We start from the raw sequence: 60,948 nt of genomic DNA, 5'->3' as shown, positions 1-60,948 counted from the left end.
AAAAATCCCAACCCTAAAACCATTTTCCTTACTCCGATCACTGAATTTGAAATTAAAAATATTGTAAATAATTTAAAACCTAAAAAAGTCCTGGATACGACGAACTTACGAATTGTGTCATAAAACGTGTCATTAATGAAATTTTAACTCCCTTGACTTTTATATTCAACCAATCTTTGGTAACTGGTCTGGTTCCTCAAAATATGAAAGTAGCCAAGGTTGTTCCAGTGTTTAAAAAAGGCGATAAACGGATTGTCAGCAACTATCGTCCAATTTCACTCCTTACTTCCCTGTCTAAAATTCTTGAAAGATTAATATATTCTCGTTTGATAAATTTCTTATCTGATAATCATATATTATGCGATTCCCAATTCGGTTTTAGAAAAAAACATTCCACTGTACACGCCTTACTTTCTTTTATTCACAAAGTGGCAAATGCTATTGATAATTCTCTGCACACAGTTGGTGTATTCCTGGACCTTTCCAAGGCCTTTGACACGATTAATCATGATATTTTGCTTTACAAGTTATCACATTATGGTGTGCGTGGAAAGGCCTTGGAATGGTTCACGAGTTACCTAACTAACAGAAAACAATTTGTTTCAATAGAAGGCCATAAATCTCAAATGAAAACTATTTCTTGCGGTGTACCGCAAGGATCACTCCTAGGCCCACTGCTTTTCTTGTTGTATATTAATGATTTTAATAATTCATCAAATGACCTATCATTTATTCTTTTCGCGGATGACTCGAACCTTTTTTTGTCACACCGTAACCCTAATTTACTACTTACCATTTTGAATAGGGAATTGCGGTCTGTTCAGACATGGATTCAAGCAAATAAGTTGTCACTCAATGTAAACAAAACAAATTTTATGCTTTTCAGTAACTCTTTGAATTCTTTGCCGGACCATGTAATTATAAACAATGTTAATTTGCAACAAGTTAATTCCACCAAATTTCTCGGTCTTTACATTGATCATGAATTATCATGGAAATGTCAAATTGATTATATATGTAAGTTATCTTCTCGTAACACTGGCATTTTGAATAAACTAAAATATTTTTTTCCTGATCACATTTTAAAAACATTATATTCTACACTTGTTCTATCCCATATGAATTATGGAATATTGGCCTGGGGTAATTGCAATACAACCTTAATTGATAAAATATTCACGATACAAAAACGAGCAATTAGAGTGGTTAATCAAGTTGGTTTTTATTCCCATACAAACCCATTATTTTTCCAAAATAAAGTACTCAAAATTTCTGATATATATGCATTTCAAGTTGGTATATTTATGTTTCAGCTTTCAAGAGGTGAATTGCCTGATACATTTGTTTCTATGTTTCAAAGGAACAACCTAATCCACACATATCCCACCCGGCTAAGTGACTCCTATCACCTTCCGCGTACTCGCACTCTCCTTGCTCAAAGAACAATCGCATTTGAAGGGCCCAGGTTTTGGAACGATCTTCCCCATGATATGGTACAGAGTACCTCACTTAATATATTCAAACGTAAATTGAAAGCGATGCTTATCAATTCTTATAATTTCCCTTTGTAAACTTTTGTATTCATGTACTTTGTTAATACGCTCTGGCTGAGTAATGACTAATAAATAATAGTGATAGAGTGGCGGACTCTTTTTTACTTATTTATTTTATTACTTTTTTGTATTCCTTACACAATCGTCACATTTTGGCATTACTTTGTTATAATCAATTTCTTACCTGTCCTCTCCTCATTAAGACCGAATTTTTTTCTGGATCCTGCAGACTTAACAAGCCTTGCTTTTTATGCAGGTTCCCTCATATTTCACTCCTTTTATTTGTCTTTAATTCCAAATCGCTATTCTCTTTAATTTGAATTCATTGTTATGCCTTGTCTGATTTGTATTCTCATGAGTTTTCTGATATTGTTTTCCAATTTTGTTTGTACTTGTGAAATATGTAAAATAAAGTCAAATCAAATCAAAATTTATTATTATCTTTTTTTTTAATCAAATGATCCTCATTTTACTTCGATCATGAAGTCATTAAAGAACTTCCAAGAGGATCTCGAGAATACACCACATAATGACCACACCTTGCAGTTAAATTCTTGGGTGCTAAATTTACAGTGCCTGTTAACATCCATCATGCCCATGGGTGTTAAAACAACACATTCGATTGTTACTCTTACACTCTTTTGGTGTTATGTGTTACAGTGCGTATAAAAAACGGGACACTATATAAAAAATTGTTTCAAATTGTGATATCTATATTTTGATGTTAATAGATGCTCTGAAATCTTATCTTTGAAATGCCATTAAAAATAAATTTTGTCCATGCTTGAGTGAACATGGAACGTTTTCGTCGGGGGGTTCAAAAAAGAGGCCTGCACCAACATGGCAAAAATGAGAAATTTGATGATCAGGCTTCTTGCTAATTAGCAGACTATCCTCTAAACCTTTTCATTTTCTTTGCAATGAGTTTCGAATTGTGCTGTAAAATTTCATTTATAACTTACTTATTTACTTGAATTATTACTTTCTTTTCATTTAAACTTCTTTCACCTTTGAATCTTCCTTCATGAGCAAGAAAAAAAAAGACTTCTTGCATTGTTAATTGGGAGAATTTGTAATTATTCAAATCCTGTTATTGTGTGAAACGAATTATGTTATGGTACCTTTTATAAAGGACATGAATCCTATCTTCAAGGGTTTATTGATTCTTTGACCAAGTTATGTGCTTGACAGGACAAACAGGATAGGATTCATGTCTTTCAATGGCAATGGTAGATTGAGTCAGTTTTGAGAAAGCTAGATATGGCAGATCGGATAAATGTTTTTAAAAGTTATGAGCGAGCGAAACGAGCAAGCAAAAATTTCCACATTTTTGTTTAAAATATCAAATTTTATGACAGATTTTGACATAATATTCTAGAAAATAAATCATATTCAACTTTCTATCTTTCCTTTTATTTCCTTTCGACTTTTTTTCTTGGTAATAATTTTTTTTTAAGGGAGAGGGGAGCACCCCCGAGCCCCGCCCATCTGTATGCCACTGTTTAAAGGCATCATAGCCTTTGTAGAACACAATGAAAGGATTTATAAAAATACACGCTTTCCCATACTTCGGTTTATTTATTTTTATTTTTTTGCTTAAAGAAGGAATGTTCAAATCTAAAAGAAAACATATCAAAAAGAAACAACAACAGAATAATTCAAGCAAATAAACAAATTTGAAAATGAAATTTGACCGCATGATTCGAAAATTATGGCAAAGATAACGAAAAGTTAAGAGGAAGTCTGCAGATTAGCAAGAAGTCCGATCATCATATTTATCATTTTATGGCATTTTGGCGCAAGCCTCCCAGACAACCCAGACAAAAACATTCCGTGTTAAACATGACCAAAGCGCTTTACAATAACAAAAAAAAGTATTGTTCTTGAAGGACAATAATAAATCAATGTTTTTAGATTGGTTTTAATAATTCTAATGAATAACATGTAAAATTATTGATGGGGAGACTTTTCCAATTACTATAGGAACAGTGAAATTTATGCATTGTTGATCTTTCTTGGAGTTCATTTTTAGGAATTTGTAAGCGAAAAGAGATGATTCTAGATGGTTATGAATAATGAGATGGTTTATGATACATACCGCCAAACACATTCAAAAGCAAGGTGTTTGGAAAACTTTCTAAATATTGCTTAGACCCTATACTTTCGATTTTTTAAAAATATTTTATCACAAGGCTATAATGCCAAGGGGTTCAAACATAGGCCTAATATATGAATATTTTCAAAGTTTATATCGCGCCTTTTATTTAGTGAATTTCTATCAAGGAGTTTGAGAGCACATTTATGCTGTTTAATATTTTATATCATTTTTGTTATGGGGGGACGGGGGCTCTGAAATCATCTATTCTAAATGACTTAAAACAGAAGAAAAGAACAACTTGGCCATTTTTGTTTTTGTTTTTACACACGCCATCTCGTTTCATCCATAGAATATAAATACAGAAAACGAAACAGTTCTTTGAAATAGGAATTGTATATAGTTATAGTGTAGTAGATTTCACGGTACACCATAGATCTTTCTTGGGCAAGTGTTCGTCCTGAAAAGGACCACTCAAACTCTGAAAGACTTATATATTTATTACGATGAATAGGATTACAAAAATTACCTTTAGCGATAGCCTCAAGAAAGACAAACATCAGTGAGAAGAGCAGTACCTCAAAGTTGCCCATTGTTGTATGTTAATTTATTCGTTATTATCTCAAATATTAACAAATATAGTCAATTTCACACAACTCTAATATCTTGCTGTCTCCAACTTTTCTGTAGTACGTCTGCTCTGTTTATGTGCCAGCTCTTCTCCACTCACGCACAATCCCGCCCGCAGCCCATTCACACGCACGTTCAATCGCGCGCACACACGCACACACAATAATAGTTTTTAAAGAAGCTCAGGAAAAACCAATTACTGAAATCAAGAAAATTAAGATTGCCTTTAAATATTCAATTAGATCTTTTAGACAAATTACTTGTACCTATTTTAATCTACGGGTGTGAAATCTGGGGCTTCGAAAATTTGAAGCATATTGAAATCATGCATAATCATGCAATATTGCAAACAATCTTTAAAACTAAGAAAATGTCCATTGGCTCTCGGTGAACTGGGCAGATTTTAAGTATCGATTATTGTTAAAGAAAGAATGGTTAATTTTTGGTTGAGAACTATTAATGAGAAAGAAGCTAAATATTCAACTATTTCTTGTAAAATTTCGAAAAAGCTTCATGACCTTGGCATATATTCCTCTTCTTGGGTAAAATTCATTCAGTCTACTTTAAATGAACTTGGAATGTCAAATATTTGGACAAATTATAAATCGTTTAGTAATGCTTGGTTGAAATCCGCATTAAAATTGAAACTTAAAGATACTATGTGCAAATCGGCAAAGCGTTGTGAACAATAGCTCACAATGTATTAATTATAGAATTTTCAAATATCAGGTTGGCCTTGAAGCTTACTTAATCAAACTTCCCTCTCCCTATAGGATAGCACTCACTAAATTCAGATGTGCAAATCACCGATTACCAATTGTTCCGGGTAGATATTCGGGAATAGGATGGCAACATCGAACATGCAATCCTTGCACTCTTAATAAAATTGGAGATGAATTTCATTATTTGTGTGAATGTCCGAAATTGAATAACTTGAGGCACAAATATATCAAGCCGTACTTTAGAATTCGTCCCTACACTAAAGATGAATCGGTTATTTAATTCAGGAAACATGAAACAGATCATTCGCATCTGAAATATTAAAGATTCACTAAGTTTGAACAGTGATGAAATGAATAATGCATGATCTTGTAAAGATTTTATAATGGTTATGTTGTTGTGTTTAAATTATTTTTGATTACTTCATCTTTTTATGGTTACTCACATTTTATTCTTTTTATACATTTGTTTTGGACGAAACACGTAATCTCTTTTCTTAAATTATTGTTGCCTGTATTGGCTGGTATACTCGAATTAAATAATTATATTGTAAAGAATGTAAATATGTTGTATTTGATACTGAGAATTTATTTCTTTGTTATCTGATTTTCTTCAATGCCCTTTATATAGTAGTAGTATAGGTTTTCCCGTCCAATTTCATCAGAGTTGCAATTAAATTAATGAAAGGACGTTCAAATTCGAAATATTTCGTCCAACCTCTGCACACATAGTTCATTTTCATTCATTTAGCATTTAATTCCATTCTATATCATTCCTTTGAATTTTGTAGAAATTCAATTCAGAGAGAAACTCGTTCAAATTAATGGCCCTAAGGTGTCATTTAATTTCGCGACGACGAGCTGATCGTTTAATTTCGCCTAAACACCATTTTCAATTTCATTTATCAGAACACATGTTTGCACTTTAAACTTCCAAATTCTGATAATGTTTCTGTATTTTTTTTTCAAACTTTACCCTATATTTCTATTTTTGCGGATCTTTTCAGTTAGAATCATTTTATTCCATTATGTTTGATAAAGACGTAATTCATGTAACACTTATAGGATATGGTTGTAAACGCTTATTCTTTAAGTGATTGATGAGTGGGTGCAGGGGCGGATCCAGGATTTCCCAAAAGGGGGGCACATTTTCCGGAGGAATTTGAGGAGTAAAAAAAGAAGGTTGTTAACCAAAGAATAAGGGTATTTCGTCCACGAAAAAAAATAATTGTGCCTCTAAAGGGGGGGGGGGGGGGCACGAGTCGGCTGTGCCCTCCCCCTTGATCCGCCATTGATCGTGTCGATGACCTAGTATGCCAATGGTAGGTATTTTTTCTTCATCATCTTGTTCTTTTTTATTTTACATAATTGTATATAATTTAAATCGTTTTGGGGAAGGGATGGGTATCATGGAATTGACCACAGTCTATAGTTATGAAAGTGGAACAAAAACGAGTTGTTGTTCCGATGATGGTCTGTCAGATGTAAAATTCAGTAAAATTTTAACATCCAATTTAGGGGTAAAACCCATTTCCATAATTATTCAAAAGAAGTAAAAAAAAAAAACACGAAAAACACTGTCCATATCTTGTAAGTGATTGCATATTAATGATTTTGAATTCCTAAACGTTCGCAAGGAAGGTACCGGTGAGAATTTGAAAACACTACTCAGCTATTTTAATTTGATCGTTCTTTATAAATGTTTAAATGAAATAACTATGAAATCGCGTGCCAGTAGAATTAAATTAAATTAAGTATTTGGCTATTTAAATGCTGATCTCATAGGTCATTCAAATTAGTTGCAAATTGAATTATTACATCATTAAATCGGTTGAAATTTTGACAAAATTGGACGGGAAAACCTATAGTAGTAGTAGTAGTAGTAGTAGTAGTAGTAGTAGTAGTAGTAGTAGTAGTAGTAGTAGTAGTAGTAGAAGCAGCAGCAGTAATAGTAGCAGTAGTTGAAGCATGGAGCTATTATAAGCCGTAGTAATATTCGTCGAAATATATAGCTTCATGGTTGTTTCATCATTAGCATTTTCGTTTTTCCGTTGATATAACTTGCACAATTCACAACGATCGACTGATTCTGTACTGAGAGCATGATAGGCTTCCACTCAGCCTTTGTACTCATTTCGTGATATCGTCATGGCTTTGTCTTACTCTCTGATTCACTGGCATAACAGGTCCCAAATTATTTAGAACTGAAGATACAGGAAAATTGTCTATTGATAAAAAAAAGACTAAGGAAAGCACGAACAGTGTGTCAGTACCAGCGTAATCTAACATGGCAAATGACAATCCCGATAATAGCCGGCAAAGTCGGCGATACTTTGTCAATTACCATGGTTACAAAGATATTTGTGTGTGTGTGGGGGGGGGGGGGTCATTCTGGTTTATCTTGTTTCAGGGATGCATAGAAAGTGACATAACTGTATAAAGGTGACTATCTCAAATTTGGATAGTTGATTTAAAGGACTGTACCCCTTTTCAAGAATCAATTCTTCTTGTAGACCAGTTAAAGCATGAGCGGAAATCCCAGGGGGACAAGGGGACACAATAACAAATGTCGCCCCTATAACTAGAGCCATTCTGGAAAAAGAGGCCTGTATACAATTAAAGAAGCATTTGGGGGTAAAAGTTGGAAACCGGACTATTTCACACAATTCAGATATGCTGAATATCTGATTAGATCGGTTCCCAAATAAATTTCTCAAGTTTTGACCACCTAATTTGCACAAACAAAATGGCTGCCAAATTGACAATTCAGAATATTATTTTGACAATGTTCTGTAATTATAATAGCTTTCACAGCAGGAATACTGCAAAATCTTGCATACATACGTGTGCCTTTCTGGAAATTCGTTATTTTTGTTTGCGGCTAATTTACTATGCAAATTTATGTATATTTTATATAATTATGCTGTAATTTGATAATTTCCGCTCAAATGTTTATATTTTTGGTAAAAGTAGCTTTTGCATTATTATAAATAATTTTACGGCCCATAGAATATAATATCACATTGGATAATAATGTATTTTATTGTTTTGGAATTTCTTATGTATTTCCTTGGATTTTGTACCGTTTGTTTTGTACATGTTTTGTTATTGGATCTTTCAAAGTATTGATTATCAATGGCATAAAATAATTAGATTCAATGATCTAATAATGTAACCACTTTTTACATTTTTCATTCGTATATATCCATGGGCATAAATGGATGCACCCACTCCCACACCCACATCTGCATACAAAGGTAAATTCCTGCAGGGAGGTCCTGGTGATCAAACGAATTTCATGAACCTATCTGTATTCAAGCGAATGTCACTATTAGTTGCTTAAATTCTGATTATAAAATGGTTTCTTGAATTATGATATCAATTATTCACTCATATATAACAATTTTAGATGATGAATCATTAAATTTGAATCATGACAGTAATGTAATTCTCAACTCCTAATAGTCAATCAGTTGCATTTGATATCCTTTGGAGTAGTTATGTTCCCCTACCAACAGAATCTAATCACACATACATGTATATAATTTATATTCAGTGTGTTTTCTTTAGCAAAATGAAGTGAAACCGTCTGCCTGAAAATGAGATGTCCTGTGTGGTTCTCTATTATGCTTGTCATTTTTTTTTCCAAAAAAAATATCAGAACATAACCCACATATAAACCATCTAATTTCTCATTTTGCCTATCAATTAGACCCTTTTCCATGTATTAAAAGCCAGACTGTGATGTTCTAATGTTCCCCAACGAATAAGTCACTGCATGTCCTTTTAATAACAAAATTTTGATCATTGGACTTCATTAACGGATTACATGTGCATCTCCATAATCTTTTCAAATGCAGATACTGCACCTGTCCTATCAAAGATTGCCACTTCATCCAACTTAGAGGCGTCCAGCTTCCCACAGTTTGATATACACATTTATCTTAGGGGCGTTGAATGATCAATGTCAGTTATCATCGATTTGGTGTTCCATTCGATGGCTTGATCGATAGAGCAGCCTCATATTATAAAAGTAATCTCTAATTGTTGAAATCAAATCAATATAGTACAAGACAGTACTCCGCGGAGGCAGTTTGTATCAAAGTCATCGTGTTTGTGTTTTTGAGGTATGTCCGATTCTCATGTGACAGATCCATAGAGAAAACCTAAACTTTTTCTAGAAAGAGAATCTGCAGTCTGACCAGATCTTGTTTCTTGCAGGTATTAAAATGCTCGGAGTGTACCTTTTCAATACCGCAGTGAATTGTGTAATCTCCCCTTGGCCATTTATCGAACTTCTAATATTCACACATCTTCATATCTTCATGAGATTAGTTCTAATTGATAACTAAGATATCTTTCAGAGGATGGTGGGTTCCTGACATGTTTAGTGTTCCTGTATGTAATAATCCACTTCTTTTGATCGGTATTAAACCCAGCAGCATCCAATAGCTTACCCAGCTCTGATAGGCTACATGCGAGTCTGAGATATCACCATCAACGTCTAGGTCGAGAATTTCTTCGATTTTAGAGCCAGGAGATCTCTTTCTATGAGGAAAGCAGTTGCCTAAGTTATGTTTGACTTGTCACCCGGTTTTGATACCACTGAACACGTCATTCTTCTTGGGAGACTGACAGTCTGCTAATAATTTGGAATTGATGATTCTGCACTCCAATGGCTTTCCTTGCCAACAGAGGAAAAGCTTATTCATCACTGGCATGCAGTCTCCTGTGACAGTCTTTATTGGCAATGAAAGCATTATCTTCAACATATTTTGTTATATATCTATATATATATTATATATCTATAGGGCCTGTAACACGAAGCTTAGCAATGAATGTAGAACAGTTTTCTACGTTTGATTCTATTGACTATGATGTACAATCAATCGTCAAAATCAAGTGAATGATTTATCGCAAACTTTTGTGTTAAGGGACCCTTAACGTAACCGTTCTTAAGGTTTTCGGAAGGGGCAATTGTCAGGTACGCGTTAGTCCAGAGCAGAATGTGGATTTAATGAGAAATTCTGAATTGGGGCATCAACTTTTTCCCACCAATCATTTAGTCAACAGTTTATCAATAAATCAACTCATTCAATGTGCAAAGTGATATATTTTCTAAAAGTCGAGATATTAATGAAGAGAATGATCTCAGTATTGTGTTTAATAATGAGAGTCGGGAGAATAGCGGGTAAGATGGGACTAAGTATAGGTAAAATACGTATTTTACCTACTTAGTCCCATCTTACCCGCTATTCTCTTCCTTAATATCTCGACTTTTAGAAAATATATGTCAGTAGTTTGAAATGACATTTTAGATTGTGGTTTCAGCCCCCCCCCCCCCGTTTCCAATATGGTGCGTAAATAGAAATCATGCACTTTGGGGCCTGTCAGTTTCACCATAGCTGAGGTGTGTGAACGATATGCCTACTTTATTGATGTTACCTGCATTTTGCATAATATCAAATCTTCAACAAAAAAAATATTGTCATCTTCATGATGTCTAGATAAATAAATGATTTCAACAAAGATTGTCCACTAGCTGGCACTGGCGTACCTAAGGGGGGGGGGCGGGGCAGACTGCCCCGTCTCATAATCATGCAAGGGACGTACCCCTGCCCCCCCCCCCCGACGAGTCACAACTGATCCATTTGTCATGTAAAAATGCAATGAAAACATACGTGTGCCCCCTCTTTTGAACCTGAAGACTTTTTTTTTGCTTGTCAATTTTTTTCGGGTAAGAAATCCTTTATTTTTGGTTCAAGACCTTTTCTTTTTTGCTTGTCAAATTTTTTCGAGGACGAAATCTCCTCCAAAAAAATCGCACCCCCCCCCCCTTTGGAAAATTCTAGGTACGCCGCTGCCCATGAACTGGGCAGTCACTAGGCTACGTTAAATAGCCTAATTTTCAAAAACGAACCTATACCATGTATGACTGCATTAGTCGAGTCAGAAATGGGGGTTCCACGGTGCATCATCATAATATATTTTTGACCATTTGTTTGTCTTGACTGAAGTGTGGTTAATGAATGTTGATGCCATATTACCTTTGCCAAATCGTGTCCCATGGGGTTCAAATTTGACAATACTTTGGCGGCCCTCTCGGATTTTTCATATGAAAATCAATTATTTTCATATTTTATCTGACAATGGGATGATATATGCATTTCACTAATGAAATGATATATGCATTTCACTATGTTTGGACCGTCCGGTCAATATATATTGAAGAATAAAAAATGAAAATTCATCCCATTATTGTCATGTTTTTGGTCCAACAATGCTGCTCGCGATACATCACGAACGTAGAGGGTGTCTGCCATCAAGTCGAAATACACCGGACAAATGGCGAAAGATCAAGGATTCAAGAAAGAACAACACAACAAGCAAGACTGCCTCTGATCTGACCGAGTACGAAATGAAGGAACGAAAGGAAGTAAGAATATTTTAACATTATTTGATGCTGATTTATCTTGAGATATGGGAAGTGCTTGTTTCGTTTTGAAATTAAATTTAATTTGAATAATTTATAGAGCTAATCCAGCAAAACGTCCCTGGGCTGGACTCGGACTGCATTTGGAGTGTGAGCGCTGCGCAGTAACAATCGGAGACCGTGCGCAATTTCTTCTCATGCAAACGTATTGATGATGACACGATTTCTTGTTAAATGTATTCGAATAGCGTGTGGGTGAAATCACCAGTACGACTCGTATCACAACTGTTGTAATTCATGTTTTGCTAACCCAGGGAGCTCCGGTCACTCATTCAATGAACAATGTTATGATACAACCTTGTTCTCTGTTCCTTCTCCCTGTGTGGTGAAATAACTTGTTTGGCCACTCATTCAATGAACAAGGTTATAATATAACCTTGTTCTCACTTGTTCACTGCTACCATCTGGCCTGTGGAGAATCTACAGGTAGGACTATGGTATGCCAATGCTGTATAGAGCACACACTTTAAAAAATCATTAAAATATCACTTTCGTGACCAAAATTACTAATTTCCATACAGTTGCAATTTATTTATCATTAGTAATGTGGGAATAATTTTTGTATTCACCAGAGCGCTCAAAAACTTGAATTTTGGGCATATTTTTGTGTACGCCCTCTATTGGTGGAAAGTAATATGGCAAGAAAATTTTCATTTTTTTATCTCTATTTTTAATTAAGAATAAATTATATAAAGAATCAAATTTAAATAAGAGCCAAGCAGTATGAATTAACAGGTCTAATGGAAGCTGTCAGTGTAAAAAAATCAAGCATTTGCCCCAAAGAAAAAGAGAAAATAAGCCAAACATTGCCACCCTTATTTTGTCACACATGGAGATATAACTGAGAACAAGGTTATATTATAACCTTGTTCATTGAATGAGTGCTTGTTCTCAGTTATACATGTATCTCCATGTGTGGCAAAATAAGGGTGGCAATGTTTGGCTTATTTTCTCTTTTTCTTTAGGACAAATGCTTGATTTTTTTTACACTGACAGTTTCCATTACACCTTTATCATACAACTTGGCTCTTAAGTAAATTTGATTCTTTATTTCATTTTTTTCTTAATTAAAAATAGAGATCAAAAAATGAAAATTTTCTTGCCATACTTTCCACCAATAGAGGGCGTACACAAAAATATGCCCAAAATTCAAGTTTTTGAGCGCTCTGTGAATACAATAATTTTTCCCAAGTTACTAATGAAAAATAAATTGCAACTGTATGGAAATCAGTAATTTTGGTCACAAAAGTGATATTTTAATGATTTTTTAAAGTATGTGCTCAATACAGCATTGGCATGCCATAGTCCTACCTGTCGTTTCTCCACAGGCAGAATGGTAGCAGTGAACAAGTGTGTTTGGCAATGCTTGGCTTATTTTCTCTTTGGGACAAATGCTTGATTTTTAAATTGTACACTGTCAGGTTCCATTAAGTGTAAATTACAGCTATTCATCATATAACTTGACTCTTAAGTAAATTTGATTCTTTAAATTATTTTTTCTTAATGCCATATTACTTTCCACCAATAGAGGGCATACACAAGAATATGCCCAAAATTCAAATTTTTGAGTGCTCTGGTGAATACAAAAATTACTCCCAAGTTACTAATCAAAAATAAATTGAAACTGTATGGAAATTAGTATTTTGGGTCACAAAAGTGATATTTTAATGATTTTATAAATTGTGCGCTGTGTACAGCATTGGCTTATCATAGTCCTACCTGTAGATTCCCCACAGGCAAGATGGTAATGAACCTTTGAGTGGCTCTGGCCTGCTTGCGGTCCGGAGCCCAGGACTCGTCCGTGTAATATTTAGGCAGAGGATACTCTCCAAAATGGGGTAGAATTAGCCTTGAGCAGTAGAGGCACACGGCAAAAATTGGAGACTATCTCCCATGAGAGGGATTATCTCCAATATCAGAGACTATTGTAAAGAATTTGGGTATCCAATTTCAGAGACGGTCTCCAGTTTGGGAGACCAATTTCCCTTGTTTGCATTTGCTTCAAAAGGATTACCTTGGCGGCAAATAAAAATGTGATAAGCAGATTCCTCATGAAAAATCACCCCTTTTCACCTTCTACTTTAAAAATTCACCGTCTACGTCTAATGCATATGAAGATGCAAAAAATATGTTAATAAAAAGGTGAAAAATTAGAGGTTTCTTACCAGACCTATCTTGTGTAGATCCCTCGATCCATTCGTAAACACCGCACATACAGCTTGACCCTTGAACCGCTTCGTTATGACGTATGTACTTGGGTTCGATAAGCGATGTTACTAAATGCCGTTTTGAAGAAAAAATTATCAATAAAAATTATTATTACCGGTACCTATCTAAGGCATTTTGGGAGATGAATGAATGTCATATTTCGCTCACTACTCAGGGGCCGCGGAACCAGGGGGGCTGGAGGGCTTCAGCTCCCCCACTTTAAAAACAGTTCCGCGGCCCCTGCTACTTTCAATCCGAGATCAACGAGGTAAACGTTTGCCATGTTGCCCTCCCTGGGCTTTGCCCATAGAAATTCTGTACGAAATAGAGGGCAATATGAGGATATCCTTGTTTTCTGGGCTGATCCAGCCCTAATATAGGACATATACAAAAATAAAGGGAGAGTGTCTGATCTACTAAATAATAAATTACTAGTATAATAGATCTAGAGCTCTAAAATAATTGCTAATTTTTTTTTCATGCTTAGAATCATGGGTGTGGGTTGGTGTGTGTTTGTGACTGTGTGGTGGACTTGGATATACATGTATATTAGTTAAAGAAATTAATTCATTATTTAATTTCGACTCCATAATATCCTGTTTATATCAGTACAAAACTACACAGGTTAAGTAAGTCACATGTTACACGTTCATGTACCCTAACTTTTCCTGCAGTTCTTTTAAAATGCAGGTCTTCACGAAAATTGCATTTCTCTATGGGGAAGTCTAAATTTGGTGAAAAAGTATTCATGAATAACTTAAATATACATCACAATGACAAAATCATCCAACTTTATCGGTAGTTTTAAAATTAAAAAATAAACTGAAATGTAAACTTTATCTATCTGAAACAGAAAATCACCAGGCCTTTACTGATCAAATTGTCCCCCAGAGCTCTGGCAGAGAGAGCTCGATCAGACTTGCACTTAAGTGTCAGTGTGTGCGTGAGTAAAATCCGGCAGCCTCCTAAAATCAGATGGTGCCTCGTTTGATGATTTACTGTCTGATATTTACCCCTCCCTTAGAAAAATGAAACAAATGATTTTTCAGTAATAATTCACAACTGAGGTAAGTTATTTTGAATGTTAATAGGCTCTGTTTTGACAAGCAGAGCTGAAGCCGACATGACGACGGAATCACCAATGCAAGGTTATTGTTTTTAGACCAAAAGCTTCAGTCTCTGTATTTTGGTAGTTCCGCCGAACTGCGTTGGCTCCTATCACCAATGCATAGACTGAAGAGTTGTTGGCCCGTACATACAGACAACGTATTAGCAGTAACGTTAGATCTAACATTCGACAGAAACACTTGTGTGTACGTAAAATGTCACATAAAAAAGAAATTACAACCGAATTTACGAAAAAAATATATAAAATTCAGAAATAACATACCTTAGACTGCAGTTACCGCTAATTCCTTTCAAATGATGATCAAAACATAGTCATCTTCGATCCTATCGTTGGTCAACGTAAGTTGCCATCTTGGATGACGTCATCATCCTTAAAGACGTTGTTGTTATTTTGAATAAGCAAACTAGTCAGTTTTGACTATTGTAGCCTTGTTTATAATTTGCTTCCCTTTTTTCAAAACACAATCATTTCTTCGTTAAATCTATATCAGTAAGAAAAGTAAAGGAAAGAAAGGAAAGAAAAGTTCTTAGAAAATCGTGCAAGACCACCTCTCCTGGCCTGTAAAGCACGTTATCCTGACAAGCCTGCTGAAGGTGCATTTCGTGGGTGTCTCTGGAGTACAAAAAAAATTGTATTCCCTATGTCTCTCAACTGTGAGCAGGGGGCGCTCTATCCGATACCTCTTAGAACTTTGGTTGGCATTCTGCAAGTGAAATTCACGTCAAATCAGATCAATATCAACATTAAAAAAAACAAACTATTTTTTGTAGAGTAGAGTAAATACTGACATTCAAGGGCCATATGATAAAGTGAATGTGACAAGAAAAGTGCACACAGACTAATATTGGTTTAAAACATCATCGATTACATCATAAACAATTATCCCCAAAAATATGAATAATACACCTTGATCAGAAAAATGTTATGGTCACTAAGTATAAGGATTTGCTATAATTCATTTCTCTTTAGTCTATTACACACTGTTGTAATGGGTGCCATCCTAGCAACCAATTTGAAATATGAGTCCTTTTGAAATATCTAATAAGTGCACTATTTACCAGTCACTTTATATCGCGATATGTGCCGCAGCTTTGCGATTGTAGATGTGCGTGTGTTCGGAACTTGTCGCTCGCATTGATTGGCCAGGATATCAAAAATTCTAATCGGAAAGCCTTGATAAAAGCACAACTTGTTGAACGTAGAGGGCAGCAACACAGGGCTGTCATCGGTAACGTATATTTTCTTTGGATATGTTTAGTATCCAAAGAAAGATTATTGTCTAACGAAAATAGTGGGCCTTCGTTCAAGATTTGTCATTTTAGAAACTAAAAAAAGATTTGTCATTTTAGAAACTAAAAAAAAATTGAGACAAAACCTGGTCGCCCGAATTGGTGGACCTGATTACACATGCAGGCTCGCACTAACACACTACTGTCAATGAATGGGGATGATAGTAAAATATCAGAAATTGTTAGATAAATCCCCAGAAAGGACGGTTATTCCTGTCTAGGTTATTAGATTCTGGGATTTATCTTGTGTGCAATTTGAACTCCTTTATCACAGAAATGTGATATCCCCAGGGGAAATGTTGGCATTGAAAATTACACACAGCGGTAATGATAATGGACCCCTGTATACATGCAACTGTTTCCCCGCAGCGGTGTGGCCTGCTTTTTTTCCATACCATGTTTATGGAAAAACGTACAGAAAAAAGACGCATCTATTTGAAGCTGTCACAATTTTCGCTATTTTCAAGGCTTGATATGATTTTAAAAACATAATCAAGATAGATTAAATAATTGATTAGTGTGTTGGTAAGAAATTGCATTTTTGGTGGCTGGTACTAGAAAATCTTAAGGAGCCTGGCTTTTTCAATTACTTTCTAAGGAGCCCGCAGAGGTTTTAGGGAGCCATTTGCCTCCGGGCTTCCACTAAAATCGAGCCCTGGTGGCGGCCACGCATTCTTGCGATGTTTTTGAATCAGCAGTGAATTTATAATAGGTGTTTCACAATAAGTTGAGTATGACTTAAAATTGCATGTGGAATATAACAAATCACCACATCGATCAGATCATGCATATGTGATGTGCACTACCTCGTATCCATCAATTCAGATTACAGGTTAAAATGGCATACATGTGCGCATTGGTATTTAAGTGGGACTATAAAGTCACACAGTTTAAGTCTTTGTGAAACAGTTCCCTATAGTCTTCTGTATGTTTGCATCCAACATAGAACTACATAAGATTAGAATGGTAAAAACACCGGGGAAATGATACAGACTCCTCAAAGCCCACTGTTCTAATAATAATGATAATACAGGTTTTGTATAGGGCACATATCCACCATGCTAGCTGCTCAAGGCCCTCCTATATTACCCCGGCTAAGCTAGTCGGCCGATTCTCGTGCGCACAGCTTTTTGAGGAATTTCTTTCTGCCGGTACCCATTTACCTCACCTGGGTCAAGTGCAGGAAAGTGTGGATAAATTTCTTCTACATGTATGTTGGATGCAAGCACGCAGGATATTTCTCTGGTTACACTAACTGCTTTATGCTCATTTTTGCCACTTTGAAATTATATTCTTACCTGGATTTTATTTATCTCATTCATTTGAGGCAGCCCATGCCTAGAAATCCAGGTCTTGACAAGTGACATGGAAAAGAAGGATACTGGTAATCATACCTGTACCAAGTTATCTTCTAGTAAAGGGGCTGTTTCACCCACCAAGCAATATTCGCCATCTGGAAGTCCTCATACACCTCAATCCAAGGGCAAGGGTGCAAAAAAGAGTGATGTTTCCAAGGACAGACCAAGGGTGCAGAGCAGACCTATGGACAAGCAGAGAGCCCCGGATACCACGTCCAACCAGACCAGGAATTACCAGAAGAAAGAGAGAGAGAGGGAGAATCATTTAAAGGCCCCAAAAGGCATTGTAAGCCCAAACTCTAGCCAAGCAGGATTTGATTCATTACAGGTTACCGTCAATGGTGATAAGCAGGGACGTTCTGTCCAGAAGCAGTCTGCCAAGAAGATGGAACGGAACTATGCCAAGAAGATGGAGAGGGGTATGGTGATGAAGAATTCAAATGGGAACAGTGCAGAGGAAGCGAAATGGGGGAAACCAGACCCTAACAGTGTACAGATTCTTCAGAGGGAGGGTAAAGCAGTGCAGGAACAAGCAGGAAATACAACCCCGACCAAGCCTGGCAAAGGGAGTGGCAAAAAGAGGACTATTGATAGGAAACCCCTGGGTAAGCTTGTCAATGCAAAACTCAGAGAAGGTGAGGAGGGTTCCAAAGCTACAAGTGGAAGGACAAGCCCAAAGAAATCTGGTCAGCAGCCATCCAAGGAACAGCAGCCATCCAAGGAACAGGAGAGACAGCCTGGATGGAAGGTACAGAATTCTGATAATCCTGCTGCAGACCAAGAGTTACGAGGTGGGAATGATAGTGCTGAACCTTGGAAAAACAGCACGGAGAAGCAGGAGCTTGAACTTGAGAAGACCTATATCTTCAGGCTTACCAAAGTAAGTCCACAGAGTAGTATAACAAGATATTTATGAACCCATTCCAATGGTTCCTGATACATTTATTCAGCATCCCCTCAACACTGGAACAATCCATGCCATTGTATAAAACAAGCAGATTCAAAAGACAAATTTAAATCCATGATACCAACCTACTTTTTTGTTAAATAGCCATTTTCCTTTGCATATTTTGCAGCTCCATCAACTGGCTACCATCTACTGTGACCTTATTTAGACTAAAATTCCTCACTTTTTCCCATTTTTTCATAAGATAAGCACTCAGAGACCTTCTTTGTCATAATTATTAATGTTAACTGCCATTCCATGCCTGAATTTATTTTTGTAAAATATTTGCATTCATGGAACCAGGGAACTACATGTATGCACATTCTGTATGCTATGTCTTTTGAGTAGGTTTCAATGGTAATGACACATGGCCTCTGAGCTCAAACCTACAGTGCATGTACATTAAGCCACCTGGGGCCCGTAACACAAAACTAAGCAATGATCGTAGAACATTTTTCTACGATTGATTTCATTGACTACACTGTACAATCAATAGTTACAATCAAGCGTGCGATCAATCACTAACCTTTGTGTTACAGGACCCAGGTCAAATCTAATGCACCGTAATAGCCATTCAGGATTTAAGAATTCAAATCTTTAAAATGGCTTATCCAGAAGAGTATGTACTGGACTTTTAGTGTAAACCAAAGTCTTCAAATTTGACCTCTAATTGACCAAATTTACAAATTATTTAGGATTGCTTGTAACTAGTCATGTACATGTACATAATGTGCTTGAATGAATTCCAAACTTCAAATTCCTCTTGTGCTTTGTATTTCTTGCTGAAAGAAGTTAAAACAGGGGTGTACATGTAGGTGATCAAATTTAATAATACATTATTCCAAAAGTTCATTGCTGCCATATCAAACTGAATAAAAAATGAAAATGAGCTTTTGCCAACTTATTGTCAGATTTATGTAGAGCTTATTGATCGTAACTGGTGGGTGTTTCATAAAGCTGTTTGTAAGATACAAATGACTTTACGCATGACTGGTGATCCTTTCTCATGCCAAGTGATATATCCGTATGTAATTGACTTACAACCCAAGATCATGTTCCAGTTGTGCTTAAATTTGTGCATAACTTTACGAACAGCTTTATGAAACACCCACCAGTATATGAACTCTCCAGTATGTTGTAGGCATCAAAATGTGTTAGGGTAAGGCCATATATATAACAGAGTATATTTCTTTAATCCAGCATATTGGTAATATTACAAATGGGCACAAAAATGATAATGGTCAATGAAAAATGGCATTGAGGCCAGTCATTAGAGCATTCAAGAATGTGGTCTATATGTACATGTACGTGTAGCTGGCCTTGGATTAATTATATGCCTTTTAACTGCTGCTATTGCTTAAAATACCTATAAATCATGTAAATCAGCTCTTATTTTTTGAAAAGCAAATTCTTACACATAACAACAATGATGTACATGTACTGTACATGTAAAGATGTACAGTGTATTTACTATATACTACATGTATTTCTTTCTGCAGAGGAGCCTGAAGTTTCCAAGAGCACTTTACTACTGCAGACTCTGCAACTATCACATTGACACCTTGCCACAATGTTGGTTACACATTGATCAATCTAGGCACAATAGACTGGCAAAGGTACGTTAATCTTTGTTTTCTAAAAGGGCTGTCACATCTGGGACCTGTGACATATTAGGGCTTGCGATGAATTGCGAATATGGAACGACCACTCTGATTGGTTCCTGCAGTATTTCAAACAAAGTGCGCATGCAACAATGATATTGATTGGTTATTGACCTTTAGTGATGGATTGCAAACCTTTATATTATTATTGTAGATCCCCAGATGATTTGCCAGCGTAAGTACTATATACATGTAGCTTGCTGACATATTTGTAGCAACTAATTTTATCATTTAATCCCTTTTCTGAAGTAATCATTTTATTGATCTATCAAGAATTGATGTCTTGATATCAATTAATCAACTTTGGTTTTAACAATTGGCATTTAATTTCAAGAATTGAAATCATGATATCAGTAAATAAGATAATAATAATCAGATTTAAGTCCAGCTTTTCATGTAGGGTCCATCGGCATTCACTAGCTAAACCATCCAGGTTAGAAATCCCTATATAGATTGTACTTTGTCAAAATGAAGTTATTTGCAAGTGATTTTGACATGAGATCTGACAACTTCATAATTTACAGGGATATATTCGAGGCCAGTAGTCACAAGGCTACTGGAATCACCTCCCATGTACTTTGCACACATGACTTGGCCGAGGTCAAGGCCAAGGCCAGCAAACTGTGGCCTCGAGGCCAGCCTTGACTGCACCCTGTTAATTTGCAACACCTGAAGTAAAAGACATACATTGACATGCATGCAACTTCAGTCTGAAACATGACTTGAAGTATTAAAAGTGGCTGTTGAAAGTCAATTTAATTATTAAGCATCTCTGTTTATCGTTTGAAAATTGGTGAATTTAAGAGAGTTTTTCTTTAACATTAAAGGCAAAGGAGTCAGAGAATTTCTTCAAGAACCTTCCTCTGCCTTCCAAGTCCCATGCCAGAGCACTTACCAAGCTACTAGAGGATGTCACAGAGGAACATGCTTTGACAGGGAGAGAACTGAATCAGAGAAATGAGGTCAGGCAGCGGGTAGAAGATGCTCTACAAAGCAATTTGCCAGGTGAGATTATGAGTCGGCTATTCTGAACACCACAGGCTTTCTGATTCGATTGGAATCCAGTAACACTTTCCTATAGATATCCGGGACGAGTTTACAGGGGAAGTTCACCCTGAAGAAAAGTTTGTTGTAAAAATAGCAGAAAAAAAAATTCAAAATCTTGCCGAAGGTTTGAGGAAAATCTGTTAAAGATTACCGTAAGAAAGTTATTAGAATTCAAAGTTTTGGATTTGTGATGTCATAAACGAGCAGCTGCCCCATATGTTATGTAATATAAAATGCATGAATTTCAAATTTTGTATGGTTCCTGATGACATAACTTTGTTTCTATTCATGATCAGGTGTGAAATGATTTGTATATTGATATACAAAAACTACAGTAAAAACCACTTTCAATTTTCTGAGAAAATGAAATTTCATTAATTTTTTACCATTCGCTACGTAGGAATGCTGCTCGCATATTACGTCACAAATCAAATAATTAGATAAATTGTTAATTCTTTGATGAATTTTTCTCAAACCTTCGGCAATATTTTTTCTGCTATTTTAACATCAAACTTTTTGTCAGGGTGAACTTCCCCTTTAATGCAAATTCTATCTTTGTTTCATACTGAGGCAGTTCAGGCCGCTTCCAGGGCCCATTTCATAAAGAGTTGTAACTTTGCCATTATGGCAACTACAGTACTATGGCAACAGGACTCGGCAACCAATGAAAATCAAGGTTACCATGGTAGTTGTCATAATTGCAACGTTACAACAGTTGTAACTCTTTATGAAATGGGCCCCAGGTGCTCCAACAATTAATGCTACTCGGATCTGTTTGGAAGATGAAGATGAACAATTTCTCAACAAAATAATCATTGGAATAATATGATTGTGTTTCCATCTTAAAATTCTTTGAAGGAGTCATTGACAACGATTTTGAGATGCTGTATATGATGAATGATCTCTTGACTATTTAGAGATTATAAATTCTAGCAAGTCACTTCATGTCACAGCAATAAAGCACTGCACTGCCAATATTTAGAAGTTAGGTGTATTATTCATTTGATGAGGGCATAAATTTTGATTGCATGCAGCGGAGAATCCAGGTGGCTTGATAAAAAAGTGGCAGTTTAGGTAAAAGTTTATTCATTATACTCCTGACAATGCTGTTCATATTATGATCATTGCCTTGTTGGCAGGTCATACCACATTATATTAAGTGTATCTACATGTATGTACAGGGACTCCATGTTGGTACATACATGCATCGTTGTACATGTACCTGTGATATTACAATGAGTGGGGAATTCCCACTCTTTTGCCAGGTGATACTAGTCTGAAGGCACAGACCCTAGTTCGTTAACACCGGCTATATCAGTCTGAATAGTAGCCCAGAAAAGACGCATTGGAATTGTGTACTGCTGTAGTGAAGTTGTTCTTTATCCAGGAAAACTCAACTTCTGCTACACTTCCCCAGGGCTTAGAAAGATTGTTCACGTGTCTGTGGGGGTCTATGTCTGGAGACTGTACATGTAGTCTCTGTTTATGGACAGTATATGGAAACAGGATGTACTAGTAGATAACTACATGTACATGTAGGCCTGGTGTTATGAAAACAACAAGTGTGGGATTAAATCATTTTGATTAGACAATAGCATAAAATGATGAAAGAGAAAGTAGAAATACATCTTCACATGTACTATATGAACAAGAAGAATAAGATTTTATGTACGTATGGTTAGTGACTTGTTCTTGTTCTAAATGTTTTAACATAGTCAAATGTAATTTCCTGCAATCCTGATCAAATCTGGACTGAAATAAACTTCATATTCAGATGCCTATTAAAGGGGGAGTTCACTCTGACATAGTTTATTGTAATATTATCAGAAAAAATAATAAAAATATACTGCTGAAGATTTCAGAAAAATTCATCAAAGAATACAGAATTATTAGAATTTTAAATCATTTGACTTTTTACGTCATACATGTACATGTATGCGAGCAGCTTCCCCAAATACTGTATGGTAAAAAAATTAATGAAATGTTATTTTCCCTGAAAATTTCTAATGGTTTTTACTGTACCTTGTGTCTATCAATAGGCAAATAATTTCACACCCATTCCTAAAAAGAAAACAAAAATGAATCATCACAAACCATTAAAAAAAATGATATTTATGCATTTTATATTATATGGGGCAGCTGCTCGTAAAATTCTGATAACTTTCTTAATCTTTAAAGACCAGTTCACCTCAGAAGAAAGTTGATTTGAAACAGTAGTGAAAAATCAAAGAAGCATAACATTGAAAATTTTATATTGGATGTAAAATAAGCAAGTTATGACATTTTGAAGTTAAGCTTATTTTTCACTAAACAGTTACCTGTATGCACAATTCAATGATATTCAAGTGAGAGAATCGTTGATGTCCCTCACTTTTTCTTTTGTTTATTATTGTTTGAATCATACAATATTTCAATTTTTACCGATTTGACAATAAGGACCTTCTTGACTGAACCACAGAATTTTAAAACAATGGCAATTCCACATGTTCAGGGATGAATAAATGTTTGTTTCACTTGACAATGAGAAAATTATGTTTCATATTTCCTGTAATAAAATACAAAAGAAATATTTGCATACTGACCCGGATGTGAATATACTGTAACGGTTTTGTGATATTAAGCAAAATTTTAGAATGTCATAACTTTCTTATTTTCCAACTGATTTTGATGAAATTTTAGTGTTGTGATTGTTTCATTTTTCTCTTTTTAAAAAACCAAACCAACTTTTTGTTAGGGTGGACTTGTCCTTTCATGGATTTTCCTCAAACCTTCACCAATATTTTTTCTGCAGCTTTTACAACAAACTTTTCTTCAGGGTGAAATTCCCCTTTAAAATCTGTTTCCATCTATTCAGCTCCCCTTTGGCTGTGATACGGGTCCAAATAACCTGGCTCTATTAGGGTTTAATAAGCCAATGAATCAAAATGATTGAGAATCTGATTCAGCATGAGCGATAACGTCACTATTCTTTAGTAAAGTAATCTGGAACTTACAAATGCCTTTGTTAAATACTTCTCTGGGTCTTTTGTCCAACAGAATGCAAAGTTAGGATCTACGGGTCATCACTTAGCAGTTTTGGTTTCCATGACAGCGACATCAACTTGGATGTTGATTTCCCAAATGAGAAGCAAGCATCCAAGATCCTGCTTGCAGTCAGCCAGGGCATTGCATCCAAGGGTGAGAAAATCAGATGATAAACATGCTATCGATGATGTCGACGACGATGATGGTGATTATGGTGACGGTGATGGTGATGATTATATAACAAATTGTAGAGGTTGTGATGATGAGGAGGAGGATGAGTATGATGGTGATGATGGAAACACTGGTGGTGCTTATGATGATGATGATGAGGGGAATCATGACGATGATGATGATTATGATGGTGATGATGGTGATGATGAGGGCGATGATTAGTGCGATGTTGTCGATAGGCCTGATATCGACATTCATGTCGATATATGAAGGATTTTCAATGTTCCCGACATGTCGACATGCACACACCCACATTGACATGTAAACATGAAATAAAAAGGGTTCTAGCCTAAAGTCATGAGTGTATACCTGAAAAGGTAGAAGCATTTATCCATAGTAATTGGCGCAATTGAAATGTTTATTCAGCTTATAGCAGCGCATTAGATTAAAAAGGAATGCCTGCGAGCTGTGCGGCAGCAGAAATACGTCAGTGCGGGGCCCTAGCCCGACCATCATTTGATAGACCTCCATGCATATGCAGCACCAGCGAGCTTAGCACGCAGCATTCACTGTACCCATCACTATTCAATGTGCTTGATAATACGCTGCTCCTCATTGTATTACTTTTCACATAGACGTGAGCAGCAGTGAACACATGTTTTTGTCAAAGTTGTGACCGCCGTAATGGAGCACTTTATACTTCATTTCACGAAGTCACAGAAAACTTACCTTCCTTCGTTTGGAGATCGTTGTACTGATCACCGCAGAATTGGTACTGAAATTATCGATCAATTTTTATTATTTTTTATTGTCAATTTGAGGAGCTTGCTTTTGCAGCACATGTGTACCAGCGCATAATACATAATGATCACTGTTGCAATTGGTGATTCTCAAATTGGCTCCGAGTGTTGTTGCGCAATGCTTTCGAGACCGGATCGTGGTACAAACACTTGATTCTTCAGAATAAATGTGGATTAAATTGATGATTTTGGAAGTGAATTCACTCTAGCTTAGTCAAAATATGTTTTCTCCGAACTGAGCCTGTACAGTATTATAGATCTAGATCTAGTGTGGGGATATCACTCGTGTCAAGGTGAATACATATGTCATTGAGAGAGCATTACGGTATGTGCCACGATCGAATGATTGTAAGGGAGCCTAGGCTAAATTACTGTCCCTTTTTCATGTTGACATTGTCGATGTCGGGATTAATTTTTTAGCGTCATGTCGACATGGATTTTTATTCCCAACAGCACTAGTGATGATTAGGATGGTGATGATGATGATGGTGATGATGAGGATGATGATGATCATGATGATGAGGATGATGATGGCGATAATGATGATGATTATGATGATGATGGTGATTAATTACGATTGCATAAAGTTATTTTCTTATTGTGTGTAAGGGGTTATATTTCTGAATGAGGTGATGAAGATGAAGAAGGAAATGGGAAATAATAGCCATGGGGTTGATTTGAAAAAAGACATCAATCATGATGACAGGGCTCCGTGTCATTGATAGTGATGGATTCCAGTAAATTGTAGTAAATGTATTTCTGACTCTCCTATAATAATTTGATCCAATTCATTAAATGCCCAAGCCATGATAACTTGGATGTACTTTAATTTCAATATGAACTATAGAATAGGAACAACTAGCATCAGACAGTGTTCTAGCTAGACCCATTTTTAGTGGTGGTCGCTATTTCGAGTTGGTGTTCTTAAAGCCAAAAGTGAAGGAACATCAATTTAATAACAATCTGACATTAGTTAAACCTTTGAAATTAAACTGATATTTATCAAATATAAGAATGTTTTTAATGTAAATTATGCAAATAAAACAAGATTAAAGATGAAAATTAATGCAAGTGCAATTCCTCTTTGCAAGGAGTTAGATTTTAAACACTTTTCATTTGAAATTAGTAGTGGACGGGAGCAGTGTTTTTCTTTATGGAATTGCATTGTTGTGATGTTGGTTGATTTATTTGTAATAATATGATCATTTTCATTGTATGATGATGACAATACTGATCAAAATTTGATGAACAATACTGAAAACTATCACAACACAAGATATCATCTGTAAACCTTACTTTCCTTTTGTACTCTTTTTTTTTCACTATCTGTACTGTAGTGGATGAACATTTTACTGAGTTTGAAGCCGATTTTGAGGGAAAGCATCCTTGTGTTAGATTCAAGGACATTGAATCGTAAGTACATAACTTGAATGATTTTCTTCATGTAAATTTCAGTGATTTCTGTTTGGGCGATCAAAATAAACATCGCCCACTGCTTCCCAGAAAAAAATTCCTACTTATTTTTCAAGCATAGGCAAGTGATTTGTGGCGTTTCATTCATGTTGGCATGAATTTAGTTTTTCTTCTACTGGCATATCATGAAATGAAAAGTTTATGCATAGATGAGCGTATACCTACGCATTGTGTAAGAAATGAACAATTCATCATTCTCATTTCTTTTGTATTATGAAGAATGGGAATCAGAGGATTTTGGTTAGTACAGATTTCTTTGATTCCTATAGATTTTTCATACCTACCCTGTAATGCCCTTAACCGTTAAACTGGAGCCTCTAGGTTTCCTCGGGCAATTCATTCTCTCTGTTTTCATCTTGCAGAGGCTACAGGTGCGAGCTAGGAACGGGTAATCAGAACGCAATCCAGAGTTCGCAGCTGATGGTGGAGTACAACGAGTGCGATGGACGCCTCAGACCTTTGGTCATGGGGCTACGCTATTGGGCAAGGATGTGTGGTATCGACCAGCAGTCCATCGGGGCCATGCCAGCCCATACGTTTGTTTTGTTGGTCATTTATTTCCTCCAGCAGTGTGAGCCACAGGTCCTTCCCGTTCTCCAGCAGGTAGGTGCTTGAAGGTTCAAACTGCTTTAGAAAAGCCAGAGTGTCTAATTTTCTGTTTCCTTCCATGGTTTTCATTGAAGCATGTGCTCAAAAAAATTTCTGTTCTCCAACAAGTTGGTATTTAAATGTCCAGGGGGGTGTTTCACAAAGATTTAAGCATGACTTAACCCTGATAAGGCGGGGGGGGGAAGGGCTGATTCAGCCCCCCTCAACATAAATCCCCGCGCAAAGTTTTTTACCGCATCGCTCGCTGACTTTTCACTTTCAAGTCTCACACAACTTTTGAGACCAAAATTGTGACCCTGGGTACTTGCTTTCGAGATTACACAACTTTTCGTAAGTGCATGCAGACCCCAAATAGCTCAAAAATATGAATTCGTGTACAAATCCAATGCAGTGTTTTGAACCAAAGTTCATTAATGTATCATTATTTTTCCTTTTCCTGTTTAAAATCAATTTATTTCATCTTGTTTATGGTCAAAATAAAGTCCCCGACAATAAACATTGAAAAAAACCATCAAAATTTTTTTTTCGAAAAACAAGGAAATACATAAGAAATTTAGAAAACCATAAGAAATATAAGAAAATAAATGTGATGTTAAATTTGTTTTTACAGTAAATTTGATCAGATTCCTATAAAGTGTCTGTGAACCAAAAATTAGCCTTTTAGGGGCATTGTTTAATTAATAAGAGCAAACTGCTGATTAATATAATTAATTAGCAACAAGATTTTTCGCGGAATTTGATCTGATAGTTTTGTAGATTATGGCATTGGTAACGCGTGTGCCAATTTTCGTCATGATCTCATGATTGATGGCCACCATCATCATAGGGGGGCTGAATCAGCCCCCCCCCCCTCAGTCTTAGGCGTCGTAATAGCCCAGTCTATTAAGTGTTTAGTCGCTCTTAAATGCTGACGCGTACATGATATGCAACGCGCAATCTTATTGATAGATATGCAGTATTGCGTTCTCATGACACAATCTGACCAATGCGGTCAAGCCTTTCATACCGTACACAACCCGGTATTTAAGTGCGACTCTAAGTCACACTTAAATCTTTGTGGAAACACCCCCCAGGTGAGTGTTTCATGAAGCTGATCGTAAGGTTATACATGATTTTGCACAAGACGGGAACATGTTCTTTAGGTCCTAATTCAATTACATACATGTAGGGATATAGCACAAGAAAGGGTCTCCAGTCTTGTGTAAAGTCATTTGTAACTTACAAACAGCCTTATGAAATACCCATGAGATTGCTTTACAATTTAAACCTGTCTTTACAAGTCAAATATTCTTTTTTTCTTTGATATGGTTTGTACTGAACTTTCACTAAACAACCTGTTTGTCCTACAATGGGGGGGGGGGGGAGCTTAATGTCCAAACCTCTTTAAAGCTGGTCTATCCATTTTTTTTGTCTTGTGAAAGTATAAGGGAAACCGTGAAATGTCATAACTTTTTTTTTATTTCACATCCAACTTTGATCCCTTGTGTTTGATCTTTTTTTGTATCCACCCTCTGTTTGGGGATGATGACTTACATTATAAAAAAAGGCCCAATCAATATACAGGTTTGAATTGAGCCTGAACCAATATTTACTATATACTTTATATATTATATATATTTACTTTACTAGCTTCTTGTGATATAGTTTGATTTTATAGCTACCCTATTTTCTGTGAGAGGCAAACAGGAAATGACTCTTGATAATAGGAAGTATATACTGTTAATGCCAAGTTTTTGCTGAATTTTTCCCGGATGTTTTGGTTTCCTTTTATGTTAATTTGTATTTCATGAGCTTCCAAACCACTTCTTGTTCAAAATTAAATGCCTCAAACAGAAGATATTGTATATTCAATGAAAATAATATTTTTTATTCATCTATTATCGGATATAGTGCTTATTATTTTTCACTTGCCTGAGCATATCATTTGTATAAGAGATACAAGTTTTTTTTTATGCCCGGTAGATGTTTGATGATTCTATTAGGGCTGCGTCATGTCAAAAACTTTTCCCAGATCCCAAACACAGCTCACCAATGAGAATATAGTAATCCAGAAAAAAAAACATGTTTAAACATTTTATGTAGAATACAGTTTGTCAATTTATTTATCTCCTACTGTTTTCTTACCCCTATACCACTTTCCCTCTCACTCTATGTGCATGGCTTTTTGCTATCTGTCTGTCTCTATCTCCTTCTCTCTGTCTCTGTCTTTCTTCCGTCTGTCTGTCTCTCTCTTTCTCTGGTTTTTCTTATATCTGTCTGTTTTCATCTTTTCTCTCTCTATTTTTCTCACCCTCCTCTTTTTCTCTTTCTGTCTCACTTCACCTCACCGCAGAAGAATGACCATTTCAAGACACAAAACAAGAAGTCTGTTGGTGAGCTGTGGATAGACCTTCTGCGTTACTACCTGGTAGGGGTCAACATCGAGGAGATAGTGATCAGTATCCGCCAACGAGAACCTGTCCTGAGAGCTGACCTTAAGCTACCCAACAGAAGAATAGCCATAGAAGGTAAGGGACCTGTTACACAAAGCACTGTAATCAAATGAAACTGAAAAAAGTAATTGCAAGTCAAAAATTGATATCTATGTATTGAATAGAAATCAGTTGACAAGACTTGGCAAAATCTGTTGACATGTTTGTTAAGCCTGTATAGTATTCTTGTGACCTATGTTTCCCATATCATAGGTGATTTGAGTTCAATGATATTGGATGAATTAAAGATCTACCATTGACACTAAGGTGGATGCCTGTCTAATGACACAGCCAAACGTGGCATTGACTTATCGTCTCTGGGGCCCGTTGCAGAAAGAGTTGCAATCAATCGCAACTCTAAAAATCATGCAAACTTGATTTTCAACCAATCAAAAGCGCGCATTTGGAACTTGCAATTGATTTTTTTACTTGCATTTAAATGCAACTCTTTCTGTAACGAACCCCTGGACTGTTTAATCCTTGTAAGGTGTGGGCAACTCAGAAAAGCTGTACTTTAGAATTGTGGCAATGGACACAATTGCACACTGTCTGGAAATTGTCTCTTATTCCTGTACAAAACTCTTTCTATGCACAAATCTACATTTAAGCTCTTTCTCAGCTGTTCCCAAAGTTAAGAAATATATTGAGATACAAGGTTTTAACAGCTGACAATGATATCAAAGATGCCATACATTCACTTTAGTCCATCTTGTTTTCCTTTTGTGCCTACTCATGTAGATCCCTTTGCAAATGGGAAGAAGAATGTAGCAAAGTCCCTCACTACTGCTTCAGTGTTCCAGTACATCATGGATCGGTTCCATGATGCCCTGAAGTACTTTGGCATTCCACAGAATGGACTCTCTCCGAAGAGAAATTCTCCTGGACAGCCTTCCGTGGACAGTTCAGTGAATGATAGTCCAAGAGAACGTGATAGTGATGCGAGCAATTGTAATGAAAACGAAGGACACTCCAGAGGAGATAGGGTTCCTGCAGGGATAAGGTTAAATAGTTCCGAAGACCTTGGTATGGATGGAGATGACTGTGACACAGCAGCTGGGATTGGTGCTAAACTAGCTGAGATGGTCCTTACTGAGGTAGAATCAGAGGAACCTGAAGCTGTTGGAACATCTGATGAGGATAATCAAAATACTAGGCGAACAGGGACTTGCAGCCCCGAAAGGTTATCTAGGACTGATGAAACAAGAACGTTAAATACTAGTCAGAAATCAGACTCATCAGGGGAAGGAAACAGTGCAAATTCTTTGCCGCCTGAAAAGACTTTGCCTTCCTATCAGGACACCAATGGTGCTGCTGAATTAGATAATAGCGTAACTAGTGCTTTCATTAACCAACTTGACAAATCGTCAAGAAATATGGACAATGCTTTGGCAGGAGACAACATGTCAGATTCTAGAAGCGGTCAAAGCAAAGGAGAGAGTGATGAAGAGTTTGTCTTTACCTTTGACAAGGAGATATTGACAAGAGGGGAAACTGTTCAGCTCATCTGTACCAGCTGCTTGAAAGAGGGTCATGTTAGTAAGGTAGGTTTATTGATTTTCGTATAAGTAAGTTCTTTGATGTTCAACAGTGAAATAACTTCCTGCCTTTGGGTCATTTCATAAAGCTGTTTGAAGGTTACACATGACTTTCTGCATGACTGGTTATCCCTTCTGCAATATTGTATCCCTATGTAGCTGTCTTAGCACCTAAGAACATTGTTCAGTCGTCCATATCTTATGAACAGCTTCAGGAAATGTAATTTATTTTTTATATGTATTTTTTAAAGAAAAGATGTAAAAAAGGAATATGTATATTTGATTTCACGTACATGTAAACAATACACAATGATATGTGAATTTGTAATGTCATAATTTCAATCGACTTGACACCTGGGAAGAGGTAATATTCTCGTTATAAAATTTTGGTGTCCAGCTGCAGATAGTATGACTATCATGTACATGTTGTATTTTCAATTTCACAGCCAGATAGGCAACCTACTTATGTGGCACAGAAACAAATATTTACACCCTTGCCATGCCAAACAAAATATTCCTTGTTTCCGAAGCACTCGTACTTCTTCTTGTACTTGTCATTTCAATGCAGGATTGTCCGGATGATACTCTTCCTCCCCTTAAGCCCCTCCCTCCGATGGATCCTAAATTCTTGGAGTGCATCAGCAGAGTTTGTGAGGAAATCCTGTGTAAGTTGACTACCCCTTTCAGTAGGGTACCAGGGCAATTACATCAGAAAAATTGCTTTTTAGCATTTCGTTTTGTCCTTGCATAAAATGCCCTTAATACCACACTTTTGTGTGTGGCATGCGTGGAATAAAGGCCCTTTGCAGCATGCATAAGTGCATTGTGTAAGGGCATTTCTGCTCAGATCCGGTGCATGAAAATGTTTTGCTACGGGCATTCTTGCACCAACAATGATTTCTGCATCTTTTATAACATATCTTGGCAGAGCATGTTAAAAAAACATCCACAACACAACTTCAACAGGAATCTGTCCATGGATGCTCAAGATGTGGCTATACAGTGCGTATCAAAAAAAGTTTACACTTAGAAAAGTCCTGTAAAATTATGCATTTGTAATATCCTGAAGATTTTTCAACATTTTCACATTGATCCATTTGTGCAAATGATGCAGTATTTGGTACCCTGGGGTACCAAATAATAATCCGCCATTTTGTTGAATTATTTATTTTATTTTTTGCGCTGTACCCTGGGTTACCAAAAAATGTGTACAAGTATATTTTAATGTTTTGTACAGATTTTTTTTTTCTTTTTAGTGATCTTATGTAACAATTAATGCATGCAAATGATAACTTTATTCTATTTGTTTACTATTATTGGCATTAGATTGTATCAAAGAAAGGAAATAGGCGTTGTGATCATTGTCCCCATTCATTGTCATGATTGTCGCACCGATCGTACGACCGTGATCACCATGACAACAATGTAACTGTACACTATTACAACACGAGATGGCGCTGCACAACGCCGTACCCCGGGGTACTACGGTACCCCGGTGTACGGCGTGGTGCATCAAATGACAATATAACTGTCGAAAAATATTTCCCCTTGAGTGAGCACCACTTACTTTTGAAAAATTAGTGAAAAATGATTTGTGCAGAACTTTGAAATAGATATGAGAATAAAAGTAGAACCTAATCATGAAGAACACATGGAATTTAGCTAGTTAAATTGATTTGAAGATATCTTTTACCTTTTTAACTTGTTTCCTTGCCCAAAACACTTCGAAGAGTGCATTGCGCTCCACCCCACTCCCCACATACTGAGGGCCATCGTGACCATATTTGCTTTGCACTGAACTGTGATTTACATGAAATGGCTTAGGCTTGATTTTCATTTTGTAAATCATTATCAAGCTTTGGGAAAGGGTGGAGAAACAAGTATAAAATGAAAAATGACATGTAAACCCACTTTAAATGATAAAAACTTAGTGAACAAATGCTGGAGATGTCTGATATAAACTTTTGTTCAGATTCAGTTATATCCTCAGATCCAGCTGGCACAAAAAGGGTAAAGGTTGTGCTTACTTAGTGTTGAAATTTCAATTGACTAGAAGTGCAAGGGAAATGTGTAAGAAATGTTTTGCAGGGTAAGTTTTACTTCGCCCTTTCTCGTTGACACAGCGTGAAAACAAGCATTTATGCACAAACAGATTTCTGCGAGATTACAGATATGGACAGTGTTCATTCAAGTATAACATTCTGTCAAAACTTTTACTTTCATTGGATAGATGAGACCTAAACCCAAGATTATATGTGAACAAATTACCCACATGTTGTATATTTTTTAATTCCCAGGGCTTTTTCAAAGTGTAATAGTGTTTGATACACACTGTATAAATACTTACATGTACCCCATTGAATCAAACTCCCATTTTCTCAAAAGAGGCCACATGCGTAGTAAAATGTAAATATCAACCCCCCCCCCCCTATGGACTTGGTCTGTTGGCAGAAGTTTTAAACCTACCTGAGACTTTGTGTGCATTCAATTATTTGGAACAAGGCCTTGGTCACTCGTGCAGGACTTTGAGAAATTCTCATAAAATTTTTCTGCTGTTCATGATCAGACATTTCTTGCAATGTTACATGCTTGTAATACAGTGAAACAATCCTTGGAACCAAAGGCTGAATTACCAATGCTTGTACAAAGTTAATGGTTCACAAAGAATTTATAAAATTTTAAACCAACAAAATATGGATGAATTCAAATTAAAAAAAACTTATCGTGCCTCTCTTTCTCTACCTTCCTCTTCTTCCTTCCTCCTTCCCTCCACATTTTATATTTCCCTTTCTCCACTCTATGTCATTCTTCCTCTCTTCTTCTATCCCCCTCTTGACCATCTCCCACTCTTCTTTTTCTTTTCCTCTTCCATGTTTGCCATTGCCATAATTAGTAAGACACCAACCATCTCATCAGGACTTGAGAGGAAGAGAAAAGTGCATCCGGGAGTTGGAATACTACATCAGACAGCATGCTCTCAGGGACGCTCAGCTCTCGCTCTTTGGCTCCTCTGGGAACGGCTTCGGCTTTCGCAATAGTGACCTTGATATATGCCTCACTTTTCAAGATGTCGACACGGGACAGGTAGGGGTGTTCGAAATCGAGTTCAGTGTTGGGTGCTGGTGTTGCTGTAGATTCAATATAAACACCTGGTTCAACACCTCTCCTGAAGCGAGGCTGGTGTAGGAATTAAGCTTGGTGTTGCTCGGTATTGACTATCAATGATGCATTTGGTTTCCAGTACAATATGTAAACCAACATTTGGTGTTGTTCATAGCAGCCTGATATATGATCTCAACACCACTAAACACCAACACTTCTTTTGGGACTTCAAGTTCAATATTTTAGGTGCCGGGCCATGTTTTAAATATGCAAACCACCATATTGTTATTAGATATTTAGCTATCAATAATTTGATTTGGATTATTTCTGTAAACCTTCAATTAGGTTTTGGAACTTGGGAAAGCAATCAGGGGCCCGTTGCAGAAAGAGTAGCAATCAATCGCAACTCTAAAAATCACGTGCAACTTGATTTTCAACCAATCAACAGCGCGCATTTGGGACTTGCGATTGATTTTTTTACTTTCGTTTAAACGCAACTCTTTCGGCAACGGACCCCTGAATTAACAGCCTGACACTTTTTTGTCAATGTCTAATGATATGTTCAGTATTCATCTTTTTTATTTATGACCATAGCATGTGGATGTCGGCTTTGTCATCGAGAGACTTGCCGCGGCCCTGAAGAGAAACCACAATCTCTACAACATCGTCCCTATCCCAACAGCCAAGGTACCCATTGTCAAGTTCGTCCATCGCCCCACCAGACTTGAAGGAGACATCAGCCTTTATAACACCCTAGCCCAGTGCAACACGAGGCTACTGTTCATGTACTCCCAGATTGACCCAAGGGTGCGGGCCCTGGGTTATTCCATGAAATTTTTGGCCAAGGTAAGACCATAACGGCATTCCGGGTTGCTAGTTTTCTGAGACTGTCATCAATGAAATTTCAATTATTTTAACTGAAAAAACCCCACACATTTGCACTTCATGTATCCTATAATTGTTAAAAGAATGTTAGTATTGGATTGCATTTTCTGTCAAAAAATGTCCCCGATTTCTCAGGAAAATGCCATGAAAAGTTTAAAAATTTATACTTTCACATTACTTTTTGTTTTATAATTAAATTGCACTGAAGAGGATTGTTTGTTCTTAATATTCCAAACATGTTGGGGGAAATTTGCATTTATTACAAAGTGCAGTATTGAGCGTTCCATTACTGACAAAGTTAATCTTAGGAACATGAATATTCTGTGTCACAGTTGAGGCTGGACAGACAGAATTTCATAGATATTGTTTAATATGGCCTACACAATTATGCACATGTTATTGTCATCACATATGCAGAGAAACCATTGCTTTAAAGAATATTGACTTTATGATACTATTTCTTCTTTCACTTAGTTTTAATAACGTTCCTGCTCTTTTCAAGACAACTTAACTTATTTCCCATTATTTGTATTCACCCGTTTCCCTTGCAGTTTTGTGATATCGGCGATGCATCTCGAGGTAGTTTGTCATCCTACGCATACACACTACTCACGATATATTTCCTGCAGCAGAGGAAACCTCCAGTGTTGCCAGTCTTGCAAGAGGTATGCATTTTGCTGCCCACAAAATATCCCTATGTAATGGGAACATCTTGAATTTTTAGTGAAAGAGAGAGCCAATACATGTATGTCCCTAATTTTGTGAAAATCTGTCTGTACTCATCTCCACTCCACCGCAATGTCCACTTTTCAGGCCCTGTTCGCCCATTTTTCCTGCTTTCTTGGGTTTGCAGGTATTGTATTTGCAGGGTAGTGTGTTTCATAAGGCTATTTGTAATAATAGATTTGCATGACATTGCACACAAATGTGACCTGTTCTTGTGCTTATAAAGCCCTGCTCTCCCTTGGTGTGTCAATAAAGTGGAACTGACTTTTCTAAACTCTTCATCAATTTTTGGAGAATGATGAGGTCTCAGTGTTTCAGTGCTGATGCCTGTCATAAAGAGGAATTTGAATTTACAAAGATCTGATTGAAATTGATTGATGACAATTGAATATAAAAGGATTTACCACCCCAAGACAGGTTACAAGTTGTGTGTTAAAGAGGCATGACACTTTTATTGAAATTGATGAGAGAAGCACACCCTCTTTCCCCACACAGGGGAACTCGCTCAGCTTTCGTTCAACACGTTAGTGCAATGATTTATTGTCCTAGGTTTCAAATTTCAGGCAATGAGAAGTTAATCAAACAGCTGATCTCATACAAAAATTACAAGGAGACTGCCAGACACGCCTAAAAGGGTGTCACATAAATGTCACTGGTATGTCTGGGATTGTCGTAGAAGGAACGGAGGGCAGTGGCGAGTAGATTGACCAACCACAAGTAATTGCATTTTTCAAAAACTAAATGTAGACAAAATAATTATTTACCTCACCCTGTGTGTGTTTGCAGTTTTCTTGTGTAATCCTCAGAACTCATTTGCATCTATCTCTTTCAGCTGTACTCTGGTGAGAAGCAACCCATTCATGAGGTCGATGGTTGGAATGCCTGGTTCTTTGATAACCTCAACCAATTGGTAAGCCTACTTGTTACATCATGGCAGTAATGATTTAAGTATGAAGCGGGGCCGTCGTGGTCTACAGGTTCTGACTCTAGTCTTTCAATCAGAGGGTCGTGGTTTCAAATCCCGTTCATGGCATATTTTCCTTCAGCAAGAAATTTGCCCCACATAATTGTGCTGCTCTCAACCGAGGTCAGATGAATACTGGCAGGATTAATCCTGGCAGGATTAATTCTTTGGATGCATAACTAAAACTGGAATAATGATAATAGTGTGCCTCGAAATAGATTATTTCTTGAGAGATTGTGCTATGTACATGCCCATTTGTATTATAATTTTTACGGCTGCAAAAGACGACAATGATATTGAAATATTATGATATATTGCCTCTCCTGATATTGTTAACAAAATATGTTTTAGACAATAAGTCTATCTTGAAATGCTGTAAATCTCTGACAGTATTCCAAATACTCAAATCAAAGAAACAGGTAAAAAAAATGGGACCTTACAGCTCGAGAGATTTTAAAGTCAAATCGGAGTTAACCGATGCCTCTATTATAATATACAGAGATTGCCTAACTAGAGTTTGAATATAACATTTCCTCTCCCCGACAGAGTTATATTTTCCCAAGGGATTATATTTTGCCCGAAGCGCTGAGGGAAAATATTATCCCGAGGGAAAAATATAGCTTCGGAGGGGGAGTTGAAATGTTATTTATCAAAACGATAGACCAGGCAATATCTGTTATATTATATAGTCTGTGGATTCGCCATCAGAGATTGCATTCATCATCTGGCTCAAACCTGAAATTCTTGCTACAGCTCTGATCCATTTACGTCATAGATTTTTAAAAAATACATCAAGCGCGTTCTTCATGCAATCGATGCGTTAACATTAGCGCGTACGTCAAATAAACTACCTTATTACGCAAGTTGTATGCAGCGAGTGACGTCACCTTAGTGAGTATAATGCCGCAATTGACAATACAACGCAGTATATTCCCTGAGGTGACGTCAAAACCTAGAATATAACAAATGTGATCCTCGCAGCTATGGTCATGTGATGGCGTACTGACCTATCACTGAGTTGAATCTACATAACCTATGTAATATTAATAATTATCTCATCGTATTTCTCTCTAGCAACGGGTGTGGAAGGGGCGTTACAAGAACACAGAGAGCATTGGTTCGCTCTGGCTCGGCATGCTGTGCTTTTACACAGAGGAGTTTGACTTCACCAAGTACGTGGTGAGCATACGTCAGCACAAACCTCTGACAAGGTTTGAGAAGCTGTGGATGACTCCGCAGAGGGGCGTGGCCATCGAGGATCCCTTCGATCTGGAGCATAACCTAGGGGGAGCAGCCTCCAAGAAAAGTGAGTGGGAAAAGATGGCTGTGCATTGATTTCTGTGTTCCATGTGGAAGATGTATAGAGGTTGCAGTCAGTCTAGATTTTTGCTTCAGACATGTCTTAGGACAACCAACACTGCCAGATTAAAGCAAAACAGTTTGTAGATTCACTTGTCAAAATTAAGCTTTATTTCAGTGTCATTCCAATGTCTCAGCATAAGACATTTTCATTTGAGACAGAAACAAGTTTCTGTCTCAAATAGTTTCCAAACCAAGATGCTATACAAGACGTGCATCAAGATACCCAACACTTCAAGTTTGTTCTATTGTTCAGATAACAAACTTTGCTGTAGTAAATATTAAGGTTAATAGGGTTGGTTCAAGGCAGGGTTAGTGCATAGGACCTGTTGTATTCTTGAAGTTTATATCCAACATACAGGCATCAAAAATTTTCTGCATTTTCAAAGATTTTCTGCTTTTTTGTAATTTGGAATATTTTTTTGAAGAGACCACAAGAACTGTTGGAAATTTTAAAATTCATTTTCTTCTTGATTTTTTTCCTGAATTTGTATCTTCAGCGCTACCATAGATATTGCACTGCGTAGCTACGTGTATTTAGAGCATTTTTGCAATGCTGAGCTCCCGGACCTGTAGTGCTCGTACTTGCACTGACTCCCCTGAGCTGGCTAGGCGAGCTTCTGGTGTGGTGAGGCACGTATGTCTGCGCTTGTTTCTCTGCGGTCGCATTTTTTTTCAAGGAGAATTTTTCAGCCATATAATTTTTTGCGGATTATCATTGTGTTATTTGTCAAGTTACCCTATCATTGATTAATATGATCATGGACATGAATATGGACATGCAGTAGAATAGTTATCTTGTTTACAACTACTGAGCTTCAGCTTCGCCAGTGTGCACGATGCCACATGATGACACTGTTGCAATTTTATTTCACAGTATGTGAGCAGAACCAATCTTGAATCTAAAAGTACTAGATCTACTACATTCATATTTCATGATGACATTTTCTGGCATTATAATCAGCCGTGAAAATATTGTTGAAAGAGACAATGATAAAGGAGCATTGAAAAAAAGACAAAGAAAGTGGAATTTTATATTGAATATGACACTTTGGATTGGAATCTTCTGAAAGAATGCACTAGATTGCACAATTTTGATTCCCAAATTGAAAAAGTCCATGCACGAGAGGGGGATTATCTTCTCCCCCACACTCTTCCTCAGCTCAGTCGCTCCGCTCTTTCACTGAGACTATAAAAAAAATCTTTATGGAAAACTCACTTTTCATGCCTGAATATGCAGTGTTGACCTACATGTATGAGAGGCTTTGATCTTTTTGTACCTAGGTCATGAAAGCAAGTATTTGTTTGCTGTTACAGGTACTTTGTACAATAACCTATGAAAGAAATGTGTATTTTTCCTTTCAGTGGCAATATATATCATCCAAGTGTTACGCAATGCAAGGGACCTCTTTGGCACACCTCGAAGGATTCCTAGGGATCATATTATGGTAAACAAATGTTTTAAAATCAAATTATGCATCTCAACCCGTGCTTCTACATTTTATCTCATATGAGTTTGATATTAAATAGTATACAAATAACGAATGTTTATGAGTGCAATGGAAAGAATACTTCATGAGGTGAAATTTGAAATGATCTATTCAACTCGGCTGCGCCTCGTTGAATGGATCTTTTTTTTTCTTCTTTCACCGAATGAAGTATTCTTTCCATTGCACGAATGAAAAAAACATTATTTACTTCAATAACTCCATACATCTACTTGATTTGCTAGTTCAGCCCTCTGGACTGCCATACCCGAAAAGAACTCCCAAGAATTTAAAAAGCGCGAGCGCGCCCTCTCCCGTTCAGGCTTACTACCCATGATCACCGCGCCATTAGCGTCCATCTTCCTCTTTTGCTTTCGGCAAGCCATCTGTCAAGACGTGCTCAGATAAGTCTCCTAAAGCTCAAATCTTTTTTGAGCTTTGGTATAATATTTTTGCTTATCTGTTGTGCATTCTCCCTTTTAAATTCAATCTTTCCGTTTGTGTGTAAGATTGTGTTCAGAATTTACACCCGGCGCGACTTTTTAGCGTGTTTTTGGTGACACTTAAATTGTTTTCCTAACGTTTGGGTTCTCGTCGCGCCGCATCGCTAGCGCGTTCGCGAGGCACCGGGTTTGGTCTGCCTACGTGGCAGCAAGCCTTCACCTCCTGCCACGGTTATTGTTCTTCATGTTCAAAGTGTGGTGGTTTTTGGTGCCGTTTTGAATTAAATTCTAGACAGCCTTTACACTTTGTTGTCGAGGGTGTTATTGTTATTTCTTTTTGCAGGTTGGGATCTTCAACTCTGTTCCTTCCTTGCTTTCCGGAATTGATTTATTAAGATTTTCGATTGATTATTGATTGATTAATTCTTCAATTCTTTTTTTCCTTTCTGTTCTGAATAAATTTCTTGATTGATATTTTATTCACAGGCGGATCTTAAAGCTCAATTCCTTTTCCTTCTGTTCTGAATAAATTTCTTGATTGATATTTTATTCACAGGCGGATCTTAAAGCTCAATTCCTTTTCTTTCTGTTCTGAATAAAATTCTTGATTAATATTTTATTCACAGACGGAACTTAAAGCCCTTTTTTTCTCTTCTGGGATTGTTTAATTCGACTTACGCAATTATAACTTGATTGATTGGTTATTCAATCCCCCCCCCCCCAAAAAAAAAAAAAAAAATTTTTTTTTACAGGTGGGGTCTTCTTCCTGTTAGGAATTTTTTTGACCCTTCCCGGAATTGTTTTCTTCGTTCAATTCCCTCTCCCCTCCTAGTCTTATATTTTTTACTTCGACAGGCGGGCTCTACGATTCTTCTTTGAGGATTTACTGTGTCGTTCTTCCTCTTGGAATCGTTACTAGAGACGTTCCTCCTTCCTCCTGTTCTGAATTTCTTTACCTTTCCGCAGGAGGTTACGTTTTTCCTCTTGGAAATTATCGTAAAATTTCTCAATCCTTTTTCTTCCTGCTCTGAAAATTTTTGTTTTTGTGTTTCTTCGCAGGTGGAAACTTCGTTCCCTTCTGAGCTTGCATTCATTTTTTATTTCTATATAGGAGTTCTGACCTCCTTTCTATTCTCTTACAGGTAGATACCTAAACTTTTCTTAGGTTCTTCCTCCCCCCTACCCTTCCCCTCTTGATTTGTTCTGTTTGCTACAAACAAATTTCTTATAGGAGGAGGGAAAGACCACTCCGGTCTCCAAAGCGAGATCTTTGTAATAATAACAAAAAAAAAAAAAAGAAAAATTCTTGTTTTTTCTTTTTTCAGGGTAGAGAGAGGTACCGATGAGTGGGACTAACACAGCCCCAGAGGACCTGGTGCCCTCCACGGGGACCGTCCCGATTGCAAGTTTACAGAAATCGGCCGCTTCCCCCGGCGGCGGTGAGTATGAGGTTGCGTCAATCAGCATTCCGAATTTGCGGTCGGATGCTAAGAGTAGGAAGGCCGAGACTGTGGTGCCACGGTCTCGGACAAAGAAAAAAGTGGTAGCCAAGGCTTCCAAGCCTAAACCAGGTTCTGCCGCCGCAGCACCCAAAGGGCTATGCGACCCACCGGCTACCGGGTCACCGGAAGTCCGGGGAGAGAGAGTGCGGTTCTCTCCCCCCCGGCACAGGTCAGGCTCTCTGTCGTATAAGACGTCCTCCGTGATAGCATCGGCAGAGATCGCCCAGCCCCTGACCGCGAGAGGCGTCACACATCAGACTGTGACCACAATCTGACCCCGTCAGATTCGGGTGAAGTTTCGTTGTTGGCGGCCGCCCTGCCAGGGGCGGCAAATCGTAAGAGATCACCCGTGCCTCTTGTGCCTTCTTCTGCTCCGGCCACGCCGGCGGAGCCCGCAAAATAAGAAGAAGAAGAGGTCGAAGGAGAGGTCGGCCAGCCCTGCTGCCATGGGCGTTCCTCCTTCAGACCCTTGTATCGGTGGTCAGATGTTACAGCTATTCATGCTACTACATTCTGCTACCGCGAGAGGCGTCACACATCAGACTGTGACCACAATCTGACCCCGTCAGATTCGGGTGAAGTTTCGTTGTCGGCGGCCGCCCTGCCAGGGGCGGCAAATCGTAAGAAATCACCCGTGCCTCTTATGCCTTCTTCTGCCCCGGCCACGCCGGTGGAGCCCGCAAAAAAAAGAAGAAGAAGAGGTCGAAGGAGAGTACTGCCATGGGCGTTCCTCCTTCAGACCCTTGTGTCGGTGGTCAGATGTCACAGCTATTCATGCTGCTACATTCTGCTACCGCGAGAGGCGTCACACATCAGACTGTGACCACAATCTGACCCCGTCAGATTCGGGTGAAGTTTCGTTGTTGGCGGCCGCCCTGCCAGGGGCGGCAAATCGTAAGAAATCACCCGTGCCTCTTGTGCCTTCTTCTGCCCCGGCCACGCCGGCGGAGCCCGCAAAAAAGAAGAAGGAGAAGAGGTCGAAGGAGAGGTCGGCCAGCCCTGTTGCCATGGGCGTTCCTCCTTCAGACCCTTGTGTCGGTGGTCAGATGTCACAGCTATTCATGCTGCTACATTCTGCTTTCGAGCAGTGCGGGTTCACCCCACCCTCGACGTCTACTCACCCCGCTGATGCCCCCGAGCATCAAGCGAGACAAGTGGGCAATAACCACCAGACACCCGGGAAATCCTCGAGCGATTCTGTTAAATCGCCAGCCAGTGCACCGGCTAACCGGGCACCTCAAGATCGCGTGTGCTTTCCAGCATTTTCGTCGATCTCAGAGCACGTGTCCCAGCCGACACGCGTGGCCACCCCGGCGCTTACTGGACTCCCTTGCCTTCATGAGAGCCGGCCGAGAGGCCGTACGGCTCCCGCGGCTCTCGGAGCTCCTCCAGGGGAGGAAACTTGTCATGGGGACAACCTCCCGGTTCAGTCCATGGAGCGAGACTCCCTTTACGAGGAGTCTCTCGAAGGCGGCCAGTGCGAGGATAACCCCTATCCCGCGGTCGACTCTTCAGTAAGCGCTCAGGCGCTGCTTGACAAGTATCTACCTCACATCTACCCTCCGAGCGGGGGTATTGATGAAGCAGGGGAGTCCTTATTTTTCGCCCGCCTCTTCAGGCGCTCCGAGCTCAATCGGCCGAATTGGGGGTCTCGGAGAGTGACGGGGTCGCCCTAGACGAGGCGGCTCCTACGACGAGGAAGCCTCCAGCTCCGAGGGTGCAAACCCACCCCCGCTCTGCTGCTGCCCGGAAGCGCCAGGCTCCGGCACCGCCGTCTCGAAACTTTCAAGTCTCTCGAGGCCAGCGAGAAGGCAGGGGAAGAGGGGGGCGACCCGCTTCGAGGGCGCCGCCCAAACCGAAGCAGTCGGTTTGACATGATTCCCGAGCGCTCGGGCAAATTGAGAATGATTCTCAACATGAAGAGAATCAATACGTTCATTCCGGCCGAACACTTCCGGATGGAAACGTTAGCCACGATCCTCCCCTCACTGGAGGCGTCGGACCTGGCCGTGTCTCTGGATTTACGCGACGCGTACTTCCACATTCCCAACCATCCAGCTTCGCGCCGGGCCCTCCCGTTCGGGCTGCGACCGGCGCCCCGAGTGTTTATTCGCATAGTCACCACTGTGGCAGCCTATTTGAAAAACCAAGGCCTGGGACTCTTCGTCTATCTAGACGACTGGCTTATTGTCGCAGACTCGGAGGCAAAGTTGCAAGCTCACCTCTCCTTGCTACTACGGGTGACTCAGAGCCTCGGGTTCATGATCAACTGGGAGAAATTGGAGCTCACTCCCTCCCGCGTTCCCATGTATTTGGGCGCGAGGATAGATATACCGAACCAACTCGCGCGGCCCAGTTCGGTTTCTGGCCTGAACCTCACTTTCTATTCGAAAGTAAGGGTGCCCTGTCTTACTTAGCTCCTACCCTTGCAAGGCCAGAGTCAGGGCTAATACAGACGCCCGTCCTCCAGCGATCGCCGCTGAAGAGAGGGCGACTCCGATATGAGCACCATCACCGCTCAGCGGTATGTCTCACTACCTCATAGCTCTCCGAACTTATGAGTATGTATATCGGATCTGAATGTCACGGCGATTAAAAGTTCCATATACTAGATATCCCTCCTGTTGACATTCACAGCTGTTCCCCGAGTCCTTCCCGGTCGGGTAAGCATCATCTCGGAGGAAAGAAACCGCCGTACATCTCTGTTGGCTATGTACGTGCGTTCAAGCTTGTTTAAAGCCCCAGACTTCTCTGTCGGCATTCTATGCCTACTTTCTGGGCACACCCACCGTACCGGGTCGGCGAGTTTACACCAAACTGTACGCCGCCAGACCATCGGTCGAGCTCTAACAGTCTATCTTATAGACTGCCCTCTATGTGGGTCAAGCTTGCGGGCGTCTCCGCCGTTTCCTCGTGTGGAGTGGTCTACGGTGGATGTCTTACCGTGCCCGTTGTCGAACCGTCTTCTTATTTAGAAGCTTTTTCACTCGGCACACTCGAGTCGCCTCGCATGCTGCTTTCATCCTCCCTCCATGCAAGGCATGTGGCCATGGTCACCGCACGACCGAGGATGATGTAACCGTGGATGTATGTATGCTTATGCCTACCTAACCACGATCACTACGACCCGCTTTTTCTCGGGCCGACTGTGGATGAGTCTCTCCATGTAAGTGATTTACTTCACTGGAGTTCTTCTTTTAGAAACTTAGATGCTCATCCCCTGCTGCTTAGGGCGTCATTTTTGCCGCCCCCCGCAGCTTTTTGGAACTCCTTATCCTCCGATATCGGACTGTTCCACGCTGCCGCAACCGGCGCCGGCGGTGCTTGCTCTTACGATCACCAGAGAGACCAGGCCTTGTGGCTGTTTTCATAAACAACTGGTTCTCACCGCAGACTGATGGAAATTTTTGTGATTACTTTCCTCAAGTCTCCTTCCTCCTTCGCTTGTTTCTTTAAGCGAGGACATCGACACTCTTAGCCAGTTCCCGTCCCTAACTTGATAGGACAGGGCCGTTGCTACCTCATTCGATTCCGTTGGGAACGTAACAGTTGAGGTATCATATCTGGCGATGTCTGTTCGTTAGAACATCTCTTGATTGTCGCTTTCACGTAAGATCATGACAGAGACTTTTCGCCAGCTCCCTCTGGCGTACACTTGCTGCTGCTAGGGATTCCCCCGCCCAGCGGACAGCCATCGCAGCCTAGCCTCACGGGCTCTCTCGGCGATGGTGGCTTGAGCCAAGCCACCTCTTCCACCGCGGGCACTGCACCCTCAGATGGGTGCTTCAATCAGTATGGGAGAAAGGGGATCCTGAGTTCTCTCTCGATCACTTGGTCTATCACACTTTTGTCGTGATGTGTACCGCGCTGTTTCTCTGACACGCCCGGTTGAGCTGTTTTGACCAGACTGCTTTATTCTACATAGGCAGCAGGTCCGCGGCATTCCTTATTAACAGGATGGCACTCAGTCGCTTTCTCGACCCTTGACTGCCTTACGAGTGGTTTTCTTCTTAAATCCCTACTCTCCGTCGTTCCTGGTCCCCTTCGGACCGCTAGTAACTTTTTGCCACAGCTCTCTATCAGAATTCTGCAGATTTTCTGCCCTCACGCATTTGAGACAGATATCGAATTCTGGGTGCTTTCTCCCACGCGGAGGCTTCTGAGATATCTCGCCTTCTCAGATTGTTCGATTGATCACTTACTGAGCCTTAAAAGCTTCAGTTTTCCGATCACGATTCTTGTTGAAATTTTCAACAAATTCCGAATTTTACGCTCTAGTCAGCTGGTGATGTTGTTCTCCTGACACTAGGCCGAGGGCCCATGATACTGAGTATTCCTGAGTATACAGGGCATTCCTCTCGAGGACTTTTTGAGGGCCGCCTTTTGGCACTCAACTAACTCCTTCACTTCATTCTACTTGAAAGACATTCCGTCCAGCGAGGCGAGATTTGCTGCTTCGGCGCTTAAAGCAGCTGCGGCTTTTTCCCCCTCTCCCTAATTTTCGTTGTTTTTGTTTTTTAAATTTTCTTAGGCTTACAATTGAAAACATGCCTCCCTACGGTTTGAGTCCGTGTTGGTCTAGCAAATCAAGTAGATGTATGGAGTTATTGAAGTAAATTATGAAAATACTTACCTGATTTTCTTATTTACGAGATAACTCATACATCTACTTGATACGCTCCCACCGACCCTCCGCCTTGCGTAGCAACATGTTTCAACGTATGGGCTTGCAAAAGTTGAGGAAGATGGACGCTAATGGCGCGGTGATCATGGGTAGTAAGCCTGAACGGGAGAGGGCGCGCTCGCGCTTTTTAAATTCTTGGGAGTTCTTTTCGGGTATGGCAGTCCAGAGGGCTGAACTAGCAAATCAAGTAGATGTATGAGTTATCTCGTAAATAAGAAAATCAGGTATTTTCATAATTTAGTTTATATGACACCTGGAAAATGATTTTTTTTTAATATGATATTCATGAATTACAATGCAAAACATTCTCATGCAGGGCGAGTTTGGTCTGTTGATTGTTATGTCAGTACAACATGCGCACTGCTGGTGCCTGCAGCTGCAGTCTCGGTGTGCAAGTGCAATGGAAAAAATCGTATGGATCCAAAATTGCACGATGAATGGATCCAAAATCGCACAGTCGATGACGTCATTGTAAAATGGGCTGAATGATCGATATCAAACAACCAATCAAATCACAAAGATCTATCTAGGTGTCATATAATAGATTTTATGTCAAGTCAAATTTAAAAGACGAATGCCCTTGCATAAGTCCTGGCAATGCTGAATGCATAATACATTGCATTGAATTACCATTGTCTTTTGTATGAGACACGATCAATCTAACAAGTAAGATCCATCATAAATCGTTGATAAACTGTGAACCAAAGACCAACACTAAATTGAAAGATTGTGCTTGGTTGAAAACCAAGTTGCATTTGATTATAGCTCCTTGTGCAACAGTCCCTTTAACTTAGTTATTCGTTGTCATCCTCTTTTAATACCAGGATTACTTCTTGAACCTTGAAGCCCTTAGTGGTGGGGAGCCACCGCCCAACGACCGTGGCTGCCGTATATGTGGCAAGATTGGTCATTTTGTGAAGGACTGCCCCATCAAGAAGAGAGGAATGGAAAGGAAGGAGCAAGAGAAGAGAGATCGGGAAAGGAGAGACAGACCGCCACCCAATGACACTGGTGAGGGGGAGAAAGTGTCTTTAAATCAAACTTGGATTCAAAATTACTTAAAGATAAATAAAAAACAAAACAGTTGCAGTAAACACTGATTTCACAAGAAAAGACAAAGATTAACTGATTGCCATGATTCTTTTGCCTATTTCTCAGCAATTACAAAGTTTGTTAGAGAATACTTTGGTACATATTTTTTATTCATGTAAACAAGCACTTGGGTGATCATTTTATTAGATTCCGTATGAACTCATTTTTAAATCGCTACCAAACTGGCATTTATCTTTAAATTCTTGTCATGATTTGTTCTAAATACTGCGTAAATATACATATTTTCTATATATGTAGTTTAGATTTCAAAAATAACCTAATAAACAACCAATGAACCTTATGTGAACTTTTGTATTTAAGCGTGACTTCGGTCACACATGCCTCATTGTGAAACAGTCTTTGGTCTCTTGTTGCCCACAGATATTTTTGGTTTGCTTAACAGAAAACAAGTATAAGTCATTCAAAACAATGTGAGATGATATATGGGCAATTTTGCATGAAATAATGAATATTTTTGTTCATCCAGCCTCCACATTTTTCCATTGGTATTTGACTTTATAAACTATTCAGATCATTATAACTTGAGAGTATATGCATCCTTCGATTATTTGAACTAGATAGCAGGGATAACCTAATCATAGAAAGTTCCTCTGTATAAAGACACCGCACACCTTACGACCTGACTGGTCTAGGATGGGTTTGCAACTGAGTGAGGGGAGATGTGACGTCCCAGCACTTGTCAGCCTGAGAGTCGCAGAGCGGTCAGAGACAAATCGCAAGGAAAAATCGTAAGGATTTGACATGTCGAATCCTTCTACTGGATCACAAGCTGGATCCATCTTCCAGCTAATCGGACAGAATGCCGACTCGTACATGATATGCAACGCGCATACGCAGTAGTAAGCATCATTTTCTCAGTTGCTATGGCAAAAAACAAAAGGCGCATGTGTGAGTCTTAGACAGCATGGTAGTCCGATCGCAAGGTTTGCGGTGTCAAGGCTTGTGATTTCCATCTCCCCTCAGTCGCAGACCAGTCATAGACCAGTCGGGTCGTAAGGTGTGCGGTGGTCTTAAGGAATCGAGACATACAGATTATTACGAGACTACTCATATACATGCACTGATCATGAAGTAACAGCTAAGATTTTGTCAATTTGTGTTAATTTTTTTTTCATTCCTACAGGCACACCTATCAAAGGAACTCCAAAAGAAAAATCAACAGAGTCACCAAATGTAAAGGAAGAGAGGAAAAAGCCATCGGAATCCAAGCAGATGACTGGGAGCACACCAAGTAAAGCTGAAACACCCGTATGTATCTATGGCATTTATATTGCATAAAGGGGCATCCAACCTTGGTCATAAAATGTTGTGTGAGAGAGGAGAAAATTAAAATAAAAAAAGAATGAAAATTGATTATTCAGGTGAGGTCATGAAACCCAGACATCACATTTCCACAAGGTCCCTATGGTCCAAGAGAAAGCATTGTAAAAATGTCATTCTTGATCAATGTCTCTCCTATCTACTTATTTTGCATCTTTGTTTTGGGGTAATCATATTCAATTTTAAATGCATAACTTGCCCCCCCCCCAAAAAAAAAAAACAATGTGTAGTGTGCACAAAGCAATCTATTCTCTTAGCCAAGTAATGAAATTGTGGTAGCACACATTAAACATGCATGCACATGCAAGAATTGTCTTCAGAATTACCAAACAGCCTCCAAAAAGTAAATGTATTTGATTATTTCTTCCAAATGTAGACTGCCAACAACAAATCATCGGTAAAGGATAATCCATCTAGCAGTACCAAGGAAGAGAGAGAATCGTCTAAACCCACCAAACCAACAGAGCGATCAGTAGATGATGTTGCCCGTCAGCTGTACCCAGTCAAACCGATTCCTGTGAAGAAATCAGAAGACACGGCCAATCTTACCAAAGAGCCGAAGCAAACTGAGCCTTCTACGAGTGTCAAACCAGAAAAGCCCTCTGGCTCAGAAAAGGCAAGATTCCAGTGTTTCTCACCTTGCATTAAAAAAATTGTGTACTCCATTTCATTCATTGTCTTTTAATAAAGGGAAACCAGCAAACCTGCCCAAATCATATTGCTTAAGCGTCGACGCACATCTCATTGACTGATACAGGGAAGCACCCGTCCCCTGTGCAGGATCCAACGGTTAGATCAACATGTCTTATGCAACACAAGAAGCTAGGGATTTAGATGTGAACTTTAGCCAGACTTAATCCTTCTCGAAACAACCCAGGGCCCTATTTCATAATACGTTGCTATGATAGCAACTCTGGAATGTTGTCTATCACTGGAAGAGCCAATCACAAAGCAGAATTTCCCCTGTTGTCATGGTAGTTGACATTCTAGCAAGAGTTGATGTCATATCATTTTTTTTTATGAAATGGTGCCCAGGAGGGTTAATCTCCCCTGAGGACACCTTTTCCAAGTGACATCTCTCACATGGACGTCTTCCCTCCACTCTGCGTGAGCTGTCTTTGTAGTTTCAACAATGTCATTGTTTTCACTTCCATGTCATTATTACCTCATACATAGCCCATGACTATCACTTTTGGAGTAGAGTCTCAGACTTTCTTAATGTGTAAAAAACACACATTTTTTGTGCATATATAATTATGATCATTATGTATCATTAATTCTCACCTTCATTAATTCATCATTCACCATGCTCTTATACAGATTCATTGTTGTTGATAGACTTGGATCCTTAAAACTCTCGCATATTCATGTCCTTTATTCTTCCGATTCATACTTTTAAAAAAATATCAATTATCTGTTCTTCGAATGTAGACTTGGTAGTTCCATAAAATAATTAAAAAAAAACTTTATGTCACATCGGAAACTGCCTAAACCGTGATAATTTTAAGAGCATTTTGACTTTTCGTATGATGAAGAACATTGAGAGAAATTTGAGTAAGATTCCAACATAAAAGGGGATGGAGGGAGGGGCTTGGACATACATAATGCACGGAATTACCCTCCTGTGAAATATAGCACACGTGGTTTTAAAGTATTTGTTTCTCTTTTAACTCTGTTTTTTTCTACCATTTCTAGATATCTTAGCAAATTTTAACATTAATTTATTAATATTATTATATACAGAAAAACAGTTTAGAATTGTCTGCCAAATGATTTTGAAGTCCAAAGATCAAGGTCACAGTGACATATTTTCATCTTACCCTTCTGCAGTCCTTGTAATTAGGATAACTTGAGTCTAACTTAACCTCGGCTTATATAATGTGGTGTGTATAATACTATCAAATTCAATTCAATAATGATTTATTACAACATGCTTCGCAGCCAAAGGCTGAATAAAAATGTGTACAATTTACAACAACAAAATAATATGTAATTACAAACATGAAATTGTAAAAATTGAAAACAATTACTGGTATCATACATTGCATTGAACATTATAAATATTAAGTACGCAAATTATAACCACTACAATGAGGCACATTGTACATGCATGAATGAAAAGTATTAGAAAAGAGAAGATGGGGAAGGATAAAGACAGCATAGGGAGACCGACAGAGAAAAAGTGATTAAAGGGAAAGGGTATAAAAGGAGATATAGATAGAAAGTACAGAGAGATGATTGGGCCAGGAAGATGAAGAAAGTAGTGACGAAGATTAAAACAAACAAAAGCATAAATTAAGTACAGAGTAGACTGACTGGGGCAAGGTGGTATACTGGCATAGATCCCAGAAATTCTATTGATTTTGTGGTCAGAAGGTCAAAGGTGAAGTCGCCACCTTCCACTTTTCTTGCTTGACCAATAACTACATTTTTCGCGTTACGGGCAAGCATATTATGTGCTCGCCTTAAGCGACACTATGAGCTATGGGACAATATACACTTGTTTCTTTCAAAAAGTCACTCATTTATTAACCTTCATTTTCTTTACTAATCAATTCATTAATTAATGTAATTGCAATAATTTTTTTTATTTATTCATTCATTCTTTATGATTATGATCTTATTTTTTTCATTTACTCGTGTATTTGTTTATTTTCGGGGGGGGGGGGGGGGTTAAGATGGTGTGTGCATTTAGTTCAATTCCTTTCTGTGTGATTCTTAATGTAGCTTTATGAAAATATCTTGGTGCATTGAATACTAACTATCCATTCCATCCATTCAACTCATTCTTTAATCTCATACAGGAATCCAAGGGTAGCGTGGAACCTAACCCCTCAACTACCCCTGGTGATCCCCCAGACAAAGCCCCAGGGATTAACCATCCAAGAACTAAAAAAGAGAAACCCACTGGTCATAATAAGAAGAAGGGGGCGGGGGAAGGTAGCAAGGAGGGGGAAAGAGGGGAGGCAAGGCTTCCTGGTGGGTTTGGGAATCATGGAGGAAAGACTCCTGAGCATAGTGAGCATGAAAATGATCAGAATGGACATAGGAGCAAGGTTGATCCTTCCAAGAAACAAGAGCCAAACCCACCACCTGAAGCAGAGCATGGGCATGGTGTGACAAATGCATCCACTCATCGGCAGATTCCCGAATCCACTGGCATCCCGGGTTCGGACAGGGAGAACCCAAATGGTCCTGGTCCTAATCCGTTACCCCCCATCCCAGCTCCCGATGGGTGCCGGTCCACCACCCCCCATGGGGTTCCATAACCTCCCCATCCAAGCCCTCATGGGGTTCAACATGCCACCTGAGGATTTACTGGTAAGTTCTGTGAATGCATCAAGCATGATTTTTCAATATACATTAAGAAAGCAAAGAAGTCCAAAAGTCCTTTGATTACTAGTAAGTTATCCAGTTGAACTATCAAGGGGAGTGCATTATGATTTGCCATCACCAGACTCTTTGAAAATTGCTAGGCATACCTGTTATTAGGTTGGTATCAAATTCCCAACTTGGCAATCTTTAAGTTGACACTCTATTGGTAAAGCTATTGCTTCAGTGCTTCCAACAAACCCTAGGCCTGAGCATTTATACATATCCATGTAGGTATTTAACACATATGGGGACAATGCCAAATATGCAGTATTGTATTTGATACTGAGCTGGTCAGCCATTAGATTGATGTGTATGGTTGCGACTGGCAAGCATGGTAGTCATGCTCAACTCATCTTCCCTACATTAAAAAAAAATGTATTTGATGTACAACATTCCCAAACACTTGCATTGGTTTGTTATCATGCTCGTGCATTGTTTAAATTCATTTGGTGGCATTATTACTTTATTTTTTTTTTGCATTTCGTGATTGCACTTTACTGCACTGTGTGAAAGTATTTCATTTATTACTTTCCTACTTATAAAATCCAGAAGATATGTCTTTAACATCTGTCTAAATTTCTTTCTAATGGTGCTTTTTCTTTCAACATGCCAACAAAATAATTCTTCATCATTTATTATTCTGATACTCTTGCATTTTTCACTTGTTTTCATTCTTCCTTTATTTTGTATAAATCATTTAAACACATAAATCATGTTTATAAAAAGTGCATCAGGTCTTCCGAGCATGACTACATGTATGTCATGTGTGCTTTCCGCCAGTTCAGCATTTAACAAACCTCTGTTAATTTTGTTACTTTGCTGGCTTGGATTCATGAAATTCACTTGATTAGAGGAAGAGTGTTTGAATGAGTCAGCGAGAGCCTTCGTAATCTGCACAATTTTATGTGAGACAAAATATACATTGTTCGTGCATGACCAACTCCAGCCAACAACAATAGCATCCAAAGGAGAATGAAAACATGAAGTGTGGCATATGATTTGCAATTTAGCAGCATAAGTGGATGATATGTCTCACCATGTCAAGTCACTTTTGTAAATGCTTGAGACCTTTCCTCTCATCATATCCGAATGAATCTGTTGGATATTCATTGATTAAAACCATACTCTCTGTTTCTCATTTGTAGAGGAGCATGATAGACCAACACCACCAGCAACAGCAGAAACTCCTGCAGCAGCAGCATCACCAGCAACAACAGCAGCAGCAACAGGAAAAGCTGGCAGCTTTGTTTCAGGTCATGGGGAAACAGTCACCGTTGCATGCTCAGGTAAGGGAAGTCATCTCTGGCTCACTGGCAGAATATGTCCCCCCCCCTTCTTTCTCTCTCACTCTATCCCTTCATCCTGTGTCTATTTTAACACATCCTATAAGTTACAATGTTCCCTGTTTGATGCGACTGTTTTCACAAAAAACTATAGACTGTGTACATATATGTCTTTTTGTGTACCGGTATGTTTTTTTTCGTGGGGAAGGGGTGGTTTATAATTTTACCATATTGTTTCCGTCTTTGTATCATCTTTGTACAAGACCATATAGGTATATGATTTATTGTTTTCTTGTGTATCATTTTTTAAGTCATGTGTATAGAGAGAAGGGTATGGTAAAGGAACCATCTTAGATATTGATGTACATGAAGATGATATCAATTTTATTACCCACAATTTTAGGCACCGACTCAATCTCCATCGATAAGACCACCAACAACTCCAGCTAGTGCTCAAACACTTGATGAGATTGAACAGAAACTGAAGAGTAAACAGCAGCAGCAGCATCAACAGCAGACACCGCCAAGGTTGCCTCCTGGTGCCAAGTCTATGGAACAGATAGAACAACAGTTCAGACAAGACCAATTCTTTCAAAACAAGAATATGTCCCCAGGTATTCGGCCGCAGCATCAGCAACACATTAAGCAAGAGACACCTCCGCAGCATCAGCAACAGCAGGGTCATCGACAGCAACTGAGTCCACAGCAGCTGTTCTCGCAGCAACCGCCTCATGGCTACCTGCCTCCATCCCAGAAGGTGATAGCTCGCCCTCCAGGATTAGGAAATGTCAACAGGGAGCAGGAGCAGGACAAGGATCATCATCCGCAGCAGCGTTCAGCCAACCAGTCTCAACCTATACCCATTGACTCTCGGCAAGGTCAGCAGCAACAGCAATGGCAGCCACTCAGACATCCCGGTTGGGGAAGCCCATCAGCCTTCTCTCCACCTTCTCCTTACCATCCAATCGCTTCTCCACCCTCCCACCAGCAGTCAGGTTTTCCGCATCAGATGCAGCAGCACCCTGCTGCCTCACCACCCCATAACCTTCTGCAGTCACCTCCAGGTGCTTCCACCCCTCCAGCAATGGCCCAGTATTTTGGACACAACCCCTTTGGTCCTTCTGTATTGCCCGCAGGATTCTTAGAATCCAGACAGAGCCCAATTATGGCAGTCAGTCCCCCACATCACCCTCAACAACAGCAGCAGCACCAAGCCCCTATATCTGGCTGGCCTCAACAACCTGCTTCGGCAATGGCATGGCAAAAGCAACATGATTTGCAACAAGTCAGACAACAACAACATCATCAACAATTTGGTGAGCCACAGATGGCTTCTGCTGGAAGTCCAAGGAGTCCTGTGGAATCTGATGGTTCTATGGCCTCTAACATCATGCCTTTGGAAGCACAGCTTGAGGTTCAGCAGGCATTTGGACAATCACATTCTAATAGACAGGATATGTAAGTATATGTTTGTTATTTAAGGGCGATCTCATGAAGCTTTGGTCGGCTACGAATGACCATTTAAGCATGTTGGGTGATTCTTTCTTGTGCTAAGTGAGAATATGATGGCAGTTAACCTATAAATCCTAATAAGATATTGACAAACAAAGCTTGCATTCATTCATTTTAATCTGAATATAGACCGTAAGAAAGAGTCAGAAGTCATGGATAATTTCATAACAGCTTTATGAAAATATTGAAAAAAACCCATGGTTTACTCTTTTATAATATTTTTCATTTCTTTTAGATCTGTACGGGAGTTCCATTTCCATTTTGTATTGTGTAATGGATTATTCTTTCAAATCAGTCAATTGCTCTTTTTAGGTAAACTGTCAGTTGTATTTGGTTTTCATTTGTAGAACACTTGTTATAAAGAGCTGTACCTCTTATAAATTGCCAAAATTAGCTGTCTCTAAAAATTGATCAGCTTCCTTCTGACAAGATCAGAGAGTAAGATTAAATTTGCACTTTCGGAATAACTGGAATCAACATCTACATTTAACGTTATCTTACCTAAGCACTCTTACCGAAGTGACATAGTGAGAACTGTATGACTTGGTTATATATTTAAATGATGTGAGATCCAAATTTTCTTTTCATTTCTTTTCTTCTGTGCAGTGCTCAGTCATTCCATTACAGTCCGCTTGGTCTGAACCCTAGTCTGCCACGCTCAACTCACACTATACAACCCTCCCAGCACCACGTAGACAACCAGCCACTTGCCCCACAACATGCTAGCCAGCAACACCTACCACATGCACAGCACCATCCGCAATATGCCCCACAACATGCTCAGCAACATCTGCTACATGCCCCGCCACTGCCACAACACTCAGATCCAGGATGGCAACAACAGCAGCAGCAACGTTCCAATGTGCAGATCACCACCACTGCAGCCGTTGGTGGTCCAATCATGAGTGTCGGTCAGGGAGATCAACCTGGAGAATCAGTCCTGTTAAGCAGTAGGTTTCCTCATCAGACGACGAGGTAAAATGACCCGACACCTTACAAGTAAACAGTTCACTTTGATTTGAATCAAGAGCAAACTATATCCTGATGATGGATTCAGTAATGACAAGTGTTTTTTGTGCTTCTGATAGCATGTAGCTCTGCATGGTATCAATCGGTTTGGAATCTGTTTCCTGGCCGAAGTCAGACAAAGGCCCCATCCTGGTTGAACAAGAAAATGATCTTTGTGGCTCAGAGGTAACAGGTACAGTATGTGAAATACTAAAATACAAAAATGGAGTAAAGTCATAGGTTAGTCAATATCCATAGCATTAGCAGAAACCATGTACCTTTTCCTGTGTGTGTAATACAGTAATAGTGAAATGATAAGTCTGAGCTGATGTCTGAAGTGTTAGCGGAAAACATTTACCACAGAGACATTGTCTAGAAGGATCTCCTATGTGGACTCCTGTTTCCTGTTGAAAAAAAAGAAGCTAGTTGAAAGTTTTTGTTGCAGAGCTGTTAGAACCTTATATCTTAACATTTAATAAAGAAATTGAGAGCATCTAAAAACATGCGTTTCAGAAATGTGGCAATGGCGGCAACCTCATATCGTCAAGAAAAAGTTTCCTTATTTCTATTTCTAAGCAAAAAGAAGGTTGTCACTTTCCACTCTGAAATGGAGCTTTTTCTGTGCTCTCAATTTTTTCTTCCAATTTTGAAATTTTAAGGTTTTAACAGCCCACACGCGATATGATGATAGCATAGAGTAATTTTGGAAAATGTAGAATGGCCTGAGGTAACTTTGTCCCAGTGAGCCTGAGGGTCTTAAAAAAAAGAAAGAGAAGAAAGGATACAAAGCCTACTTTGTTTAGCATTGGCTATGTTATAGTGAGTGACAGAGTGAAAGAGAAATGTGACCAATATTAACATAGATATTGAAGAAGCAATCTCCTGATTATTCCAGCCATTTTCTGGAAAGCAGCTGGGAGTGGGGTGGTTCACAAAGATTTAAGTATGACTTAGTGTCGCACTTAACCCTAAATAGACTGGGCTATTTCAACGCCTAAGAAGACTGGGGGGGGCTGATTCAGCCCCCCCTTATGATCTCGGTCGTCGATCGCGCGATCGCAACGAAAATTGGCACACGCGTTACCCATGGCATTATCTACAAAACTATAACATCAAATTCTGCAAAAAATCTCATGTTTCATTAATTATGCTAATTTATGCGTAAAATCATAAGTTTGCTCTAATTAATAAAATAATGCCCCTGAAATGCTAATTTTTGTTTCACATACTCTAGATAGGCATCTGATCAAATTTATTTTAAAAAAATTCAACATCACATTTATTTTCTTATGTATTCTATTGTTTTCTAAATTTCTTATGTATTTCTTTGTTTTTTGACTTTTTGTTTTTTATTGTTTTTTCAATGGAAATTGTCAGGGACTTTATTTTGACCATAAAAAAAGAGAAAATCAATTGATTTTAAGCAATAAAAGGAAAAATAATGATACAATTATGAATTTTTGCTAAAAACACTATTTGCATTGGATTTGTACACAAATTCACGTTTTTGAGTAATTTTGGGTCTGCATGCACTTACGAAATGTTGCGTAATTTCCAAACCGCGTACCCGGGGGTCACAATTTTGGTCTCAAAAGTTGCACGAGACTTGAAAGTAAAAAGTCAGTGAGCGACGCGGTCAAAAAAATTTGCGCGGCGGATTTATCGCGAAAAATGTTGAGGGGGGGGCTGAATCAGCCCCCCCCCCGTCTTTTTCGGGTTAAATGGCGACATGTACATGATATGCAACAAGCAATCTTATCGATCAATATGCAGTAGTGTGTGACCTCTTGGCATGATCTGACCAATGCGGTCATGCCTTTTATAACTCGTGCATCTAGGCATTTAAGTGCGACATTAATGCCATGGTCACATTTGTTCTACGGCGGCCGTACGGCGAGTCGAAAACAGCCGTTTCAACATTTTTTGTCCAACTACATATAGGTGGTTTGAATCAAAATTGATAAAACGGCTGTTTTCGACTCGCTGTACGGCTGCCGTAGAACATATGTGACCATGGTATAAGTCATACTTCAATCTTTGTGAAACACCTGTATTCTCTTTAATAGAAAAAGGAAGAAAGATTGAAAATAGTTATTACGATGGAAAAATATGATCTAATAGGTTTAAGAAGAAATTAGCGACAATTCTAGCCATTTCTCAAAGCATTACAGGAAAGCATAGATCTGGCCTTCTGGATGTAACCCTCTTGTGTGCTTTTAAAGAAAGACATATACAATGAAATGTTAGTAATTGATGGAAAAATATGATCTATGTAACAACACAGACTTGGAAGAAGCACTCACCTGAGAGTTTGAGCCTTCTTTTACAGCTTCAGAGGAAAGGATACATGTAGATCTCATAACCCCTTGTGTGCTGTTAGAGAAAGAAAGAAAGAATGAAAAACATTTGTAATTCGATCAGCCACCTTGATGCAATGAACAATACCATACTTCTGGCTAAAGCCAAATAACAATAGTCGTCTGTATAGGATCACCTAAAGGGTTAAACCTACAGGGAGTTCCTTTTGAAAAGATCAGGAAGTCAGGTTTCCCAAGGACTATCTTTAACAGTGCAAAAAAAATAATAGTAATGATAATAAAAATAAGTTCTTTGAATTAGCAGTGTGGATGTTTTGTGAAAAGCCTTGGATCTCTTGGAACTGTCTAGTACCACAACTTATCTGACATACTTGTGTCTCTTTTTTGTAGTTCATATGAACAGTTGCAATGCTATCAACCATTATGCTTGAGCATTTAATCAAGCAAAGTGAAGTAAAAACAATTAGGGTTGCATGTACAGAGGATGAGTACTTTATGGAATTGCTCAAAAGGTATTACTTAACACCTGCAGCTTAAGAAATGATGTGAATTATTTTGTGTAGACTGAAAAATCTGCTGTTTCAGAGGAGTTTTTAAATCAATTTTCTGGTTTTTCTCAGCCCTCCTCCCACACAGATGGAAGGCTATCAAATATGTTGGACTCGTAATGATGATGGTTTGTGTGATGCTTAACTAGTGTGCCTATTGGGAAAAGGGTGCGCTACCTCGCCCTCTTGATTTCTCTTAAAATCCCACTTTTGATGGGAGAACCAAAGCGCTGGAATGAAAATTAACTTTTTTATGAATACATGCAGCTAACCAATTTCCTGAAATATGTGATGTCAAATCTAATATTTTGAGCCCTTAGAGCCGTTGTCAGGTTTGTCGATCGTTCATCGTCATATTTTTATCGCAGCTTGAGTATAGGAATGCGCCAGCGAATCATGTTTAATATCATGGCATGATGTCTATTACCACCACTGCAGTGTGTATGGTTTACTTTGGTTCATGGAGGCAGGGGATGCCGCAAAGCCAGACAAAGTCTCAGCGCAGCATATCTTGAATGAAATAGACTGATTTTTCGGTCTACATGTAGCTATTGTGTGCTTTACAATCCATTACCTAATTTAATGTTAATGGGAGGTCAATCTGTTTTGGTTTCTAAACATGCCTTGTCTGAAGTGAATGAAACTCCCTATAAGCTATTCGAGTACATGTACGGGCCAAAGTTTTATGCAAAATCAAACATCGTCTAGTGTGATGCTTCAATATTTCATTCATTTGTAATATAGAATCAAATTAAATATACCAATGTACTGCCCATGGATGCATTTAAATGAATGAGATGTTATATGAAATATCAATTATAGAAGAAAATAATCAATAGTACCCTCCAATGTGTAGTCAATGTTTCATGTTGCATTGTGGGTAAAGGTAAACAAAAATTTATATTTTTCTCTGCTTTCATTAAGCACTTTATACTGTACTAGGAATGGGGTCTCTTATCACTTTTTAGATATATTGTCAGCCATGGTATTGTTGCAAAACCTGAATACTATGAAATCATTTCAAAGGTAGATGCCAATTCCAAAATATATCTCCTTTCATCTCATGTTTTATTTTCAGGAATTCTGTTAGACATGTTTTTTTTTTATTTATACATACAAACACTTACATGTACGTGTTCACTGTGAGATCATTAACACAATCTGGCATTTATGTTAAAAATTTGTGGACACCAAACAACATTTTTCAAATTATTTCATTTAAGATGAGTAATAAGTACAATGAAATTCAAGTTGTAGTATTTTAGCTTAGAAGTAGAACAGTGTAATAGTACTATAGAGTTAAAGTGATTTGTAGTAGAAATCTATTAACCCATCCTGGCCAGATATGGTGAAAAGATCTATTTCTTCAATGAGAAAAAAAAGTAAAATGCATAAAGCAGTGATACAAATCAAGAGGTTATCTCAGATATTATTTTTAGTTTGTTTTTATATTTTATTCACTTAATTCACAGATGAATTATTTTAGTTCATTAATTGTGTTTTATTTCATTTTTCAGTAGTAGGTATGTCATGTTTTGACATGATGCTTTATTATATTTATCCTCTCCAGTTTTAGTTGAATTTGCAGTGCGGCCAAAAAATGCATATGTGATTTTTTTTTATATTCAACACTATGATAGTTTGACCAATGTCCTAGAATATCACAATACTTGGGCACTCACATGCAATACCACTTGAGATCTGCTAGAAGTTTTTAATATTTTAGTTCAAATACAATAAGATAATATAGATTTGAAAGTTAATGCTGTGAGGATAGAATTTGCGATGATTGTGAAGTATCGAGCAGAAAGAGGTATCCTTAGAGCTATTTGATAATTTGAATATCACAAGTACATGAACACAGAATGCATGGATATGAAACTATATGTGTAAGAAAATGTATTTGAAATATTCAGAATGAAGATGATACAAGAATTTACTACTGTATATCCATTTATAGCAAAGGAGAGTATTATTTGCCAGTGTGCAGAGCAGATTTTAAAATTTTGCAATGAGTTTTTAGTTGAATTGATATGTTGTACCCAGGTGTATTTTAGAAATTGTAGCATTGTCATGTTTTATTGTATCAAGCAAGTGAAATGTTTAGT

At 38.5% G+C, this 60,948-nt stretch overlaps 1 protein-coding gene across 1 annotated transcript; it reads left to right on the top strand.

Moving 5' to 3' along the window:
* The first annotated feature begins 11,312 nt into the window (after positions 1-11,312).
* Positions 11,313-56,376, top strand: LOC121424437 (terminal uridylyltransferase 7-like). The gene is given in 24 exon segments (XM_041620123.1): positions 11,313-11,433; positions 17,444-18,354; positions 19,920-20,036; positions 20,909-21,086; positions 24,165-24,305; positions 26,461-26,536; positions 26,959-27,199; positions 29,538-29,712; positions 30,415-31,217; positions 31,780-31,876; positions 34,105-34,295; positions 34,908-35,159; positions 35,750-35,863; positions 36,757-36,834; positions 37,963-38,194; positions 39,613-39,695; positions 47,188-47,374; positions 48,600-48,724; positions 49,173-49,412; positions 51,601-52,008; positions 52,010-52,117; positions 53,317-53,457; positions 53,858-54,912; positions 55,573-56,376. Coding segments are annotated over 23 exon segments (6,288 nt in total). The 5' UTR covers positions 11,313-11,433; positions 17,444-17,481; the 3' UTR covers positions 55,946-56,376.
* The last annotated feature ends 4,572 nt before the right edge of the window (positions 56,377-60,948 follow it).

Source organism: Lytechinus variegatus, chromosome 11, assembly GCF_018143015.1.
Source record: "Lytechinus variegatus isolate NC3 chromosome 11, Lvar_3.0, whole genome shotgun sequence".
In the NCBI taxonomy this organism is placed as follows: Eukaryota; Metazoa; Echinodermata; class Echinoidea; order Temnopleuroida; family Toxopneustidae; genus Lytechinus; species Lytechinus variegatus.
This window is presented reverse-complemented; position numbering and strand designations above follow the sequence as displayed.